This window comes from Vitis riparia, chromosome 14, assembly GCF_004353265.1.
Source record: "Vitis riparia cultivar Riparia Gloire de Montpellier isolate 1030 chromosome 14, EGFV_Vit.rip_1.0, whole genome shotgun sequence".
Taxonomy (NCBI): Eukaryota; Viridiplantae; Streptophyta; class Magnoliopsida; order Vitales; family Vitaceae; genus Vitis; species Vitis riparia.
The window spans coordinates 28,347,930-28,405,252 of NC_048444.1; the positions used below are offsets into that span (position 1 = coordinate 28,347,930).

The following is a 57,323-nucleotide window of genomic DNA, read 5'->3' on the forward strand; positions in this document are numbered from 1 at the left end:
GGGTAAGGTTTTAGCTAACCTAAACTCAGTTCAAATCAATAAACATTCAACTTAAGTCTATCTTTGATCCAAGGTACTCAACTTAAGCCCTACTTAATTTTGTTTTTCTAAGCTCATGTTGATCGGGTTGATTAGGTTATATGCATCAAAATCAAATTAAAGTTGGGTTAAGTAGGATTGTACTTGTCCATAATGTTTTTTAGAACTTTTCTATATGTTTATGTCAAAATTTAAATTGTAAATAAAACAATTTTATTGATAATAACAAGAAGTTAAAAATAAATTTTTCCTTTTAGAAAAATAAAATAGTATAGGATGTAATTACAATTTTGACATTTTTCTTTAAAAGTATAAAAAAAAATAGAATGAACTAAGAAAATAAAATTATAAATATTATGAAAATGGTAAATGGGATTCTGGTTTAGCTTGGGTTGCCCAAATATTGACTTGATCCCAACATGAATTATATTTGGGTTAAAAAAACTTAATCCAAACTTAACCTTAATATTAAAAATAATTACACAAGATACCCAAGGATTAGGTTATATTCAAGTAGGGTTGGGCTAAAGAGGTTTATAATACAAGAATTGAATAATACAAGTGAGATTTCACTCTCCTAATATTTGAAGTGGAGGACGTATATGAGATTCAAGAATTTTCCAAGGACATGAATCTAAATATTAGAAACCCTAAAAATATTTATTTGCCTAAACACAAGACCCTAAAATCTAGAGAAAATACTACTTTGATCTATAATACAAAGCATACTCTAAAGAGTAACTAACTCGATCCCCTTAAATATGAGATTCAAGATGATAAGCTCTCCCTAAATCCTATACCTAGATCATTAAAAATGGTTTAAAAGAAAAGTCCTAAATAAAAACACAAAATAAAATAACTCAAAGACTCCTAAAAAGACATAGCTCTAAGGCTAAGGATAAAACACTAAGACTAGGCCTTAGACTATGGAACAAAATATGTAACTAGGGGGGAAGAGACTAAAGATTTCCTAGGTGATGAACTCCTAAGAGGATATAAAGTAGAGGACTTAAAAATTACTAGGCCGATACCTTGAAGTGCAACTAGGTCTTCTTTCCTATCTAATTCAAATTAGATTGATTTCAAAGATGGTGATAAATGGACTCTCTCTCTTCTTAGACTTAGTATAATATTTACCACTTTTCTTAATATTCCAATTTTGATTTTTAAGATAATTTAACTCACTTACTAGCCTATTATCATGAAACTAGGAATGGCAATTTTCGCGGGTTTTCCAGGTCACCCGCATCGACCCGCTCCTATTGGAACAAGTATAGGAACATGGAAATCGGGAATGGGTCGGGTTCAAGTTTTTTTTTAAAACCCGAATCAGGTTTGGGGCCGAATTGGGTTTTGTTATAATTTGACCCGCCCCACCCCGCCCCGAATATGAAATTACAACTTTACCCCCCACCTATAAATGCTTCCTCTTCTCATTTCAGGTCTTCTTATCTCATTTTAGGGTTCTCGTTCCTGTCAACGCTAAGGTTGTTCCTCCCGCTCAATGCAAAAATCCATTAGATAATCCATTCGAAAATTTATTCAATAATTTCATTTCCTTCATCTCCTCTCGATTCATCCTTGTTTATCCCATATTCACAAGAATCACAACTATTAGTAGTCTCATGAGTTTACACTACTGCCATTTTCGCCATAGGAATCATATCTTCACGTATCTACAAACCGGTATGATTTTTTGGTTGAATGGTGCCTTGATTTGGCGTTGTAGTTCGTTTCTAATTTGGGAAAGAGATACGAGATTTAAAATTTTTCCATTTCCAGTTTCAGATTACTGAAGGATTTTTTTTTTTCTATTAGTTTTCGGGTTGCTATTTAGGGTTTTGAATTCGTTTCTTGCAAATCTTAATAGGGACAAAGCAGCTCTTATCGTCAAATGCTTCCACTCCATTCATATTGTTTCTAGGGTTTCTTTAATTGTTGCTTGCTAACCTTTGGCTTTGTAATGTGTAGCAATTATTTTATCTTTCTGCACTTGCATTGTGTTTTCAATTTAATAATTTGAGTCTTGATCCAACCATGCTTTTCATGTTATAGAAGCTATAGCTATCATAGTTCCCAATCGATTCTTGATGATTGCTACCAGTGGAGGCTTAAATCAACAGAGAACTGGGGTAATTCTTGTAGCATTCATATTATATATTAGTTAAAATTTATCTAAGTTCAGATCCTTACCTATCAAAAAAAAAAAAAAGACACATACCCGGGTCAGGCCGAGGATGGGGTTTTAATTTTAACTCCATAACGGGGATAGGAATGCCCCACCCTGCCCCGGCCCAGGTTTGGGACGGGATGGGAAATAACTAAATATTTTGGGACAGGAATAGGATAGGATAGGGTGACTCGTCTCAAACCCGCCCATTGCCATTCCTACATGAAACTAATATTTTTCAAAGAGTCTACTAAAGTACTTATTGGTCACCTGCCCAAATTTATTACAAGCGGTGCACTTAGGGGCTTGCTTTGAGGATGATTCCTCAAAAGAAGAGCTTTTTCTTGGTTTAACAAAGGTATTCTTCCTACTTTTAAGAGTTTTAGACATGCTTAAGTAACGTAAACCTCTCTTAACCCCATAGACTTTCCCTTTCCCAATAATTTTATTCAAAATTTTAGAATTAAAGTGAAATACTTCATTTTGTCTCACTAAATTCTTTTTAAGTTGATGGAGCTCTAAAGTAAGGGAATTATTTATAATCACCACATATGGTGTTCATATTCAAGAAACTTAATTTTTTTCAATTAGATTTTCTTTTTCAACTATAAGCAAGGAAACATGTTTAACAACAAGAAAATAGAAAACAATCTTTTCATTCTTAAAAATATAAAATATGATGTTTTTAGAGAATATCTTTTAGCTATTTTCATTTGTTTTTAGAAATCGATTTAAAAAATAATTATACAAATATGGAGAATGGTTAAAAATAAAGCACTATATATAGAAGTTATTTCTAAGAGATATTTAAACAAAGAAAAAGAATATAGGTTAAAAACATTTTAGGTTTTAAACAAACTTCAAAAAATAATTTTCAAAAACTATTCTCAAAAACCATTTTTAAAACCACTTCATAAATAAAGTCTAACTTTCTTTCCTCCAAACTCCATGTTATCAAGAACAAATGCAGGAATTAAAAATAAAAAAATTAAAAAAAATAATAATAATAAAACGATTTTTACTTACTCTGATACCACTTAAAAGAAACTTAATATCTAATCTTAATATAATAAAACCATCCAGAAGGAGGTGACTAGTTAGTCTTTGAATTGAACCTCAAATGAATATTTTTATTGCTTATTTTAGGTTTGACTTTTTATATTAATTTTCTAGTGAGAGTAAAAATTACATGCACAGACTTTCAACTGTTAAATAATCCACAAGTTGTGAGAAAATGGTAAACAGTTTTACCTAATTAGATGCATCTAATCCCCAAGGTCTCATACTATCAGCTCCTAACTTCTTTTTCATGTCCTTGATGCAACACTCCCTTGTGCTTCATAGTGGATCCCCTAAACCCTTATCAAAGTTTTGCGATAAAATTTCTAGCCTTTGCTGAAACCAAAAGTTACTCTCAAGAAAGATCTTAAAAGTTTGAGAGTTGGAGGATCCAACTTCGATTAATGACAATGCCCTCTTAGAGAAAGTCAACCTTTATTTTAAATAAAATATCTCTATTTATATTTATAAATCCTTTCTAGAATTATGGAGAGTTTTCTAATTTAGAGAAAAAATAATTTTAAAACATTTCAAAAATTCTTTTTAGAATCAAACACCAATTTAAAGATAAACCAATTTTAAAACTAACTACCAAAAATAATTTTTGGAATGAAAAAACATAGAAATCAAATTAGAAAATAAGTATTCTTTTCCTAATTTCTTGTGCTAGTCATTCCAAACCTTTTGCCAACCATAGATACATACTTACAACCCGAATCCAAATGCAATGAAGTTTGAGTTGTCTTGAGACGAATAAGACCCAAGGAAGTAAGTTGCATCTCATTAGAAAAAAAAAAAAAAAACAAATTTGTCAACTAAATAAAATACATTAATAGAATGATTAGTATGCAATCTAGATTTACACTAAACCATTATTGATAATATTATCTGACGCTTTTTCTATAACTTATGGTCATACACAATTATATTTAAATTTATTATAGATTTATTCCTTTCCAAATGTAAATGAAAAGATTGTTAGGTGAACCGATTTATCAAGGCATCCAAGAGTCTTGTATTACAAGACTAATTTTGTAATGTAGAAAACTTAAAAAAAATTTTGTCGTTTCCATGATTTGAAGAGACATCATTTTTCTTTCTTCCTCCATTTGTTAAATGTAAATAATTATAATCATATAATTGTACATAATGATATGGAGAGGTAGAAAGAAAACAAAGATATAATTGATAGGAATCTTTGATAAATAAATAAATATATATATATATATATATATATATATATATATATATATATATATATATATATAGATATAGATATATATAAATCTTTGATAAGATGTAATGATATGGAGAGGTAGAAAGGAAATAAAGACGGTAACCTACATAAATTTATGATAAGGTACAATGAATGATCAAAGCATAACTTCTATGAATCTTTGATAAGGTGAAATTAATTTCAAAGTAACCTACGGGGATTTAAAAGGGCCAGATGAGAAGACGTGTATATATATAATTTTAAAGGCAAAAAAAAATGTTCTAAGGTTGTACTACTTTGAAAATAACCGTGCACAACTTACTTTCCTATCAATTAAATAAGTAGCAACTTAAAGATTTTGACTTGATTAATAAAGTAATTCAAGTTCATAATCTGTATCATAGATCAAGGTAAAAAGAAATATTGCTTGATTAATTTTCGATTCTATTAATTTTCATTAGATTTTTATGCATCCAAAATTGCTATAATGTTTCTTATTATTTCGTATTATGTATTGTTAACAAACACACAGATCCACAATACGTGTGAGCTGTGCTACCCAAAAATCAAGCTATCCACCCGTCCATCTCACATGTGCTAGATCCACCACATCAACACTAATTAATCTCGCAGATTAAGATATGAAGCTATGTGCAAGATGCTTTGCAAGAAAGAACTCAAAATTGCACCATCGCTCCATGTACATGCTAGCTTCTCCAAACGCCTAAAGAGTTCTCAACAAATTATTAGTTTTATTCTATCACACCAAGGGTTTTGTACAATGATAAATTTATGACAATGGTAATGAAAAAATCTTACAGAGACCAAAACAAGCATTAAGATACGATTCGGTTGTAAATAATTATTATAAAGGACTCAAATATTACAATGGTCTCATTCTTAAAGATCCTCATTTTTCCAAACATAGAAAGCAAAGGGATTTTTAGAATTCTTCCATGAGACAAAGACTTTTATGTATGCCTCTTCAAGTTAACTAACATTAAAATATACTATATTCTCCCAGAGAAATGATATAATACCGAGTAGGTACCATACCAAAGTCCAAATTTAAGTTGTCAATATATATCATCAAATTTAAAACATTGAAGAGAAATACAAAGAAATGAGATTGAGGTAAAAAGAAAAAAAAATGAAATGCAAATATAAGTAAATAAAACTTGAGTACAAACCAAACGTAAGGCAATGTATAAGTAACTTGGACCATTTTTTTTTTTTTTCATGAAGTCATTTTTAGTGGCACCATTTTTCTCTATGATATCAAATTAATGTTACTTTTCACTAACTTTAGAGATGAGTTACCTGAGTCTAAGAAAGACTTACCTAGTCTCACACAAAGTTGTGCTTATAAGAAAGACTTAGCTGGCCTTACACAAAGTTTCGCTTATGGATGCGGATAGAGCGCAATTTCCCACAATTTGAGAATTTGTTACCCCAAATAATACCAACAAACAAGGATGGGATAGAACCATTATTCAAAGCTCAATATGAGCCCAACCAAAACTAAACAAACCCTAGCGCAGTCAAAACTTCTCTCCTGCTCAGCCCAACTCGAAATGTCCCTATAATAGGCATATATATAAGAACATTGAGAAGAAACCGTTCTTTTCTAATCTCCATAAAAAATTTTGGATGCATGTTCGCTATTAACGCTTCTTGGGTAAGCACTTTTTGGGCTTATTTATAAAGATATTTTGAACCAAACTTTCAACACCTTATGATTGCTTTTTGAAATTATTGTTTTGGCTTCCGCTTCAGCCTTAATCAAGAAGTTATAAGAGAACCAGACAAACTTCAGGCTTCAACAACCTTCCAATAGATAGAGAGAGATGGCTTCGGCCACAACCCTAAAATTGATTCCTCTAGCAGCAATCGCAATCCTGATCAGCCTAATCCTGATACAGTCAAGTACTCCAGCCATTTCCTCCATTGACATCCAAACAGCATATGAGGTTCTTGAGGACTACAACTTCCCAGTTGGCCTTCTTCCCAAAGGGATCACACGCTATGACCTCAACATCACCACAGGTAAATTCTCAGTCTATTTCAATGATACCTGCAGCTACTCTCTCAAAAGCTCCTACCATTTGAAATACTTGCCCACTATCAAAGGCTACATATCAAATGGCAAGCTATCTAGTTTGGAGGGTGTTTACACAAAGCTGTTCTTGGTGTGGAAGGAGATAGTAGAGATCGTCCGGGACGGAGATGATCTTGTTTTCTCTGTGGGAGTTTTGTCCTCCGTATTTCCCATCGACTACTTTGAGGAGAGCCCTCAATGTGGGTGTGGCTTCCAATGTGGTGGTGGGCAAGTAAGGAAGCTTAGATCAAACCCTTTTTATGAAGGGAGTTGAAGACAAAGATTTTGGAGTATTTAGAAGCTTAGCGCTGCTCTATGCCATGTACTGGAAATCTAAGCCACCCCACTCATATAGGAGTTCAGATGCTGGATGGCAACACAAGTTAGGTTAAGTTGGATTGAGCTCATCCACAATGTTTTCTTAGAACTTTTTTTATATATTTATGTCAAAATTTTAATAGTAAATAAAATAATATATTCAAGATAGAACAAGAAGTTAAAAATAAGTTTATCTATCCCTTTAGAAAAAAGAAATAGTATATGATGTGATTACAATTTTGACATTGTTCTTCAAAAAAAAAAAAAAAAGGAATGAGCGATATTATTCAAGAAAATAAAATGATAAATATTATGAAAATAGTGAATTGGATTCACGTTTAGCTTGGGTTGCCCAAATATTAGCATGATCCCAACATGAATTAAGTTGGGGTTGAAAAAACTCATTCCAAACTCAGCTTTAATATTACAAATAATTACACAAGCTACCCTAGGATTTGGTTAGATTCAGGTTGAGTTGGGTTGGGTCAATCATAATACAATAATTGAATAATGCAAGTGCAATTTCACTCTGTTATTATTTGAAGAACATAGTTTACAATTCTATCTATGCAATCTTAGAAGAAGGAAATAAGGGGAATATAAAAACCAATGCAAGTGTTATGAAATTGATTGTATTAAATATCAAATGTAACAACGGATTTTAAACTTCATTTACCCTTGAATATGGAATATAGGCATGCATTTTTCAAAGTTCGACCCCAACTATTGCAGTTCTCTTGTTATGAAATGATTAATTAGACATTGTCATGCTTGGATTATTGATATTTAGGCTATGCTGAAGTTGCTTACATTAAGCTTTAATACATTTGATTCACTTTGAGCTTTTGAATTATCATTTAGTGCTTGGCCAAGGTTACCTTCTGAGGCCATATCAAGTTTGTGAGTGGCAAAAGGTAAACTCACAACTTGAACATAAATTTTTCGAAGGACTCGGTCCCTTGATAATTGATTGGTAAAAACATCTAGTATTTTTAGTTAAGTAGGAGATTTGATGAGTGTTATCTTTTCCCTAATAAAATGACAATCCAATTTTATATGTTAGATTAATGTGCATGATATATTTGATTTTCAATCATGTGTAAGACACTTTGATTGTTAATTAGAAGTTGTCGTTGAAAAAGGAATTCCAATATCTCAAAGGAGATAAATTAGAGATGTTACTTCTATTGCAATAGATTTGAATACCAAAAGATGGATCTGATCCAAGAAAAACATAATGACATGTAGAACTTCTACAACTAAGACAACATACTATCTAATTAGCATCACAAAAGGTAGTGAGAATGAAATTACTTTTAAGATATAAATTGATCTTAAATGTGTTCCCATCGATGAATTATTATTGTTATATATAGTTGATCTTTCGATGTACAAACATGTATTCCCATTGATGATGGAAAAATTAAGAAAGGGAATGCCATGTATTACCTTATTCCTTGGTAAGGTGCAAAATGTAATATTTATATATCATATGTTTATTTTTCATCAATTCATTATCATTGTCCACATTTATGATATCGATTTCGAATGCGGGATTTCCAGCAACAGTAATTCTTATTACTCGTATATTGATACATGGAGATTTACGTATGGACATACTAGGGTTTGTGTGCAGGCCCAAGAGTATACTCAAGTATATATGGTTTTTGAGTGAAAAATCATACTCATATAACCTTGAAAATATTGGCTTATCTTGAGACTTTTCTTTCTGTATATCTTATATTAAAAGTGCGATTGATGCTTAACCTGCAGTCACCAACTAAATACATTTTTCCTTTTTCTGATTGCAAAATACTTGACTCGTAAGGTTAAGTGCTTGAAGATGCTTTGGGCCTGTGGCTCATTCCTATGCATTGTTTCTCTTCAATGCATCTCCTAGCTAGAAAGCAATTTGATGCTTTTTGTCATTTCTTGATATGTATAATCCGTAGTATAAATTCACAAGATGTGGTACATTTTCTTCCTTGTCATGCTATGTTGAATTCAAATTGGATTTTAAATTTCAAATATAATATCAATTGAATGCCTTCATTATGTCATAGTCCATATAGCTGTCATTGAATATTTGGCTCTCAAACTTTAAAAAAAATTAATGTGTATTCGGAATGCTTATGGGTTCGGGTGTTGATGAACACTTTATATTTCACTATATTCATGTGTTTTGATATATTTAAAGACGTGATTGAATAATTATTACACATTTTAATTTGGATTGTCTTTAAGTCTAGACAGATGAATATTTGAAATTATGATATAATAATAATAACAATGACTTGTTTATTCCAAATACGTGAGAGCTTTGAAATTGATGAATACTTAATATTGCATTATATTCATATGTTTTGATATTTTAAAACACACGCTAAAAGAAATTTAATATATAATCGTGATATAATGAAACTACCTAGAATAGATAAATAATTAATCTTTGAATTAAACCTCATATTAATAGGTAGTCTTTGTATTAAACCTTAGATTAATATTTTTATTACTTGTTTTAAGTTTATCCTTTTATATTAATTCTTTAATGAGCACAAAAATTTCATGCACAAATAAATAAATTGATTTCACATGATACACAAGATATAATATCAAAAAAACCATCTAGCAAACTACTAAGTGTATTGTAAAACAAAAAAAAAAAAAAAAAAAAAACCATGGGTGATATCTTAATTGTTAAATAATATACTAATTATTAGAAAATGGTCCTTAATTTACATAATCAAATACACCTACTTTTTAAAGTCTTATATCGTCAACACCTACATTTTTTTTTCATATCTTTGATACAATATTCCTCTTTACTCCTTAGAGAATCCCTCGAAGCCCTTATCAAAGTTTTGTAATAAGATATTTGACCTTTGTTTAAATCAAAAGTTATTTTTAAGAAAGATCTTAAAAGTTTGAAAGTTGGAAGATCAAACTTTGATGAATGGTAATATTTTCTTACAGTTGAAAAAAGTCCACCCTTACTAAATAAAATATCTCTATTTGTTTTTTTTTTATCCTTTTTACAATTATAGAGCTAGAGTTCAAAATTCTAAATTAACCCAAAAGCTTTTTAAAATGAAATATCAATTTAGAGATAAACACAATTTTAAAATTTATCAAAAAAACATTGTAAAAATTCTTGTTAGAGTCAAACACCAATTTAGAAATAAACATAATTTTAAAACTTATCAAAAAAAAATTAGAATTAAAAACATAGTAGAAACCAAATTAAAAAAAAAAAAAAAAAAATATATATATATATATATATATATATATAAAGTATTCACCTCCTATTTTTTTGTTTTAGATAAGCACTTATCTTAAATTTATGCCTTCAAATATGATAAGGTTTGAAGTTGTCTTAAAACAAATAAGACTCAAGAAAGTAAGTTGCATCTAATTAATAAAAAATGAATAAAATTGCCAACTAAAAATATACTAACAATTTTCACCTTTGGTAATTTTATGACAAAATATAATAAGGTCCTCCATAACTCTCATAAAACCTCACTAAATTAACCTACTCCTAATCTTAGTTTAAATCACTTCTTATGCAATGATGTCAAATTCCTATAATTTGCATATACTTATATAGTAAACTTGTAAAAAAACATAGTATGGCAACAATTAAATAAATAATGTAATCAATAAACTGATTGAACCTTTTACTCCCCTTTTGGTTACAAAAATGACAAATATAAGACATTTAAGAATGATAAAATAATCAAAGTGGCATGGAATAAAATACCAAATATCCAAGTTCACTCTAACAGAGGAAAAAACAAAGTTTCAAAAGATAATCCAAATAACAATAAGATTTTCTCTCTTTATACATTAAGAAAATTGTAAACATATAAAGCTCTAAATCTTATTGACTCAACTTCTTAAAATATATTCTAGCGTTACAAGGAAATTCTAATTGAACAAAAATCCTATGGTTAGAGGAATTTCAAATAAATTTCTAAATTCTTAAAGGTTAAGATTAAACACTTTTACCACTTCCTAGAATACTTCAACACTCTTAGAATTATAATTTTCAAAAACCTAGTCATAAATTAAATAATCTAGATATAATAGAGCATAGAAAATTATTCAACAATCTTTGAAAAGAACCAAAATAATGTAATTTATGGAATTAAAAAAAAATCAAGATTAAAAAGGATAAAACATGAGTGAATAAATCAAGTAAATCTTCAATTCCAAAGACTAAAATAATTAACAACATAAAATTCTCATTTCATCTCACATTGTTATTTCAACTAACTAATTTAAGATGTAAAAGTAGAACATATTCAATTTGAATTTCATCTAGTCAAATTCTTGTTTAACACAACTTAATTTTTTTCACATAGATGTTCATACATATCATGTGACTTCATAATTCCCCAAAAAAATTGATTTTTTTTTATTTGGTTTGGAAATTTTAGAATAAAATAAAACAGGATTTTCATCTATATAATTCCACATTCCACTTTGGGGATTTTTTCCATTTTTGCAAGTGATGACTTTCATTATTGGATTAGAGATATTGAATTTTGAATTTATCCAAGCTAACCTTCTTCACATCATGAATTTTCAAATACTTTTATTCTATACACATAGGGATGATTCAAATATATTGAACACTTTTGGGTTCCATAGATTACTAAAAAGAAATAAATTAATTTGATTTCCTTCAGAAAAAAAGGAAGAAACAAATCCACATAACTCTAAATTTTTCATAAACACTAAATCCACATCTTGAAGTATTAAAAAAAAAAAACAGTATTTATCAAAATCATTCTATAGATTAATTAAAATAATCCTAATCATAACAAGAAGAATAATAAATTCATGTCCATCTTCCTTAAATTTTATAAAACTTTGGAAAATTGTAAGAAAATGATAATTAAAAGAATATATTAATTTTCCAAGAACGTAAATATCTAAATATTAAAAACCTAAAAATATTTCTTCCCCTAAGCATAAGGCCCTAAAATCTATAGGAAAATACAACCTTGATACAGAAGACAAAGTGTCCATATAATAGGCTTCTGAGAAACACAGAAGAAACTGTTCTTTTCTAAGCTCCATCAAAGTTTTTGGATGCATGTTGCACTATTGCTTCTTAGATAAGCCTTTTTTAGCTTAGTTATGAAGTTATTTAATATTGTTGAACCAAACATTCAGCATCCCATGATTGCTCTTTGAAATTATTGTTTTGGCTTCCTCTTCAGCCTTTATCAAGAAGCTATAAGAGAACCAGCTGCCCAACTTCAGGCTTCAACAACCTTCCAATAGACACAGAAGAGATGCGTTCAGCGGCTTCAGCCACAACCCGCAGACTGACTCCTCTAGCAGCAATCCTGATCAGCCTAATCCTCATACACACAACTCCAGCCATTTCCTCCATTGACAGCCGAACAGCATATGAGGTTCTTGAGGACTACAACTTCCCAGTTGGCCTTCTTCCCCAGGGGATCACAGGCTATGACCTCAATATCTCCACAGGTCAATTCTCAGTCTATTTCAATGATACGTGCAGCTTCTCTCTTGAAAGCTCCTACCATTTGAAGTACAAGCCCACTATCAAAGGATACATATCAAATGGCAATCTATCTAGCTTGGAGGGCGTTTATGCGAGGTTGTTCTTTGTGTGGAAGAAGATAGTAGAGATCGTCCGGAGCGGAGATGATCTTGTTTTTTCTGTGGGAGTTTTGTCCTCCGTATTTCCCATAGACTATTTTGAGAAGAGCCCTCAATGTGGGTGTGGCTTCCAATGTGGTGGTGGGCAAGTAAGGAAGCTTAGAACAAACCCTTTCGTTTCTCCTTATGAATGGAGTTGAAGACAGATTTTGGAGTGTTTAGAAGCTTAGCGCTGCTCTATGCCATGTACTGGATGGCAGTACAAGTTTCTCATCCATCAAAACAGTGAAGACTATGTATGGGTTTAACATTAATATATGGAAGAAAAGTGGGGAGCAAGATGTAAACAAAATGATTTCTTTAATTCACATATATAAGTTACTTATAAGTTTGGTGATTTGCTTTTGTTTGTCTGTTGATACTTGTAGTCGAGGGTCAAGTTGATTAAGGTGGAATTTACTTGTTTTTTAGTTTGAGATAGGATGGAATGATAATTTAACTTAAATCTTAATAGAACCTAATACTTAAATTAAAACATATAATGAAAAATAATAATAATAATAATAATAATTATTATTATTATTATTATTAATACTTGAATATCATTAAACCTTATCTAGCAATCAAATATTAAAAGTACTAGAAGATAATTAGGTCTGTAACTCATGCCTGATAGGTCAAGTGTTGGTTGACCTTGACTTAAACTCAATCCAAATTAATAAATATTTAACTTAAATCTATCTTTGACCCAAGGTATTCAACTTAATTAAATCCTACTTAATCTTATTTTTCTAGCTCATGTTGGTCAAGTTAATTAGGTTATATGCATCAAAATCAAATTAGAGTTGGGTTAAGTTGGATCATCTATATATAGTCTTTTCTAGAACTTTTTTCATATATTTATGTCAAAATTTAAATAGTAAATAAAATAGCATTTCAAGATAATAACAAGAAATTAAAAATAAGTTCATCTTTCTTTTTAGAAAAATGAAATAGTATATGATGCAATTTCAATTTTGATATTTTTCTTAAAAAATTAAAAAAAAAAGTATAGAATGAATGTTATTATACAAGATAATAAAATTACCAATATTAAGATAGTAAATTGGATTCATGCTAAGCATGGGTTGCCCAAATATTGGCCTAGTCCCAACATGAATTAAGTTTGGATACTTTGAGAAAATTCAATCCAAACTCAACCTTAATATTAAAAATAATTACACAAGCTAACCAAGGATCAGGTAAAACTCAAGTTGGGTTGGGCCTAAAGAGGTTCATAATACAAGAATTGAATAATGCAAGTGAGATTTCACTCTCTTATGATTAGTTGAAGAATATAGTTTACAATTCTATATATACAATCTTAGAAGAAGAAAATAAGGGAAGTATTACAACCAATGTAAGAGTTATGCAATTGATTATATCAATTATCAAATGTAACAATAGATTTTAAACTTCATTTAGCCTTGAATATGGAATATGCCCATTCATTTTCTCCTATTATGAAATGATTATCCATTCTTAAGCTTGGATTATTGATATCTACGCTATGCTAAAGTTACTTACATTAAGCTTTAATAGATTTGATTCACTTTGAGATTTTTGAATTATTATTTAGTGCTCATTTAAGGTTACTTTATTAGGTCATCTCAAGTTGGTGAGTGGCAAAAGGTGAACTTCCAACTTGAACATAAATATCTCAAAGGACTCCCTTGATAATTGATTGGTAAAAACTCTACTATTTATATTTAAGTAGGAGAATTGATGATGAGTGCTCTTATTGTTATCTTTTCCCTAATAAAATGATGATCGGATTTTATATATTGGGAATGTACATGATAGATTTGTTTTTCAATCATGTGTAAGGCACTTTGATTGTTACTTAGAAGTTGTGATTGAAAGAGAAATTCCAATTTCTCGAAGGAGATAATTAAATAAGACATGTTGCTTCTACTTATAGTTGAGTAGGAGATTTCATGATGAGTGCTCTTGTGACTATCTTTTCCCTCATAAAATGATAATCCAATTTTATTTGTTAGAAATGTGCATGATAAGATTGATTTTCAATCATGTGTAAGGCATTTTGATTGTTAATTAGAAGTTTCTTATTGAAAAAGGAATTACAATTTCTTGAACAAGATAAATTAGAAATGTTACTTCTATTGTAGTAGACGTAAGGGTTCTATATACTTAGACACTTTCTCTAAAAATAGTTGGTTATTTCTTTGAAGACCAAAAGATGAATTGGATCCAAGAAAAACACAAAGATGTGTAGTACTTCTACTAGTAAGTTGACATACATACTACCCAATTTGCATCCCAAAAGGTAGTAAGAGTGGGATTACTTTAAGATATAAATTGATCTTAAATGTGTTCCCATTGATAAATTATAATGATGAATTATTTTTTTTTTACAGTTGATCTTTGGCATGTACAAATGTGTATTCCTATTGATGATGGAAAAATTAATAAAAGGAGAGTCATATATTACATCCTTCCATATGCACCATAAAAAATAAAGGTAAGGTGCAGAATGCAATTAAATATATATATATATATATCATCGATTCATTATCACTGTCATTTATGATATCGATTTCGAATGTGGGATTTACCTATCAACGTACTAGGGTTTGTATGTGCAGGCCCAAGAGCATACTCATTTCTATATGGTTTTTGAGTGAAATACCATTCTCATATAACCTTAAGACTATTTGTTTATCTTGCTATATATATGTATATAGGCCTTTCCTTCTGCATATCTTATACTAAAAGTGTGTTTGATGCTTAACCCGCAGTCACCAACTCTTTAAGGGTTATACATTTTCCCTTTTTTGATTGGAAAATGCTTAACTAATTATTAAGCTTAAGCTCTTGAAGATGCTTTGGGACTGTAGCTCATTTCTCTTCAATGCATCTCCTAGAAAGCAATTTGATGCTTCACAGTTGTGATTGAGACAATGCGTTGGACATAAAATATTAATCTTGTAACTCAAAATTTTATATAGGTACCAAAATATGATTGGATTTATCCTTGGAACGGCTCAGCTGGTGCTCTCTAGGCCATTTATGGCAGCACATGGAACTCATTCATGAAAACAGTACTCAAGAATTAAAGTTGATGAAAAAAAAAAAAAAACAAGTAAATAGGAAGACAAAGGAGAAGCAGATGTATACAAAGAGAACTTCTTGTTTTTTTCATCTATGCCTAATTTATTTATATATATTTGATTCTTGATATGTATGATCCATGGTATAAACTCAAAAGTTGTGGTACATTTTCTTCCTTGTCATGCTATGTTGAATTCGAATTGGATTTTAAATTTCAAATATAGTATCAATTGAATGTTTTAATTATGTCATTGCTAGTAAATACCAGTGGCATATCCCATATAGCTATCATTCAATACTTGGCTTTCAAACTTTAAAAAAAAAAACTAATAATAATAATAATAATATATGCATATTTCAAAAGCTTGTGGACCGGGGTGTTGATGAACACTTAATATTTCACTGTATTCATGTGTTTTGATATATTTAAAGACATCATTGAATAATTATTACATATTTTAAATGGGATTGTTTCTAAGTCTAAACCTATGAGTATTTGAAATTATGATATAATAATAATGATAATGACATGTGTATTCCAACTTAATATTGCATTATGTTCATATGTTTGGATTTTTTAAAACACGCAATTGAGTGATTAGTATGTATCTTAACCAAGATTATCACTAAACCACTATTGATAATATGTAGTATTTGAAGTTCTTTAATGTTCTTTAATATTTTTTTAATTATTTCATAGATATCTTCAGAGTTGGAGATTCCCAAAGTCAAAGTTCGTACTCATGAAAATGAAAAAAGAATTTGAGGTTCTAAAGAGGGAAACATGTTAGCATTTTCGATAACTTAAAAGGCACAATTATATTTAGATTTATTCCTTTGAAAATATAAATGAAAAGATTGGTAGATGAACGAATTCATCAACACACCTAAAAGTCTTGTATTAGAAGACTAATTTTGTAATGTTGAGAATTTAAAAATCCGTTTGTCATTTTAAGATTTGAAGAGACATCCTTTCTTTTTATTTCACCATTTATGAAATAAAAACCATTATAATCATATAATTATTATGGAGAGGTAGAAAGTTTTCATGATTTGAAGAGACATCTTTTCTTTTTCTTCCACCATTTATGAAATAAAAATAATTATAACCATATAATTATGCATAACAGGATGAAAAAACAGAAAGAAAATAAAAACGGTAACCTACATGAATATTTGATAACGTGTAATAAATGAAAGCATAACCCATGTGAATCTTTGATGACGTGGGATAAATAACTAGGTAACCCACATGAATCTAAAAGGGTTTGATGAGAAGGCATTACTAATATTTATAATTTTGGTTAATGTCTTGAGGCCAAAAAATTTTTAAGGTTGTGTTACTTTGAAAACAACTACCCACCACATATACTTTCGTATTAATTAAATAAGTAATGACTTAAAGATCTTGAATTGATTAACAAAGTAACTCAAGTTTGTATTCCGCATTATAGATCAAGGGAAATAGTATTATTGCTTAATTAATTTTTTAATCTATCAATTTCCATTAGATTTTTATGTGTCTGAAATTGAAATCTATAATGTTTCTTATTATTTCGTGTTATGCATTGTTAACAAACACACTAATCCACTATACGTGTGAGCTATGCTGCTCAAAAATCAAGTTATTCACTCCTCCATCTCACACGTGTCAATCCCATTCTCACATTTTCTATAAGAGAACCGGCTCAACTTCAGGCTCCGACAACCTTCCAATAGACAAAGAGATGGGTCCAGCCACAAACCAAAGATATATTCCTCTACCAGCAATCCTGATCATCCTAATTCTGATACATTCCGCTCCAGCCATCTCCTCCCTTAACAACCGAACAGCATATGAGGTTCTTGAGGACTACAACTTCCCAGTTGGCCTTCTTCCCAAAGGGGTCAAACACTATGACCTCAACATCATCACAGGTGAATTCTCAGTCCATTTCAATCATACCTGCAGCTTCTCTCTTAAAAGCTCCTATCATTTGAAGTATAAGCCCACTATCAAAGGTTACATATCAAATGGCAAGCTATTTAGATTGAAGGGCGTTTATGAGAGGTTGTTCTTGGTGTGGGTGGAGATAGAAGAGATCATCCGAAGCGGAGATGATCTTGTTTTTTCTGTGGGAGTTTTGTCCTCCGTATTTCCCATCGACTACTTTGAGGAGAGCCCTCAATGTGGGTGTGGCTTCCGATGTGGTGGTGGGCAAGTAAGGAAGCTTAGAACAAACCCTTTCGTTTCTCCATATGAAGGGAGTTGAAGACAAAGATTTTGGAGTATTTAGAAGCTTAGCGCTGCTCTATGCCATGTACTGGATGGCAGCACAAGTTTCTCATCCATCAAAACAGTATAGACTATGTATGGGTTTAACATTGATGGAAGAAAAGTGGGGAGCAAGATGTAAACAAAATGATTTCTTTCATTCACATATATAAGTTATTTATAAGTTTGGTGATTTGCTTTTGTTTGACTGTTGATACTTGTAGTCGAGGGTCAAGTTGATTAAGGTGGGATTTACTTGTTTTTTAGTTTGAGATAGGATGAGATGATAATTAAACTTAAATCTGAATAGAATCTAATACTTGAATTTAAACATACAGTCAATATTATTATTCATATTTGAATGTCAATAAACCTTATCTTCCTCTTCAAATATTAAAAGCATTAGAAAATAATTAGGTCCGCAACTCATGCTTGCTAGGTCGAGTTTTGGTTGACCTTAACCTAAACTCAATCCAAATTAATAAGCATTCAACTCAAGTCCATCTTTGATCCAAGGTATTCAACTTAAGTTGTACTTAATCTTATTTTTCTAAGCTCATATTGGTCAAGTTAATTATGTTATATACATCAAAATCCAATTAAAATAGGATTGAGTTGGATCATCCATAGTGTTTTTTAGAACTTGTTCTATACATTTATGTCAACATTTAACATTTCAAGATAATAAGAAAAAGTTAAAAATAAGTTTGTCTTTCTTTTTAGAAAAATGAAATAGCATATGTACGATGTAATAACAATTTTGACATTTTTCTTAAAAAATTTAAAAAAAAAATTAAAAACGTTATTATATAAGACAATAAAATTATAAATATTACAAAAATAGTAAATTGGATTCAGACTAAGCTTGGGTTGCCCAAAGATTGGTTTGGTCCCAACATGAATTAAGTTTGGGTACTTTGAGAAAACTCAATCCAAACTCAATCTTGATATTAAAAATAATTACACAAGTTACCCAAAGGATTAGGTTAAACTAAAGTTGGGTTGGGCGAAAGAGATTCATAATACAAGAATTGAATAATGCAAATGAGATTTCACTCTCTTATAATTATTTGAAATATATAGTTTACAATTCTGTATATGCAATATTAGAACTTAGAATAAGAAAATAAGGGGTATATTAAAACCAATGTAAGAGTTATGCGGTTGATTATGTTAATTATCAAATGTAACGACGGATTTTAAACTTCATTTTGCCTTGAATATGGAATATGGCCATACATTTTGCAAAGTTTGACTCCAAGTATTGCATTTCTCCTATTATGAAATGATTATCCATTCTTAAGCTTCGATTATTGATATCTAGGTTATGCTAAAGTTGCTTACATTAAGCCTTAATAGATTTGATTCACTTAGAGATTTTGAATTATCATTTAGGCCATCTCAAGTTGGCAAGAGGCAAAAGGTGAACTCCCAACTTGAAAGTAAATTTCTCAAAGGACTCCCTTGATAATTGATTGGTAAAAACATCTACTATTTATAGTTAAGTAATAGTTTTAATGACAAGTGCTCTTATGATTATCTTTTCCCTAATAAAATGATAATCCAACTTTATATATTAGGAATGTGCGTAATAGATTTAATTTTCAATCATGTGTAGGGCACTTTGATTATTACTTAGAAGTTGTGATTAAAAGAGGAATTTCAATTTTTCGAAGGAGATAAATTATACATGATACTTCTACTTATAGTTGAGTAGGAGATTTGATGATGAGTACTCCTGGAACCATCTTTTCCCTTATAAAATGATAATCCAATTTTATTTGTTAGGAATGTGCATGATAAAATTGATTTTCAATCATATATAAGGCACTTTGATTATTAATTAGAAGTTATGATTGAAAGAGGAATCTCAATTTCTCGATGGAGATAAATTAGAGATGTTACTTCTATTGCAATAGACGTAAGGGTTTTATATTCTACTTCGACACTTTAAAAATAGTTCATTGTTTCCTTGAAAATCAAAAAGATGAATTGGATCCAAGAAAAACACAAAGGCATGTAGTACTTCTATTAGCAAGATGACATAAGTACCACCCAATTTGCATCACAAAAGGTAGCTAGTGATAGTGAGATTACTTCAAGATATAAATTGATCTTAAATGCGTTCCCATTGATAAATTGTTATGATGATTAATTCTTGTTGTTTACAATTGATCTTTGGGATGTACAAATGTGTACTCCTATTGATGATGGAAAAATTAAGAAAAGGAAAGTCATATATCACATCATTCCTTCCATATGCACCATTAAAATAAGGATAAGTGTGTATATATATATATATATATATATATGTATGTATGTATAGAACATACTAGGGTTTATTTGTGCAGGCCCAAGACCATACCAATTTATATATGGTTTTTGAGTGAAAAATCATTCTAATATAACCTTGAGACTATTTGCTTATATTATATTTAAAGTATGTTTGATGCTTAACCTGCAGTCACCAACTCTTTAAGGATTATACATTTTCCCTTTTTCTAATTGGAAAATACTTTACTAATTATTAAGGTTATGTTCTTAAAGATGCTTTGGGGGCCTGTGGCTCATTTCCTATATATTACTTCTCTTCAATGCATCTCCTCGAAAGGAATTAGATGTTTCATAGTTGTGATTGAGACAATGCATTGGACATAAAATATTAATCTTATAACTCAAAAATTTTATATGGGTACGAAAATATGATTGGATTTATTTTTTAAACGGCTCAGTCTATGCCATTTATGGCAAAACAAGTAAAAATCTGTTTGATAATAATTCTAGAAAGTACTTGTATGTTTTTAGTATTTGATAATTCTTTTCTTTTAAGTACTAAAAAAGCTAAAAATGCTTCCTGAACTTATTGTCAAACACGCCATAACTCATTCATGAAAATAGTACTGAAGAATTAATGTTGATGAAAATAAAAAATAAAATAAAAAAGTAAATAGGTAGACAAGGGAGACACACATGCATACAAAGCGAATAATTCCTCCTTTTATTTCTTTTCTTTTCATTTATGCCTAATTTATTTATATATATTTTATTCTTGATATGTAAAATTCATGGTACATTTTCTTCCTTGTCATGCTATGTTGCATTCGAACTGGCCGCGATTTTAAATTTCAAACATAATATCAATTGAATGTTTTAATTATGTCATTGCTAGAAAGCGTAGCCCATATAGCTGTCATTGAATATTTGCCTATATTTGGCTTTCAAACCTTAAAAAACTAGTAATAAAAATAATGATAGTATAATGATGATGATGATCATAAGAATAATAATAATATATGCATATTCAAAAGCTTGTGGGCTGGTGTGTTGATGAACACTTAATATTTCACTATATTCATGTGTTTTGATATATTTAAAGACATTATTGAATAATTATTACATATTTTAATTTTGATTGTCTTTAAGTCTACACCAATGAGTATTTGAAATTATGATATAATAATAACGATAATGACGTGTGTATTCTAACTTAATATTGCATTATATGCATATGTTTAGATTTTTTTTTAAAACACGCAATTGAATTATTATATTATTCAAAATTCTTTAATTTTTTATTATTTTGTAGATATTTTCAGCATCGAGATTACTAAAGTCAAAGTTCAAACTCATGAAGATGAAAAAAGAATTTGAGGTTCTAAAGGGAGAAACATGTTAGCATTTTCTATAACTTAAAGACATACACAATTATATTTAAATTTGTTATAGATTTATTCCTTTCAAAATATGAATGAAAAGATCAGTAGATGAACCAATTTATCAAGGCATCCAAAAGTCTTGTATTAGAAGACTAATTTTGTAACGTAGAAAACTTAAATATTTCTTTTGCCATTTTTATGATCTGAAGAGACATCCTTTCTTTTCCTTCCACCATTTATGAAATAAAAACAATTATAATCATATAATATTATGAAGAGGTAGAAAGAAATAAGACCAGTAACCAATATGAACCTTTGATAAGGTGAAATAAATAACAAGATAATCCATATGAATCAGAAAGGGTTTTATGAGAAGGCATAACTAACATCTATAATTTTGGTTGAGGTCCTAAGACCAAAAAATTTCTAAGGCTATGAAATTCAAAAACAAATATCCACCACATACTTTCCTATCAATTAAATAAGTAATGACTTAAAGATCTTGAATTGATTAATAAAGTAACTCAAGTTCATATTTCGCATTATAGATCAAGGCAAAAAGTATTATTGCTTAACTAATTTTTTAATCTATCTTCCATTAGATTTTTATGCATCTGAAATTGAAATCTATAATGTTTCTTATTATTTCGTGTTATGTATTGTTAACAAACACACTAATCCACTATACGTGTGAGCTATGCTGCCCAAAAATCAACTTATTCACCCAACCATGTATATTATGCATCAAATTCAAAACATTGAATAGAAATTAATGAAACTTGAGTATAAACTAGACCTAAGCCAATGCATAAGTAAATGAGACCGTATTTTTTCATGTAGTTGTTTTTAATTGACCACCATCTTTCTATATGATATCAAAAAGTTACTTTTCGATAACTATAGAGACAAGCTACCTGAGTCGCAGAAATACTTAGCTAGTCTTACACAAAGTTGTGCTTATAAGAAAAACTTAGCTAGCCTACATAAAGTTGTGCTTATGGATGCCCATCGAGCACAATTTTCCCATAATGTGAGAATTTGTTACCCCAAATATTACCAACGGGCAAGGATAGGATAGAACCATTATTCGACGCTCAATATGAACCCAACCCAAACTAAACGAACACTAGCCCTGCCAAGCCTTTTCTCTCAAGCTCAGCCCAACTCAAAATGTCCTTTGTTATGGGCTTACTAGCTAGAAGTAAATGTTATTTTCTAAGCTAAACAAAAGTTATTAACGGATGCATGTTGCACTATTGCTTCTTGGATAAACACTTTTGAGCTTATTTATAAAGATATTTACTGCTGAACCAAACTTTCAACACCCCATGATTGCTCTTTGAAATTAACGTTTTGGCTTCCACTTCAGCCTTAATCAAGAAGCTATATAAGACAACCAGCCAAACGTCAGGCTTCAACAACCTTCCAATAGACAGAGAAGAGATGGGTTCAGCCACAACCGAAAGATTGATTCCTCTAGCAGCAACCCTTATCAGCTTAATCCTGATACACTCAACTCCAGCCATCTCCTCCCTCGCCTCCCCAACTGCATATGAGGTTCTTGATGACAACAACTTCCCAGCTGGCCTTCTTCCCGATGGTATCTCAAGCTATGACCTCAACATCACCACGGGTCAATTCTCAGTCTATTTCAATCGTACCTGCCGCTTCTCCCTTCAAAACTCCTACCATTTGAAGTACAAGCCCACTTTCAATGGTTACATATCAAATGGCAAGCTATCTAGCTTGAAGGGTGTTTATGTGAGGGTGTTCTTGGTGTGGAGGGAGATAGAAGAGATCGTCCGGAGAGAAGATGATCTTGTTTTCTCCATGAGGATTTCGTCCTATGTATTTCCCATCGACTACTTTGAGGAGAGACCTCAATGTCTGTGTGTCCTCAAATGTGGTGGAGGCCAGGCAAGTAAGGAAACTTAGAACAAACCCTTTCGTCTCTCCTTATGAAGACTATGTATACGTTTGACATCGATGGAAGAAAAGTGGGGAGCAAGATGTAAACAAAATGATTTTTTTTATTCGCTTAAATTAATAAGTTATTTATAAGTTTGGTGATTCGGTTTTGTTTGATTGTTAATACTTTTAGTCCACGGTAAAGTTGATTAGGGTGAAATTTATTCATTTTTTTAGTTTGAGATAGGATGAGATGATAATTTAAATTAAATCTTAATAGAACCTAATAATTAAATTTAAACCATGTGATTATTGTTATTAATACTTGAATGTCATCAAGTCTTATCTTGCATTTCAAATATTAAAAGCATTAGAAAATAATTAGGCCTCCAACTCATGACTTATTGGGTAAGGTTGTGACCAACCTAAACTCAATTCAAATCAATAAACATTCAACTTAAGTCTATCTTGGATCCAAGGTACTTAACTTAAGCCATACTTAATTTCATTTTTCTAAACTCATGTTCATCCGGTTATTTGGGTTATATGCATCAAAATCATATTAAGGTTGGGTTAAGTTGAATTGAACTCGCCCATAATGTTTTTTAGAATCTTTTTTATATATTTATATCAAATTTTAAATAGTAAATAAAACAATATTTCAAGATAATAATAAGAAGTTAAAAATAAGTTTATTTATTTTTTTAGAAAGTTGAAATGATTAATTTTATTCATCTTCCTTAAGATTTTGGTTAAATACTGATTTGAAATTTTATCAAATATATTTCTTAATCCTTTCATTTATTATTTTAGCTCATCTCCCTACTCACTCAAAATAAGGGAGGTATTTGAAATTTCAAATCATTGAGAGTCAAATCCCGAGAGGGAAGATGGGTGAAATTAACGTAAAATAAAATAGTATATGATGTAAATACAATTTTGACATTTTTCTTTAAAAATTAAATAGGTGTTATCATACATGAAAATAAACTTATAAATATTATGAAAATAGTAAATCAAATTCTAGTTAAGCTTAGGTTACCCAAATATTGGATCGAGCCCAACTTGAATATAGTTTGGGTTGAAAAAAACTCAATCCAAACTCAACCTTTATATTAAAAATGATTACACATGTCTATCCAAGGATCAAGTTAAATTTAGGTTGGGTTGGGCCTAAAGAAGTTCATAATACAAGAAGTGAATAGTGCAAGTAAGATTTTATTCGAAGAATATAATCTATAATTCTAAATATATACAATCTTAAAAGAAGGCAATAAGTAGAACATAAAAACGAATGTAAGAGTTATGTAGTTGATCATATTAATTATCAAACATAACAATGGATTTTAAACTTCATTTAGCCTTGAATATGGAATTCAAGATATAAATCAAATTCCATATTTGATTGTGGCCTTTAAGTAGTGAAGAATGTGTTACACTTCCCTTGAGTTGGCCTGCATTAGATTTTGAAAATGTTGGCACACTTTACTTATGGCATATTGTATACCTGGATGAGTGAAAGTGGAGATATTACAAGGCTTCTATACTCAGTTGCATCAACAAGTTGTTCACCACCATATAGGGTTCTTGTTTTAACAGCAATGGTGGTAAAGAAAATTTTGAGGATTCCAATATCTTAGCTCAAGAAAGATCTTTAGTACACTGAGCTTGAATCAGAAAAGACCCCCATCAAAATGCCCAACTTCTATGCCCAAAAATGGCTATATTTTAAAGTCAATTCCTGACTTAAACTGTTAATTAGGAATTGAATGATGGCATACTAAAAGTAATGTCTATTGTTTGTAAGGTTTTGAAATAAAGAGTGATGAAGATGCCTCTTGTTGCACATAAATCACAAAGTTAGCAAACATTGTGATATCTAGATTAAGGTGCATTTCAAGCTAGATATGGAGGGCATATGATCAAGATGAGGTATTAAATAACCAAAATTTGGGCGAAATAAGCCATTGGGAAGCCAATTAACCGTTACCATGGACTATTGAATCACATTCAAACTCAAATCTAGCCTTTGGATCAAAGAAAGAGCATTCAAATGATTTTTTGACAAAATTATGAATATTTTGCACAAAATCACTAAAATGTCCATAAGAAATTGTCTAGATTGTCCAATTATTCCCAATACTGATTTTTTAATGATTTTTCATAAAAATAAATAAATAAATAAATAAAAATAAAAATCGGCCACTCCTAGCTTTTTACTTGGTTTACTATTAAGGTCCTATGATGTTTAAAATTTCATATCAAAATTCCACAAATTTCTTTCATCCGTGATTTATAAAACTAGTAGGATCTGTTTATTTAAAAAAAAATAGGAAAATAAATATGTTATAAGATTCGAAGACATGATTTCTTCGGGCTTACATGTGAGATCAATAAATTAAGGAAATAAATATGTTATGAAGTTCAAACACAAGATTTATTTAGGGCCTTTAGGCTTACATATGGGCACAAGAAATTGGGTAAATAAACATGTTGTAAGGTTCCAACTCAAGACTCGTATTAAACGAGACTTTGATATCATATTAAACAATCAATTTTGATTTGGGTCAACAATATATATCATATTTTTTAACAATAACTTTGGCATAAGATACAATTGGAACCCCTCTCAATTTTGAATATATAGAGCACATGATTCCCTATGTCATATCAAATTAGCATAAAAATAAAAAGGAAAATGTTTATATTAGAAAACAAACAAGACCTAGTTCACAAGGAACATGGATACAAACGGTACAAGCCATTTGTTACTGGTCAGATACATAGGATCTATTGGGTAAATTGGAGATATTTGGTGAATTGATATCATTATCCATAATTGTTAGTTGAAGAAATAAGCAAAAGGCTTTGAGTTAATCATAACCTTAATCATAGATGGATTGAAGCTCTCCAACTCTATTGTTTCCATTAGATATGTAAGCAAAAGATCAATTCAACTCCTCAAAAAGTGAAAGGTTGCAATAAAAATGCCAAATTAAATCATAGCTTGATTTGCATTATAGGATTATTGTCTAATCTATCGTGGTTGAGAGAAGCCCAAGAAACACATAAAATTTAGATTACTTAAAAGAAAAAAAAATACACATATAGGAGATGAAGGAAAAACATGGAAGAAAATATATGCGAGAGAGGGGAAAAAATAGCTATAATGATTAAAATTTTACTAAAGGTCTAAAAGTTAATTTGAAAGATATTAAAAGAATATATCATCCTTAAAAGATGATAAAAAATATTTACTTTAATAATTTTTATTGATGATTGAGCTTAGTCACTGAGTAATGATACCTTTATTTATGATTCTCATCATTACTAAACAAATTATCATTTCAAGTATATTAAAATTCAACCATTATTATTAAAAGTAGCATTAAAATTGAGAAATTATTTCGCTACTAATGAAAAACAAACAACTCATTAGTATTAGAGAGACCTTTGTTTAAAACGTGTTCTATATGTTTAAGTTTATTATAGCCTTAGTCTAAAACCCATCATTTAAAAATTCTATCCAAAGGTAAATTTACAATAATAGAAACATCAAAAGAAACGAGGAAAAAAATATATGGGCAAGCATAAAGGTGTGCTTCAAACATAAATAGGTGATCATCATAAGAGATTCCCCAAGTATCATGTAATTCATAATAATAAAAGTCTACACTTTTCAAAACCTAGAAAAACATGGAATCATATATAGGATACATCCACCATACCTCTTTTATTGATTAAATCGTTTTGTATATCAAAGGCTATAACGTAGGCATGTTGGAAGCGTAGGTAATTAATAACCATATACCTATAAAATAAGTGATTGAAGTCTTACATGAGACAAACCTTAACCCATTTCATACCTCGATCATGTTCTAATGGAGGCAACAAAGGGGGGTTTTCAAGTACTCATTAACCTCATACCAAATAAGTCAAATTTGGGGATGAAGATCAACGTGTTAAAGATGAGTGCATTTTTTAAAAAATATATACTTTTAAAAAATTAAATTAATAAAAATTATATTATTTGTAAAATTTATTTATTTTTATTATATTTAAAAATGAAAAGAAAAATATTAAATGAAACGGGACAAAATAGGTATGAAATTTTCATACTTACTCCGTCTCATCTTCAAAGGGACGGATTGGGATCGGGGCAACTCATCCCGAATCGGCCGTTGGTTGTCATCCCTATGTTTGTTTGAGTAGCTAGTTTAAAAAAGAAAGATAAAACAAAATTAAAGAAGCCAAACATGAAAGACAAAATAACGTTGCTTCCTGTCAAAACCCCATTTTATCTTCATGCAAAAAGTTTTTCCGTATATTCAACTAAACTTTTAGCACTTTTAGATTGCTTTTTGAAATCATTCTTTTGGCTTCTGCTTCAGCCTGAATCAAGAAGTTATAAGAGAACCCAAAAATCACACACAGAAGGAGAAGAGAAAGCAGAGACAGAAGAAGAAGAAGAAGAAGAAGAGAGATGGATTCAGCCACAACCCAAAGATCATTGATTTCTCTAGTAGCAACTCTCTGCCTAATCCTCATACATTCAACTCCAGCCAACTCATACAACAACTCCCCAAATGCGTACGAGGTTCTTCGGGAGTACAACTTCCCAATGGGCCTTCTTCCCAAAGGGATGAAAGGCTATGATCTTAACTCCAGCACAGGTGAATTCTCAGCCTACTTCAATGAAACCTGCAGCTTCTCTGTCCAAGGCTCATACGAATTGAAGTTCTCGTCCACCGTCACTGGTTACATATCAAAGGACACCCTATCTGGCTTGGATGGCATCAGTGTAAAGTTTTTCTTGCTTACATTAAACATAGTAGGGATCATCCGGAACGGCGACAACCTTGTGATCTCTGCGGGGTTTGAATCAGCCCCATTTCCTATTGACAACTTTGAGGAGTCTCCTCAATGTGGGTGTGGCTTCCAGTGCAGTTTGAGCGAGTAATTAAGGAAGCTTAGAACAAACCCTTTTGGTATACTTGAATTTCTTTGTGTTTGTTGTTGGATCAATCGATGTGGGTTGTGGTTGTTTTGATGAATTACTGTTGCTTATAGTTGATTTTTAGTGATGCCCAGAAGGATATTCCCATTTATGATGTGAATAAAGAGGGAACGTTGGATCACTGCAATTTGTATGAATCCCAAACTGGATGTTTTGTCTTTTACAGAACTGGGGATATGAATGTAATGGGATTAGTGTATTTAATATGATTTTGTTCTTGGAAAAAATATCACCAGCTTCTGATTTTACTGTTGGTGAGATCTGATTAGGTTTTCTGAGAATTAGGAGATAGTTGGTTAAAATTAGACTCCATTTGTTTAAAACCCGAAATAAATCTCATGGAAAATTTATGAGGAATTGATGATGATTTAACCATATGGATCCAAAAGTACTTGGAGTCTATTTAACAATGTTTTTAAAAAGCATTTTTAGTCTAAAAAAATGTTTTTAAAACAAAAAATAAGACATTCATTAAAATTTAGAAAATATTTTTAAAAAGTTAAAAAATCACTTGTAGTGCTTTTAAAAAAACACTTCGAAGGTGATTTTCCCGTAAACATTTCTAAAGAAAATGCATTCATCAAAAATATTTAAAAAAAAAACACAATCAAACATTTTCTTAGTTCATTGACATAAGGATATGTTTGGCTCTTCTCAAATGTGTGTTTGTATCCATTGCAATTCCTAGAAAATATTTTCGTGATATATCTATACACATAATTCCATGGAGATTTGGGAGTAAAAATATTATTAGAAGTTGTTGATATCTCAACCAGACAAGGTAGTCAAATAAAATGGACTGATCATCACCATGTGTTGTAAATCTTCATAGTTTGATGGTCACTAAAATGATGATACATATATATATATATATCGTATCTCCATAGCTTCTCCTTCTCCTTCTCCTTACCCCAACTGATTATTCCGTAGTCTAGATGCTCTAAAGGTCACTTCTCTTCCATAATTCTTCAAAAAAATTTCATCTAGATATGGCACCCTAACTTAATAGTACACATGCCAGAGCTACACAAGTTTGGTGCATCTTGACATCGGTGGGTTCATTGTTCTGGTTCTGGTACTATTTGCATTTAACATAGCAAGTTCCATCCAAGCTTTATGGGATCTTTGACAATATTGTACCACAAATGACATCAGATAAAACATTTTCAACATGGGGTTGTTTAGAAAATATGTCCAAAAATACGGTAGGTACATAGTTTTGGCCACATGGAAATTCGTATTTTGAATAGACAATTTCTTAGGTAAATGTCTTTTCTATTGTATACTATTTTTTTTTTCTCTATTTTCCCTTTTAAACAATGTAACATAAGAAATCATCTTTATAAGAGACAATTTCAATTATGGGGTTTTTTTTTTTTTTCTCCTTAAGAAAGGTTTAGGTGATGTTTGTTATTTTGGTTGTTTTTATTTAACTAAAATAACTTTTTAATATCAATTAATATAATTAAAATGAACTTATTATCATAAAAAATAATAATAACTTTGATTCTAGTTCTAGTGAGATCTAGTTAGAAGTTATCAAAATTAGAGGTTAGTTAAGGTTATGTTTGGTTCTTGAAAAATGTTAGGGAAAAAAAAATTGAAAGATAAAATGGAAGGAAATAAAAAGATAAGGAAATGAATATACAATTTTTCTCTTGTTTGGTTATTCATGAAAAATTTAAAGGAAAAAAATAAAGAATTCATTTTTCTTTGTTTGGTTAATCATGGAAAAGTCAAGGAAAAATGAAAAGAAAACAAAATCAATAAAAAAAAATCAAAATTATAATTCGCATCCTTCGAACACCTTGTTTGGTCCCAAAAAAAAAGAAAAAAAAAAAGAAAAAAGAAAAAGAAAGACCTGCAAAGAACTCCTTAATCACATACAAAGTTGTGACAGAGGCAAAATGCAACTCCCATGAGACTATATCATCTGATAGTGCAGGCAATTGTGTAAGCCCAAGAATTGAAATGCTATTTCATGGTCATACCATCACTAAGAGAAGGCATCTTAACATGATACGAATTGCCAAACAACTAATACCTAGACGCTGCCTCAACTACCTCATTCCCACAAACCACATTCATAGAAAAACTCATATCATCATGCCCCTTCGTTTGTAAATTAAACTTCCTAAGAACCCTTCCTTTGATTCAAACAAGACTCGAAGCTTCTCTTGCTCCTTCTCCTCCTTTTTTCTTTCACCTGTAGCAGCACTTCCAAGACCTCTGTTTTCGCTATCTGGGTTTTGGTTTCAGCAGCAAACTCACCACAATTACAACACCTTTGGAGTTGGTCTAGAACCTCAGTATTCTCAGTTTGATTCTTCTTATTCTCAACAATAAGGCTTAGGGGTTTGGTTGGCTCTACTTTGGAACTATGATTGACAGAGAATTGAGTGGCTTTCTCGTTAGTATCAAAAACCACAGCTTGACTTCTCGAAGAAAGAACATTGGAGAAAGACCAGAGAGAGTCCAACTTCTCTGTGAACTTTGAATTCTTCATGAAAAATAAAGCCAAATAGAGGCCACAAATTTGAAGAAACCAAAGTTTTGACAATTCATACCTGATCTAAAAACATGGATGCAAACACATTCACTATATTTGAATAATGCATTTCATCCATGGGAACTGTGTGCTCGAAGAGGGTAGGTTGTCGGAGGTACTGTAAAGTGATCAAAATGATGGTGGTGGTCGTTGAAAGAACCAATAATAGTGAGAAGCCATAGTGATCGATAAAGAGGTTATGCAAACAAGAGACTCAATAAAGATGATATAGTGAGCCCGATAAAATTTCCCCCAACTTTTCCCTTCCATTTCTCTCCTATTTACCTCATTATTTTTTAAGAAAAGTAGTAAGAAAAATATTATAATATTTTCATTAGCATGTTCCTTTATGTTTTTTTTCCATGGTATTTTCCCCGTCATCCAAAATCAGGAAAATGATTTTTCATAACATTTTTTTTCCTTTCCCTAGCATTTTCCAGGAACCAAACATAGCCTAAGAGAGTGAAATCTTAGAAAATAAGGGCATTGATGATTTGGTGTAGCTAAGTAATTTGGCACTTGGCCCATCCTCATGAAAGACTAGTTCATCGAATTGTAAGAATTTGGTTTGCTATGTTTTTAAAAAGTGATTTTTTAAATAGTTCTCAATTATTTTAAAAGATAAAATTTTGTTTAAATTTATTCTCAAAAACATGTTTCGGTAATAAATTCTCAAAAAACTATTTTATCAAAAGTTTATCATGTGGTTTTTAAGTTAGAAAATTGTTTTATGTTGTAGACACAAAACCAATTTCAAAGGACAACTTTAAAATCTAATTATAAACATTGAATTAGCTTTCATCATCCTCTCCATGTATATACTGAAAAATAACGGTTAAACGTGCGCTATTAAAACAATGTGTTGGAGTCAAGTAAAATGGACTAATCATCAAGCACGATGTGTCGTAAATTTCATTCCTGAGTAAAATATTTGACTAATCATCAAATACGATGTGTTGTAAATTTTCATGGTCTTTTGGATTACTAAAGTAATGATACATAAATGTTACATCTTGATATAGCTTCTTCTTCTCATGCACCAAGAGAAGATCATTCAATAGTCTAGTTTTTCTCATTGGTGATCATCCACAACACTCTAAGTCTAAACCCTAATATACATGCTTGATAGAAGGAGAAGAAGAAGAAATAGAGAGAGAGAGAGAGAGAGAGAGATGGGTTCAGCCACAACCCAAAGCTTGATTTCTCTAGCAGCAACTCTCTGCCTAATCCTTATACATTCAACTCCATCCCACTCCTCCACTGATAGCCGAACAGCATATGAGGTTCTTGAGGACTACTACTTCCCAGTTGGCCTTCTTCCCAAAGGGGTCAAAGGCTATGACCTCAACATCACTAGAGATAAATTCTCAGTCTATTTCAATGATACCTGCAGCTTCTCTCTTGAAAAGCTCATACCAGTTGAAGTACAAGCCCATTGTCAAAGGTTACATATCAAATGGCAAGCTATCTAGCTTGGAGGGAGTTTACACGAGGCTGTTCTTGGTGTGGATGGAGATAGAAGAGATCGTCCGGAGCGAAGATGATCTTGTTCTCTCTGTGGGGGTTATGTCCTCCGCATTTCCCATCGACTACTTTGAGGAGAGCCCTCAATGTGGGTGTGGCTTCCAATGTGGTGGTGGGCAAGTAAGCAAGCTTAGAACAAACCCTTTCCTTTATCCTTATGAAGGGAATTGAATTGAATTGAGATGAGAAGTGTAGTTGAATTTCCTTGAGTTGTTTGTTGGACTAATCCATGTGGGTACTGCTTATTTTGATTAATTATTGTTGTTCTTAGTTGATCTTATGAATGCTCAAAGGAAAGTAATGTCATGTTTGTTTTTACTTTTGTTTGACTCAATTTCTTCCTTTTATTTATGTATACATGCAACAGCTCAAATTGAAATTATAACATTAAATTTGATTGAAACAATGTGTGGATACAAGTAAATGGACCATTCATCAAGCACCAAATATCGTAAATTAGGTTTTATATATGGGCTTGGTGCATCTTGCTGGTGGATGAAACCAATTTGCTTTGGGTACTCGTCAGCCCAGGTAACTCCAAGCCCATAGGGGTTGATCTGGAACTACTCAGAGCCCAATATTAGCCCAACCCAATCTAGGCAAACCCCAGCCTAGCCCACCCCAATATGCAGGGCTACAAGTGGCCAAACCTGTTAGATTCCACCTCCAACTACCTTTCAATTGACGGTTAGGTGAAACAATAGAGAAGAAGAGAAAGTAAAGCGAAGAAGAAAACCTAAAGAGAAGAAGAAGAAGAAGAAGAAGACGAGAGAGAGAGATAGACAGAGATGGTTTCAACCAAAACCCAAAGATTGATGATTTCTCTAGCCGCAACTCTCTGCCTAATCCTCATACATTCAACTCCAGCCAGCTCCTCCAATGACTCCCCAACAGTTTATGAGGTTCTTCAGGACTACAACTTCCCAGTCGGCCTTCTTCCAAAAGGGGTCATAGGCTACGATCTGAACACCTCCACGGGTAAATTCTCAGCCTCTTTCAATGGTAGCTGCAGCTTTTCTCTTGAAGGCTCGTACCAATTGAAGTACAAGTCCACCATCAAAGGTAACATATCAAAAGGCAAGCTATCAAGCTTGGAGGGTGTCAGCGTGAAGCTGTTCTTTATATGGGTGGACATAATAGAGGTCCGCCGGAGCGGCGATGATATTGATTTCTCTGTGGGGATCGCATCAGCTGGGTTCTCAATTGACAACTTTGAGGAGTGCCCTCAATGTGGGTGTGGCTTGAATTGCGGTAATAGGCAAGTAAACAAGCTTAGATCAAACCCTTTTGTTTCTTCACATTAGGGGAATCGAATTCAGATAGTTGGTGTACTTGAATTTTTTTTTAATTGTCTGTTGGATTAATCGATGTGGGTTGTGCTTATCTTGATGACTTTTTGTTGTTTTTAGTTGATTTGTGGGATGCCCAAATGCATATTCTCATTGATGATGGGAAAAAAAAAAAGTCATAGGGCTGAAATTTGTTTGAATCTGAAACCCCAATGTTAATTTGTTCTTAATTTCATCTCTATTGATCTATCTATGGAATTGAGGATATGAATGTAGTGGGGTTAGTACAAATATTGATACGGTTTTGTTCTTTGAATTGGCTGCTTCTGATTGTAGTGATGGTGAGATCCGATTAAGGTTTGTGAGAAATAAGGGTAGATTATTGGTTACAATTGGGCTCCATTTGTTTTAACAGATAGTGAAATATATTGGAAAATGCCAAGTTTGATGCTTAATTTGGATTGTAGTTATGATTTTGACACCAAATACTAAGCTTGTTATGATATGAATTATACCTGCACAACCTCTCTATTTCTTGAAAAGCAGCTTGCCAACAAAGGAGGGATAGTGTTTGTTTCTTCATTCTTTAGGGTTATAAAATTGGTAAGCAACAAACCCATTTTTCCTGCCTTGGAATGCTTGTTTGTGAGTTTTCTAGGGCTATTTTGTGGACCTAGTTTCCCTTCTTATACAAATTATGCATTAGTACTTATTACTATATAGAATAAGTTAACTCTGTTGCTAGATATAAAATTGTGGACATTGGCATGGTAACATAGCCAACTTAGATGGCACCTAAAGTTTGAATAGATCCAAATCTGTCTTAAATCAAGAAAAACATCGATTTAAGAGTATCATTTGTAGGGGGCTCCCCTCGACAAACTTGACTCTAGTTGGCTCAGAATTAACATCATTGACTTCATATTTTAGATAAAAGTTATAAATTTTAACTTAACTTTTTGCTTTCACACAAGATATCTGAAAATAAAACTTCATTTAAGAAAACAAATGGTGCTAAAACATTGAAAGAAACCAAACAAAGCCTTAACACTACTTCATCAAAAAATGCTATAAGGTATGCAACCTAAGCAAACACGTAGTGTAAGTGTTTCAGCCCTAGAATTCAAGAAAAATGGAAGCGAAAATAATTCAAAATCAAAATAGTCTATTGGGAAATAGTTCTTGAAATTAAAATTAAAATAAAAAGACAATTTTTAACTTTTAAAAAAAATGTTTGGCAATTTTTTAGCCGAAAATAGTTTGAGAATTTAGTTTACAAATATGGTAAGTTTGAAATTTTGATCATTCGGTATCTCTTTCAATAATCCAAAAAAGTCTAAATTACATTAGAAGGGACAATAGCAAATTCAACTGACGACTAAACAATAACCAAAACTTGGTTGGATTTTTCTATTTCCTCCTTATACATATTGTTGATGTGTTAGTTTAGTTTGATAATTTTGCTTCAAAAATCACTAGTCCAAAACTACTTCACTACCATCGAGTCTTATACAAACATGTTTGAGTTGAAGGAGAACACATTTGGTGCATGCTTCTTTGTGGGGAATTGTTTGTTGGCTTGGATGAGCAAAAATCATTACTCTTTCTCTTTCCAAGGGTGAGGTTGAATACATGGCTAATAGGAGCTATTGCACTCAATTTCTATAATTAAAGCAAAAAAAAAAAAAATAAGACTATGGATTGAAGGTCTGATACCAAGTCCATTTGGTATGATAATTTGAATCTATAAGCATCTCAAAAAATTGTCATCCTCTAGGACTGAACACTTTGACACTCATCATCATTTCATTAGTGGAAAGTAGAATTGTTTCATTAGAATATATCTTTACAAAGAATCAATTGGTTGATTAATTACAAAAATTGAGAACACCCTAACTTCAGGGCCATTGGAAGCTTATCCGATCATTAACTTCAGGGTCCCGTGAGATTAGTTGAGATGTGCGTAAGTTGACCCAAACATCCACTATTATAAAATAAAATAAATAAATAAAAAAATTTGAGAACGCCCTAAATGTTTTAAAAGCTAAAAATAATGAAAATGTTTTTCATGAAAATTAATAATAGCCACCACAAATTAAAAGTAAAGAAAATACCCTTAAACAATAAAGATTATAATCGTATGATTTATATGGATATGTACAAGAAAGTTGAAAAGTTATATTAAATATAAATTTGGCTAAATGGAAATCAAATTAATTGTAAGTTATTATGGGGTGACTTTGACAATTACTATAAAGTTTATCTTGTTAGGATCGAGCCTTTGAAAGTATAACATGATGTAATAGAATCATATTTCATTAATATATTTATATTTTATAATTTTATGATCTTCTTTTTATCCTTAATTGTATTATTTAATATATAAGTATCCACATCTACATTGTTTGCATTGTACATGACTTTGGTATGTTAGAAACTGCACAAAAAACCCAAATCGTGGAGTCCTTACAAGATGATAAACTAATCACAATCAATTCATGGAATCAAGCAATCCATTTGAAATTATAATATACTACCTCTTGATTAGAGTGATGACTTATCTTAGTTAATAAGATGAGTTTTTCAGGATGAGTGCATTATTGTGTATGTTTACATATTGGATGAGACTTACGATAAATTGTAACATTGACTATCGGATAATCATAATTCACATGAGATGAGAAAATATATCCCGACATATTTGTTCTCCTACCCATGTGAGATCGAATGTTACTCAAGCCCTATTCATTCCCAATGTTCTTGCTATGTCTAACATCTAGCCACCTAACTTATTCATGTCATTTAGATGAGGCACGAGATAGACATCAACCATCTAATTTTTAGTGTCACGAGGGACTACACGTATGATATACTTATGCAGGAGATTTTGTCATTCTAACTATTATCTCTGCACCGCTCATCACTGTCGAGGTAGACAGGTTGTTCTAGTTCTTGTAGCCCTTCTAACTCCAGTTCTTGCAGCTTCAACTCTTGTTTTAGCTACTTCAAGTACCCAAGACCGCTTGAGCATCACCCTAGCCCTAGCCCCTAAGTGCCCACACTTTATGCTTCAAAATTTTTTTAAAAATTATTGAAATTTTCTTAATTTTCTTAGATTGATATAATTAAAAACCTAAGGTTTTAGTATAAAAAGGTTTGAAAAAAACTCATTTTTATTGTAAATAAAAAAAAATAAAAAGCTTTGGGAACTCTTAAAATTAAGATTTCATTTAGAGATTCTTGGAACCCCTTTCAATGAGAAAAGGGGAAGTTCAAGGATCTATTTATACTTCTTTCATGTTTAAGAGATTTCTACATGGATAAACTCATGGCTTTTATAACTATAACTATTGAATAATCTCTATAGATGATTTTTTATTATTTGGTGCTATTATATATAATGATTATTATTGATTTATCTTGATTGATTAGAAAATTTATAAGGCAAATCAAAAAGTGAAAATTAATTATTAAATTAATCAATCATAGTTAAGCTTTAAAGAAATTGAATTTTGGATATCATTTTTTAATATATATTATATTATAATTATTGGAAATGACAACTGGGTAAGTTCATATCAGATCACCTGTCCTCCTATCTCATTTATTTATATTCATTCTTATCCTTACTAAAAAAGAATAATTAAACATGGTAGGATGGTGAGGGTATAAAAAATTCTCATACTTACCCTATTTAGCTTTTTTTAAACTTTTTTACTTTAAAATTTGAAATTGCATTAAAAATAAATACAATTTATAAACTAATAAATATTATAAATAATCATAATTTTTTTAAGAAAAATAATATTTTATATATATTTAAAAAGTTAAAAAATAAAAAAATATATATTTTTATTTAATATTATATATAATCACAAGAAAATTGAATAAAGTCAAACAAAATTCTCAAACTCATTCCAAACTTACTTATATTTATATCAAACTTGTTACGGAACATGTCAATACCTAAAAAAACTCGGCCTATAATCCCTAACAACCAATAATATACATTATTTTATTAAATTCTCAATAACCAAGAATTCTACCGGAAAGACCCGATGGAAAACAAAACTATATGATAGAGGTACCGAATACTTCCTCATTTTTCAAGTATTTCTTGACTTCTAAGAGACCAAGAAAGAGCAGGCAAACATCACATTGGCGGAAGTAAGAAGGTGCTGAGAAATTCCCTCAAAATTCTTCCTAGAAGCCAACAAAGACCCATATATAATCCAAGTCCCCCACGACTCTGGTTAGCCTTTTGTTCTTAGAGGACCCTTCTACCAATGGTTATATATGCTACAAATTTTCGGGCTCAGAATATGCTTAACAAATTTTAAGTTGAAAATGATTTTTTTTTTTTTTTATTCATTATGATAAACAAAATGATCTTTTAGAACAAATTTGATGTATTTGTCACAATGGTTTTTTGTGGAAGATTTTAAAAAACGAGTTTTAAAAACATAAAATAAAATAAGTTAAAAACATTGTACTGCACATAAAAGCATAGAATTTTCATATGTTTTTTATAATTGAGTTCTAGATAGAATTGCATTTTCAAAAATAATAAAGAAAAATGATTTTTGTCAAACCTAGAGTAGATACCTTTTATGAGTAGTAGAAGAAGAAAGTCAAAAATAAAATAAATATGAACAATAAATCTTTTAAATTGACTTAGGAGTCGCTCATGGGGCATCCGAGTAGGTACCCTTCTATGAGTAGAAGAAGAAAGTTAAAAATAAAATAGGTATGAACAATAAATCCTCTAAATTGACTTAGGGATCGCTCATGAGGCATATGAGTAAGTACCCTTCTATGAATAGAAGAAGAAAGCCAAAAATAAAAGAGGTATAAACAATAAATCATTTAAACTGACTTAGGCATCGCTCATGAGGCATCCGAGTAAGTACCCTTCTATGAGTAGAAGAAGAAAACCAAAAATAAAAGAGGTATGAACAATAAATCCTCTAAATTGACTTAGGTATTGCTCATGGGGTATCTAAGTAGGTACCTTTCTATGAGTAGAAAAAGAAAGTCAAAAATAAAAAATGTATGAACAATAAATCCTTTAAATTGACTTAAGCATTGCTCATGGGGCATCCCAGTAGGTACCCTTCTATGAGTAAAAGAAGAAAACTAAAATAAAAGAGGTATGGACAATAAATCCTCTAAATTGACTTAAACATCAAAGAGGTCTATACAAAGCACACCCTCATCGAACTTACCTTCTGATAAAAATATTAAGAATAAAACGCATTAAAATGACTACCTAAAGGATTGATTATTGTTGAGAATCAACACTAATAATTCTTTTTCGACATTTTAAGACACCTTTATTTTATTGTGGAAGACAAAAATACATGGTCCTCGATAGGTTTGGCAAAGAATTTACTTGCCATATAAAATTTTCAACTAACTCACCCCATCATTAAAGGCAAGAGTAAATGGAGTAATAGCCCTACCAACATTGGCTTGACTTCATTACCCCATTGTTCACCCCATGATAGCTTCTTGTGGAAAATTATGAAAAATCGTGTCCTACCAAAAACAATCAATAATTTAATACTAGTATATATAACCTTATATCATATTTGTTTTTTAAAATTTTTTGCTAAAGTAATTTGATAGTTTATTTTTTCATTTTTTATTAACTTATTGCTTATTTCTTAAAATTTTTACTAAATAAAAAATCAAAATATTTAACTTAAAATTATCTATTAATTTTTCTTTATTTCTCAATAGAAATAAAATATTAAAAAAATAACTTAATACTTAATAATATTAAGTACTATTTAATTTTAAATATAAAATTTTAATTAAAATTAAGTAAAAAAACAAACACTACCTTAATCATACCTTTGATTAGATTTTAATATATCAGCTTATTTGGATAATTGATAATAGAAAAAGAAAACATTTCATTATTTTTTATAACTTGCTTTATATTTTGGTCAAGTTCTTAATTGATTGGTACTAGATAAATATCAAAAAATAAATAAATGATGATTTTAAATGAGTAGTCATGATAGGAAATAATGTTAAGAATAATTTGAAAAAATTCATGGATGGGAGTCATGGGACAATAGTTATTTTAATTGAGAGGTGTACAAATAGTTAAAATAAAAAAATAAAAAACTAATTAAAAGTGAAAATTAAGACATCATTTGAATAGACTTGTTATATTCTATTTAAAACAATAATAATAATAATAAATTTTATATAGAGATATACCTTAAAAATATAATATTTTGTAAAATATTATTTTAAAAAAAATTAAGGTACTAAAAAATTTAATTATCCAAAATTTTTAAAATAATTTTTAAGAATATAAGATAAATTCATTTTTTTTATAAAAATTACTATTTTTATAAATTTATTAATTTATTTTTAGAAATTAAATAAATAAATAAATAAAAAGTGAGTTTGGTGAGTTGGATGTGAAGTAAATGGGAAGGCATATCTACCAAAATGGATAATTATGGTGGTGTATGGAGTGGGGGTATCGCTCTTAAAGGGGTAACGCGGTTTGAAGACTAATCTCACCCCCAGTGTCTTTCCTTATTACCGTGACCACCACTCCATCTGTCCACCTGTCACGCCCTGATTTTAGGGTCTTCCAACCAAGTCCACCATTTCCTCTTTTAAAGTTTTCAATTGTTGTGTTCAATTCTATCACAAATAGGGAGGATGAAAAAGGAAATAATTAAATTTATACTTTTTAATATTCCAATAATTATGTATACATATATTTCTTTGGAATAATAAATAAAATATATATATAATATCAAATTTTAAATATAAATTATTTAAAGTAAATTATGGTCACCATATTAGTATATAAATAAATAAAATCAAGGTATATTAAAAACCATACTAAGATATAAAAATATAAGATCACACATGAGATATAAATTGAATCTATTTGATAATTATTTTTTAAAATAATTTTAAAAATTAGTTTTTGAAAATTGTTTCTGATTTTGGTTTTAACTTAATTTTAATATTTTAAAATAATTTTTTTCTCTAATGTTTGTACAATTATGTTTTATTTTTAAAAAATAATTTTTAATCATTCTACATGTTTATTCAATTATTTTTTAAAACACACCTAAGAAAACAAATTAAAATAACATAAAAAAAAACTAAAAGATATTTTTTTGAGAACACCTTATTTTTTATTTTAAGAATAAAAAAGGAAAAAAAAAGTTTTTTATTATTAAACTTGTTTCTTGTGTTTTTTTGTTACGGAGAACAAAACATGTTTAATAATCAAAAACAAAAAACAAAAAAAGATGTGTTTTTAGAAAACATTTTTTAATTGTTTTCACTTTTTTGAGGTCTATTTTAAAAAATAATTGTATAAATATATAGAATAATAAAAAATAAAATATTAGACATAAAGATTATTTTTTAAAATATTTAAAATTGATTAAAAATATTTTAAGTTTACAAATAAATTTTAATTTTACAAAATATCAAAGAATAATTTTTAAAAGCTATTTTTTATAATTATTTTCAAAAACAGTTATCAAATATATCCTAATTTTATAAAGCATAAATGATGATTAATTTATCTTAATAATTTTTTTATACTTTTTAAAACTTGTCTCCATGTAAAAATAAAATTTTGAAAATGTATAAAGTAATATTTGATATTTTTCTGATTTTATATTATATTTTTTTTTGTTATATTAAAAACTAAATTTTAATATTGAATTATATTTTAATGTTTATAAAAATAAATTTTAGAAAAGAAAAAAGAAATATAATTACTTTTTTAAGGAAAAAAAACAATCATGAGAAAATGACAGGATTTTTTCTACTCATTTCCAACGGAGAAAACTTTCTCTCTCTTCCCTCTCTCTCTAAAAAAAATTCAACAGGTGGCCTTTCTCTCTCTTCTTTCTCTCTCTAAAAGTGTGGGCATTCGATCCGTCTCTCAATTCAACAGATGCCCTTCTCTCTCTCCCCACCATCCTTAGTTCAAAGATAGCCAAATTTTCATCTATTTCTCTCTATTCCCTATTCATTTTTCCTTTCTTTTCATCCATTTCTCTCACTTTTCCGTTCAAATTTGATTGTTTTGACCCATTTCTCTTACTTTTCTGCCCATTTCTTTGGATTCCGTGACAGGAATTCAAAGCCTTTCTCCCCGTAGAAACTTGGGAATTGGTTGTTTTTAAGAGAAGTTGAAGAAGCAGATGATGATGATGACAATGGAGGGAATGATGGATAAGGGCGTGTTGGAAGATATCATAAGGCGGCTTTTGGATGGAAAAGGAGGCAAACAGGTACAGCTTTCGGAGGCTGAGATCCGCCACCTCTGCGTCAACGCTCGCCACGTTTTTCTTTCTCAGCCCAATCTCCTCCAGCTTCATGCCCCTATTCGGATCGCTGGTCAGCTCTCTCCTGATAATCATTTTGAATTCTGCAATTACGATATGCAATACCCATGTTTTGTTTTGTGCCGCTTTGGTGTCCCTTGTTTCTGGGTGTTTGTTTGGTTGCCGGGAAAATTGGGGAAAAGAGTGCAATTGCAATAGGCAATACCATGTTTGTATTTTGGGATTTTTTTTCTCTCCTTTTTTTTTTGGTTTCCGGGTGTTTGGCTGCTGAGAAAATTGGGGGGAAAGAGTACAATTACAATGGACGATACCCATGTTTTTGTTTTGCCTTGTCTTCATGTTTGTTCGTGGGAGGTTGTTTGGTCGAGAAAATTGGCGAAATAAGAAGGAAATTTTTATTTTGCCTTTTTTTGGTCCCTTTTTTTTTCTGGATTTGGGAGGAAATGAGAGAGTGGACTTAACTTTGCTAAAATACTGTATCTTTTTCTTGCCGGATTTTTATTTGCTTTCCGAGAAAATTGCTACAAAGATTACAAGAAGGGTTTGAAATTTGCATTTTTGTCGATTTTTTGGGTTGGGGAGGAGGTAAATGGATGTGCCTAACTGGGCTAAGCTACTGTATTTATTTGTTTCTGGTTATTTGTTTGGTTGCCAAGAAACTTGGGGAAGACGGAAAGGAAAAAGGAAATTGGAGCCTTACATTTCATGTAGTTTAGCTTACCCTGGAAAATAATTCGGGATTTGATTTAGTATAAACTAGGAAAAAAATTTGATGTGAAGTTCCGATTTTCCTTGGTTACTTGGCAACCAAATGGGGTGATTCAAAATTTTCAAATGAAAACACCCATTATCTCCTGAAATGTTAGGAACAATTCTTTTTCTGATATATCTAAGAGAAAATTGTTGGGAAATAGAGAAATGTGCATCTATTAGCATCAAATCTGTATATTTTTTCATGCAAGAGAAGAATGGAGGACATCGAATCCTTGGAGAAAATTTTGCAGTTTCTTCTCTCTATAATCCTGATTCTCGATCATGAAATGATGTTTGTGGAAAAATTAATAGAAGATTTACAGTACGGTACTAGGTGCCAAAAGTTTAGAAACTGGAGAAATAATTCAAATGCCATAAATGAGCTGAAAAACAGATGTTCTCCTGTTGATGATGAACCAAAATCACTTCAAAGAAAAGTCATTTCTCCCTTTGGCCAGGAATATCCTATTTGGGGGAGAGTGAGCTTCCTGAACTCGGCTTCCATCGATTCAACTGAAATGGATGATTCAACCACAACTTCGACAACATCTATTGATGAAGCTGATTTAGAATCTTGATCTCGCACATCAAAAGGGAGCTGCTGCTATAGGGCCTTCCCCATGTGTCCAGGCTTGATTGGCAATCAATAGCACAGGCATTGTAGTGGCTACTCTTTTGTGCTAGGACTCATGTGGGGAATAGAGCCAAATTTCCTTCTAGGAGACTGCCTGTTGGATCGGATTAAGATTCGATTCATTGCATTTACAATGTAGCATAAAGATGAGCTGATTTGGGTTTATTTCATCCCTGATTCAGCTCTTAAAGATACCCACTTATCCTTTAATGGTACACCTTGATTTATCTTGATTCATAAATTCTCAGCTCATTTACCAACCATTGGGTGCAAATTGAGGCTTTTTGAATCACTTCCCCAAACTCACTTGATTTGCCACTGGAGTGTGCAGTTAATATCGATTGTTATCCTATCCTATTATTCTTTGGTAGAATTTTTTTCTAATATTGCAGGCCTTTTTCAGGTGATATACATGGACAGTACCAAGACTTATTGAGGCTATTTGAATATGGTGGATTCCCTCCTGCTGCAAACTACCTCTTTCTTGGAGATTATGTAGATCGTGGAAAGCAAAGTCTGGAAACAATATGTTTGCTTCTGGCTTACAAAATAAGATATCCTGACAACTTTTACCTCTTGAGGGGAAACCATGAAGATGCAAAGATCAATCGGATTTATGGCTTTTATGATGAATGTAAAAGGAGGTTTAATGTTAGGCTTTGGAAGATATTCACCGACTGCTTCAACTGTTTGCCCGTGGCTGCACTCATTGATGAAAAGATACTTTGTATGCATGGGGGCCTCTCTCCCGAGTTGCAAAATTTGAATCAAATTAAGGAAATTCAGAGACCTACTGATATTCCAGATAGCGGTCTCCTTTGTGATCTGCTTTGGTCTGATCCTGATGCTAGAGTTGATGGTTGGGCAGATAGTGATCGAGGTGTTTCTTGTACCTTTGGAGCTGATAAGGTTGCTGAATTTTTGGACAAGAATGATCTTGATCTCATTTGCCGAGGTCATCAGGTAAGCAAAGTTCTCATTCACAATGCTTAATAACATTCATGTACTTTTCCTACTTTGTTCTATATAGTTGTTTTAAGAGCATCCCAATTCATTAAAGCCAAATAAAGTCATCTATGTGAAATAAATCCAACCATGGTATTAGAAATGGGCACTGAGAGATTAATTATTGGAAGCATCCCTGGACCGTTACATCATCTATAAATATTCTGAAGAAAGAAAAGCTATTACCAATGTTTGTAACCACTTACCATTATAGTACCTATCATTCGACAATTTTTCCAATTTGAAGCCTTCTATAATGGTAATACATTCCATTTTTTGCACACTTAAGATATTATAAGACGGGAAAATGTAGCAAGCATCAATCAACTTTATTGACTGCCATATCTTCCCATTGCCTAGTAGGTACCAACCAGCTTCAGCCGTATCCACTGACAAGAGCCCTATAACTACTCTATGCTACTTGTAACAGTAATCTATTGCATCTAAAGAATGGGTACCACACCCTCATATGCGTATCATACCAGCCAGCTTGAGTCATATCTAGGGACTGGTGTCTGATAACATCATACTAAAAACAAGTGGTCCAGACTAAAATCGTTCTAAGCTGAATTGCAGGTGGTGGAGGATGGATATGAATTCTTTGCTAAACGACGATTAGTCACAATTTTTTCAGCACCAAACTATGGTGGAGAGTTTGATAATGCCGGTGCTCTTTTGAGTGTTGATAAAGATCTAGTATGCTCCTTTGAGATAATGAAACCAGTTGATAATAAAGCATCATCGAGCGGTTCTACTGTACCTAAGTTGAATCTTAAGAAGGTATACACAATACAATACAAACTTATATCATATTGCGTCTTTAAATATTTGACTAGATTAGGGTTCATGGCATCCAATGTTGGTGCCATGAAAGTTCCTTTTCTTTTGTTGACCAGGTCCTCTTTTCTTGTCTTTGTTTTTGAACAGCCCATAAAACCTGGAAAGATCTGATACATGAAAAAGAAGGGTATTTGAAGATGTCTTCAGTTGAAAAGGGAATGATCAACTTGTGCTAGAGTTTGAATCATCTGGTAATGGATGGGTTTCAGAACTGAGAAGCTTTCCAGTTCCGATCATGACCTAAATCCTTCATGATATTGAAGCTTGCCAATGATTTAGTTGCAGATGGGAGTTGTTGTAGAATCTGTAAATGAACAAAACACAATGTCTTCTGTGCAGGAATGGAGATTTTTGCTTTAGACAATCTTTGATTACGTACTGTATCTGCTAATTAGCATTCAATTTGCCAGTACTGATTGAGGATATGGACCTGCCTTATGACCTTTGACTGAGTGAGTGTATTGTAAATCAGGTGCTCTCTGTTGTTTGTTATCAAATACCCATTGTATTGTAGTCAATTAGTTGGTATTTCTTACTTAACTCTCAATATCAGGTTCCATTTTTATTCACTCTCAAAGGCTAATGAACCCTACAGAATCATTCTTGAAATAACATTATGGATTCTCTCTCTGCATGGAAGAAAGCAGTGACTGAGACTAGCAAGGTGGTCTATTTGGAAGCATTTTTAAAAATGGTTCTCAAATGTTTTGAGAAACAAAATTTTTGTTAAGAATTCAACCACAAAAAACATGGTCTCCATAAAGACACCACCCAATTTACATACAATGTAAAAATTTATAAAACATTTTTTATATATATTTCATGATTTCTTAAAACACTTCACAAACTTTTGAAAACATCTTAAACCTTTGCCAAATATATTTTTTCAGGTTAGAAAGCCATTTCTTGTTCTAAAATATAAACTGTTTTCAAAAACAATCCCAAAGTTCTAAAACTTTGAGGCTGCATTCTGCATCTGGGGCCATGGAAATATGATGGACAGCCTATTCTACATAAAAATTCTTCTATAAGAAAGCATAAAACCATCCGTATCACACTGATGATTTCATTTCGAGGAGCTCCTTCTTTGGATGTCTACTAGAAAGCATGTGTGAATAATAATTAAGGGTTCATCAAAAGAAAAGCACACAAGTACATTAACAAACAGTCTTTAACACTACATTCACCACATTAATGTGATCTTAACAGAAACACAAGTAGAATTGCTATATAACCACCAAAAAATGCTTCCCAAAAATAGATACGAGATTCGGATGAGAAGGGCTGAAGAACTGTTACAAGAGAGTAGAAATCAAAGCCATCTGAGGAAGGAATGTAAAGGGGTTTCCAACCTCTTTACCTGCTTAACCATAGACTTTTACCTGGTTAGAACTACAGGGGATCATCCGCAATATAGTGGGAACGCTTCAAAATTATAATTGAGGGCTCCAAAATTGAAGAAACAATCCTTAAGTAAATATATCATTTTTTTGTTCATAATAAATTCACTGAGTAACCTATAAGTTAACACCACAAAATTATGTGCACCTACAAGAAGACATTCATCTTCCACCTCCTCTCCTATTTCCTTGACTAACTGGATGCTTCTGGTTTATCTTAGCTTCCAGTTTCTTGGCAGTGCGCTGAATGGCTGCTAGCTTCTGGCGCTGGTTATGGCTCTTTCTTTTGCTGCATGGCACAGAAAATATATACAAAATGAAAAATAGCTGACAAATAAAAACAATAATTCAGGACTGAAGGTAAGACCTAATGACAATTTGTCAAAACACAATCATGAAAGGACTGACTTCTTTGCAGCAAATCTCAAAGGTATTATACTTAGATTTTGTTTCATGTATTGAGCAGATACACTTGGAGAAGCGAAAGTTTCTATTTGTAGACAAGGTGGCAATTGGTTTGACAGATTTGTAATAGTGATTTTTTTATTTTTTTTATTTTTTGGCCATTCATGATAAGGCAATCCTCTGCATACTTACTAGATCCTAAGAGTTCACCCCCATTTGGTCCTTCAGTGTACATTCTCATTGCCAAGAAAAAAAAGGCAGGATATAAATATTATCAAGGAAAATAACATAAGAACAAAATAGGTATTAGAAATCCTACCCTGATTGCAGTGAAAGCTGATCTGTGTATGATAAGGACTGTTCCAAATAGTCATAACTGAGTTGAGCACAGATAAATTGCATGACATTAAGTCCTCCATCACATGGCCATGGATGAATTACATTAAACATCAAGCCCTTGACAGTGGGCACACTAGGCAAACAAGTCAAACTAACAAAATTCTTTAGGAATAAGAGAAGTTCAATCTAACATTGGGTTTAACCAAACAATGATGAATAGATCTGTTCTGACCAAAACATGAACTTGTCCATATTGCCAAATTTATCACCAATTTGGGACGAGAGTGGGAAACCCACTTTCTGGTTCTTAAATTTGACACATGGTAGGATTTCCACACAATCAATCAACTCAGCTGAATCTCACATGTTCTTGTGCCAAACAAGAATGCCATTTCTACCAGACAGGTTGGTAACAATCCTTGGTATCTGACCCAGAATTTTTTAATTTCAGATATTTTGGTTCAAATTTCACTAAAAGTTACTAAATATTCATCTGAATAGTTCAACCAATCAGTAATATACATATCACAAACTTCTAGAAATTCTTCCCACTAGATTGTATGCATTTCAACTAAATTTCCAAAATTACAGCTGATAATTTCTTTACTTCAATTTTTCAGAAATTTAATTTAAGCCCTATCCAAGTCCAAATTCAGCCCATTAGCCACCAGATTTGAAATTACATCTTAAAAAAAAATCCATATTTCCAACCAACAAATAATACTGCAAAGGATGGTTGGTGTGGCTTGTCTCTTGCATAAAATGGCAGGTGCCAGAAAAGGTTTTGTCCCCCCCACAGGATGAGGCAGGGAGAACATGCAGAATTATTACAGTTGTGCCTATCACTATGTGAGGTACATTCAATGTGTTTCCATCATTATAGTTTCACTTCAAGGCATGAGTCCATGAAATTGGGGCCCTCAAAGCAGTTTAGGCATCCACTTGTTGCCTTGCCTCAACGGCCAAACCTATGCACCCTCATAGATGCAGATACATAGTCTACATGGATACTATCCAGATGAAAATTCATGTCCCATCCAAGCATTAACCACTAAATATTCATGACCTTAAGATAAGAAGAGGAAACAAAAAAAGAAGAGGACACATCAAGAATTGCCTAGCAATAGGAAATTAGGAGATTGAAACATGGACCAGAGTTTAACATGAACATACTAGAAGCAAGTTAAGCTTGAGGAAGAAACCAGCAAGTCTGAAAACATCAGCATCTAAACTAGAACATTAATTGGAAAAAAAAAAAATGAGACTATAAATGCCAATAAAGAGAGTGATCTGACCTTAAAAACAAGAGTCCTGCTGTAAGAACCATTCCTCCCACTGCCCAAGAAACTCTTTCGCTAAATGCCATTTCCCTCACCCACTGCTGAAAATCATCTAAAACACCTACGTTCTCAATTTTCGATGGTGTCTCAGATTGAGAAGCCTTCCAAGAATCAGCAATGGAATCTAGACTGGCTTTCCCACCATAACAAGATGTTTCTTCCATGCCAGCATCAGAAGGTTTGACAGAAAAACCCACAGCGTGGCAGAGGTCTGTGCCATTAGAAATCCATTCAGAAGCCCTGCCACAAACAAAGTCGCCTACTCCACAAGGTGCTAGAACCTGGCATAGAACATCTAATCAGAAATGAATTTTGCCAAGCATTATATAAAAGAACATTATTATCTGTTTTTTAAAAACGATACTACTGGTCCAAAAGTAATGATAATAGGGAACCTGGAAAACATTTAAAGGGGGATGGTGAGGAACAATTTTATGCAGTCCAACTCGGGAGCTTTCAGACCTTATTGAAGTTTAGAAGCACCCATTTAATCATTTATGGAGCCATACATTATTAAGTTTCAGTCTAACCATAAAGATTTGTGTACCATAACCTAATCATATCAGTCTAGGGAGTAGAATCTCCAAGGAAGCATCATCTCATATGCAGAGATCTTCAAAATTTTCGGATGGATTCTGTTATCTAGTAGTCCTGAGATTATCCACTAACCTGCCTTTTTGCATCCATAGAGAAGTATGCATTAGAGCAAGCCTGAAAGACTTTATCACAAAGAGAAGTACATATAACCGGAGGTCCAGGCTGAACACCAACATGTGGATCACAGATGGAACATTCCAATAATTCCCATAATTGCAAGCATTCTTGGCTGGCTTCCCCTGTTGAAGCCAGCCTCCTGATAGACAGCAAAGCAGGATGTGTCTGGGATACATCACAGCATGTCTTTCTGCGGAACACCCTGCAAAGGGTCAAATCTTTGGGTCCTTTGCTGACCTTCTTAGGCGGTTTCCCTTCAGAGGAGAATGGAGGAAAGCGTCCACCCGGAGAGATACATACTCCATCAGGTTTGCCTACATTGAGATAAATTCAAAGCATCTTAAAAGCTAGAAGCTATTTACAAAGTAATTACAATTAATAAAGGTATCATTATTTCAGAGTGATAACACGTCATAGAGCTCTTTTCCTCTTTTGTTTTTTTTCCCTTTTGTAGAAACAGTTAGTACAGTTTATCACAAGCTCAGTTGAATATCATTTTAGGTCACTTACCAGAAGTGTTTAGGGAGCTAAAACCTTCAAACCTCAAGAATAAATATGAATTAACTTATAAAGACAATATTGAAAAGTAAGTTTCAAATTCCAATTTTTGCCACACAGCATCAAGATTCCATAGTTAGTTACAATCTACAATGTCTCAAGAAGGCTTTAGAAGCAGAGCAAAACATCCACATTCAAAAATAGGAAAACCTTCTGTTCTAGCAAACATAGGAAGAGATGTCTACAAACCCATGGGAGTCCCAACACAAGGAGACTGGTGTGAGTGGAGCGACTTACATAGATACAATGGAACAAGGCAATGCTTACCACCAGTGTGTATTGTCTTTTCCACAACATATCATTTGGAAGCTTGCTAACACCCAAACAAGCAGAATAGGGATAGTCTCTAATTGGTTCTGATTGTTGTTAGTCTCCTTCAAGCCTGCGTTGAAAGCAATGTTCATACTATCTACAATTGCCACAAACACCTCTTGCTATACCCTTAGAAAACATAATTCTATGAATGCTTAACAGATGTACATAACACTGATGTACAGCAACATCAAGGGACATCCAATCCAATGGAAAAACTACCTGTAAACAGATAACATTCAAAATCTTGAGAAAATTAAAAAGGCTTTTGTGATATCCAAGATTCTAAGGCAGTTGTTAAAAGCTGAAGACTTTGATTTCTGCAGAGGGGCTCGCTAAGAGTTAAACTCTCTTTTGATATATGCAAGGTCAATCTCAATCAATTCATTATTTGCTCTTCAATTGGATCAAGGTGTGCATGGATCCATTGAATAGGATAATTGTTCTTAGATTAATCACAACCCACCTTGGATTGATGAGAGAGCAAAACACATTTTTTTAATATAAATCTGCTTTTTCTGGACTTCCAACATTTCCAAAACTTTTTCAAGACTTATTTTGAAGGTTTTCAAGAGATGGAAAACATATCTCTCTCTGCTAGAACTCTTCAAAATCTAAAAAAGCCTTGAGACAGAATTTCTCCCAGAAATCATTAATTTTTATGAAAACACTATAGAGAAATTTTTTAGAAAGAAAATGGATCCCCAAAAACCTTTGTCACCTATGATCAAATGCTGATAGCAGTAGAGCATGATCTGGTGATTTCCAGATCGTTGAAGCAATCTTGCTAGCAGCATTCAAGGAATCATGGACAGTTGGTGACATGGAAAAGAATATTTAGGAAGATTCAAGTTGCAGATCTATGGATTAGGATTGGATGTAGTGATGATAATATTAGAATATCTTTGTAAGCCTTTTTAATATGGTGGATTGCTTTCCAGACGAGGTCCAATGGTTTTATCTCTTAGGGTCTTTCCACCTCAAAAAGTACCATGTCCTAATTCTTTTTATTTTCCTCGTGTTATTTTCTTTTCATATTAATTGATTTAATTGCGATATAGTCACAAATTCAAATAGGAATTCAATCTTCTTTTTCTTCTTTTTCTTTTTTCTTTTTTTATAGGCAAAGATCAATTATATTAACAACACCTAACAAAAGAGCACACAAAAGCATACAAGGGAGCTAAAAGGTTAAAACAAGGCAATGGGATATAATAAAAAAAAAACAAAAAATTCCATGCCTTAACTTAGAACTTAACCATTCAATCTTAGGCTATTTTCACTCTAATTTTTAGAGTTCATATACGAATAAACATTAGAAAACCTATTCAACTCTTCAACACCCCTAGTCTAGCACATGTCACAATCCATGATACCAAGAGCATCCCAATATTGAAAGACTGTTGCTTTTGGACTCTGCATGTTATCCTTGGTCACTTCAGTTCCAACAACTACCTTACATCCTGTCACTTTCATCCTAGGCATAATCAACATATAGTAACTGAATAAAGAGCCCCCTTACAAAGAACAACTTCATCATCCGCTACCTGTAAAATTTCCTCAAGTACATTTATCAAGCCTTGCCCCATTTGGCATGCCATACAATGCAATGCTATCCTAGGGTTCAAATAAGGCAAGCCCACCTCTCCTGGACATACCGAGAGGATAGAGATTCCACTATCTCTTCCAATCAAACTGCCTGCTCTCTTTCAATGGTTCCGCAACACTAACGGCAATCATGCACCAATACTAACTGTATTATAACCTAATTAATGTGCCAAAAGTCCCCAAATCCAATCCTTTAACAATTTAGAATCAGATTCTACCCACATCAATGAAACATACAATCAAAGAGAACATGCATATATCATAAAACTCTTAAAATTATCTTCTGGTTCTCAACATTAGGTGATTCTAAGACTTAACAAAATTCAAAAATTAAGTATAGATTCAGACTCCACCCCACATCCTGAGTCCCCTCAGTGAAACATACCTAGAAGAAAACCCGAGATAAAACATACATGTATGATAAAATTTCAATGTTCATGGCCTGATTCTCAACAATGGATGATTTCAAGACTGACCCAAATCCAAAATATAATTTCTAGACATTCCCAAGTCCAAATTATAACTATAGAATCAAAGTCTACCCCAGAACCCAAGCCCCCATCAGGGAAACATACCATTGAGAAAAACTCAACAAAGAAGCATGCGCATATGATAAAACTCTTCAAAACTGCAGCTACATTCTCTACAATAGCTTATTTCAAGACTCGCCCACATCCAATATATGTATCTAAAACTTACCCAAATCCAAAAAGTAAGTACAGAAAAAGCAGAAACCTTCTTGGGATTCGCTATTGTAGTATATGAAGTCCTGACCAAAAACACAAAAAAAAAAAAAAAAAAAGCTAGTTTTACCATGATTTAGAAACACACCTAGAAGGAAACACAAGATAAAGCATACACCCGTATGCTAGAATCATCCATGTTTATGGCCTGATTCTTAAAAATAGACGCTTTCAAGACTTACCCAAATCCAAAACACAAGTATAGAATCAAAGTCTACCCCACAACTCCAGCTCCCAACAGGGAAACACGCCATAGAAGAAAACACAACAGAAAACATTTACATATGACAAAACTCTCAAAAATTATGGCCTGATTCTCAATAATAGACGATTTCAACACTCACCCACATCCAAAACAAGAATCTAAAACTTACCCAAAAATAAATAAATAAATAATCATAGAACAAAGCACAAACATTCTGAGATTTGCTATTGTAGTACATGAAACCCTAACCCACCCAACAAAAAAAAATACAGAGCTTTGCCATAATAGAAAGTAAAAGGGTTGAACGTAGAGATGGATGAGAAGAGAAAGAAGCTTACCAGAGGAAAAGAGGATTTGGAGATTAAACAATAATAGCAGAAACAACACAGCTTTCCAACCCATTCTCTTCTTCAAGAACGGATTCTACGTACAAAGTCACTTGACTCGCTCGGGGGTTTTTCTTTCTCACAATCCAAACAGAACACGAAGACCTGTATGACCCGTTTACCGGGAAACCCATTGCATGAGTGGGCTCGGGTCGGGTTGGAAATGGAATCCACTGAAATTTGGATTGGGCCAGGGTTTATAAAACCCAAGCGAAAATTTGAAAATTCTTTTTGAAGTGCTCTTATTCTATATTGATAAAAGAAATAATTATTTAAATTAAAATACATTTAAAATATTTTGTTACATATTAAATATAATAAATATTTAAAATCAAGAAAATAAATTATGGCATCACTTAAAATGTAAATTTCTTAGTACTTGAAATATTACTTCTAATGATGAAACAATGAATACAAATATTTCATTTTTCATTGATTTAATTTTTCTTTCTTACTTTTTTTCTTTTTTAGTCTATGAACAAATTTATCCAATTGAAAATAGAGATAGTTTTCATATATATTGTTATTAAAAGAATATTTTTATTTCTTTAAAAAAAATTACTTTTTAGAAACTTAAGAATATTGTTTGGATAAAATTATTTTTAATTATCTTTTTTATAATATAAAAGAGAAATAATAATGTTTGAAGAGAGAACCTTACTAATTTTGCTAATAAAAATTGATCAATATTTATTAAATACAAAAATTCTTAACATTCAACATTAATATGAAAGGTACTGATATAATTAATGTTTTTATGTTCACAAAGTCAAAATTAAAAATTATTTTATCTACTTTAATAAAATATTCTTTATTCACAAATATCAACTCAGTCTCAATCACGTAAATATTGTCTTTTATGAACCTAACCAAACTTTACATTAGGGTCAAGGATCAACTCTGATATCATTTCTCACAACCTACTCCTAATCATGCAAACATTGTTTACTTTGGGCCTAAAAGGTCATCATAACTTTAAAATGTGTTTATATAGTTAAAAGGAGTTCATATTAATATAACATAAAAAAATTTCTCCAGTAGAATATCACAATAAAATCCTTAGAGTTATATATGTATAAGATCATCTTAACTTTGTAAATGCATCTTAAAATTACAATGGTTCATTGAGTTCAAAATGAACAATATCTACATGATTGAAAGTAAATTATTACAAATGGTATCAAAGTCAATCTGTGACCTCGATGTGAGTCTTTGTTTATTAGACCCTTGACCTCATAATCTTATGAAACATAACAAGAACATCGTATTTGTATAAAGGTGATTATGATATCTCACATTAAACAAGGAAGGAAAATTTTAGAACTATATATATTCGAGTTTATCTTAGTCTTATAGACACATTTTGGAGTTGTAAGAACTCATTGGGATCAAAACAAACAATATTTATATAATCGAGAGTTGATATTTATATATAATATTTTTACAATATTTTCTTCCATGATCTTTTCATTTCTAGAAAAAATTTATCCTAGTTAATGTCATCAGTATTTGACTTTTAAAGATGCGATGGAAAACTCCTCCAATAATTCAATAAGAAAAACTATTCAAAACAAAATAATTCATTTAAGATAATTCAATAACAATGATCAATAATTTTAAGACATGGTTGAAAGTTCAAAAAATCTATTTTCATTTCTCATTTATTAATATATTTAAAATGATATTCATGCCATTTTCATCAATTTCTCTTAAGGTTAAATATATTTTAGGGAGAATTATGTTTTAGGGGTAGATGGACCCCCAAATTAACAAAAGGTCCGTGTAACTTTTCAAATTGAGTTGAAGGATATGAAATAGTAACGGACAAATATACCATTTAAGAACACATATAAAATATTTTATAAAATTAAGTTAAATAATTTTTTTTCAATAAATTTTTTTTCAAAAATACTAAATTAAATAAAAGTGGTTTTCAAAAATATTAAATTAAATAATTTTTTCTCAAAAATATTAAATTAAATAATTTTTTAAATAGTTAAATAATTTTTTTTCAATAAATTTTTTTTCAAAAATACTAAATTAAATAAAATTGGTTTTCAAAAATATTAAATTAAATATTTTTTTCAAAAATATTAAATTAAATAAAACTATTTAAAAAAATATTAAATTAAATAATTTTTTTAAATAGTTAAATAATTTTTTTTCAATAATTTTTTTCAAAAATACTAAATTAAATAAAAGTGGTTTTCAAAAATATTAAATTAATTTTTTTTTTCAAAAATATTAAATTAAATTTTTTTTTTCAAAAATATTAAATTAAATAATTTTTTAAAATATTAAATTAAATAAAAGTATTTTTTAAAAATATTAAATAAAATAAAAGTATTTTAAAAAATATTAAATTACATAAAAGTATTTTTTTTAATATTAAATTAAATAAAAAATATTTTAAAAAAATATTAAATTAAATAAAAGTATTTTTCAAAAATATTAATTTTTTTCTCAAAATCAACAAAGGGCATTTTTGGAAATACTGAAGGATAATATCCTTCAACTCAATTTCCATATTTTCATTGAGTCTTGGGCTCAATTTGAAGAGTTACACGGACCTTTTGTTAATTTAGGTGTCCATCTACCCCTAAAACATAATTCTCCCTATATTTTAACTCCTTAATTTTTGACATGTTTAATACTTTTCCCTCCAAATTTAGTTAATGCAAAATGCTCTCCAAAATTTAATATATATATATAAACAATTTTTTAAGTGAAGAAATAAGGCTAAAATAAAATAAAAAATTAAAAACATAAGTTCGAAGTTGTCACACTTCCTAGTTATATGCAAAAATCATACATTGTCATACAAACATCTTTCTAAAATCAAAATTCAAAATTAATAATTACTATATTTTGAAAATGTTTGTAAAATTTTGCTTTAATGCTACAAATTTAAAGTTGATGTTACTCAATTTCAAACTAATGCTCAAATCAAAGTATGAAAAAGGAAGATATCTTTTATAATTTAAAGATGTTATCCAAAAATAAGATTTTGAGAACACAGAGAACATAAAAAAAGAATAATACTTGCTTACTAAACATACTTTTTAATGTTTTTATGCTTTAGAGAACAGAAAACAATTCTGGCAAATACTTCCCAAACAAGCCCTTAGTCTTTAATAAATTTGGAGGAGAAAATATTGAATTTTGAATGTTATAACACAAAATGTAAAATATGTCAAAGATTAAAAAAAGAAAAGTATATTTAAACATTTCATCAATATTAATGATATTCATTTTATTTCAAATTCCTTTTATCCCTTTTTAACCAAATAGTTTGAAACTCGTATTTATAAAATTATAAAATTTTCATACCATTACACTTGAATGAAATCCCTATCACCCCTTTCCCTTTTCTCCATTTACTTTTTACATTTACATCTACAAATTATTATAATCAATATTCTAAAAGATTATCAATCACCTCTAAGTCTAACTCTTAAGTCATGTTTGATACAAGAGAAGAGAAGAGGAGGAATAGAGATGGATATTCCATTCCTTTTCTCGTCCATTTTCAAGTTTGTATAATTTAAATAATAATAATAAAAATAAAATAAAAAATAATTCTATAAAATAAAATCTTATTCATAAGTGAGATATTTCAATTCTGAAATATATATATATATATACTATTTTATCCATTCATTTTCAAATGACATGTATTACTTTCTATAATTAATATATTCTCCAAGTAAATATTATTTTTTTGCAAAAAAATACTCTTTACTATATATATTCTTTTAAAATGAAAATAAAAAAATTATTTTAAACCATACAAAAGGTTATTATTCTCGGTTTATTTCATTTTTCGTTTTTAATCACATTATTATCAAGTGACATTTTTCAAATTTTTTCTATATATTTACTATTATTTTTT

General features: G+C 30.9%; 7 protein-coding genes across 8 annotated transcripts; 6 read left to right on the forward strand and 1 right to left on the reverse strand.

The window, feature by feature from the left end:
- Nucleotides 1–6,304: 6,304 nt before the first annotated feature.
- Nucleotides 6,305–12,936, forward strand: LOC117929752. Its single transcript, XM_034850149.1, has 2 exons — nucleotides 6,305–6,530; nucleotides 12,129–12,936. The coding sequence occupies exons 1-2, from the start codon at nucleotides 6,450–6,452 to the stop codon at nucleotides 12,735–12,737; spliced, it is 690 nt and encodes a 229-aa protein (XP_034706040.1). The 5' UTR covers nucleotides 6,305–6,449; the 3' UTR covers nucleotides 12,738–12,936.
- Nucleotides 12,937–17,375: 4,439 nt separating this feature from the next.
- LOC117929753 lies at nucleotides 17,376–18,103 on the forward strand. Its single transcript, XM_034850150.1, has one exon. The coding sequence runs from the start codon at nucleotides 17,376–17,378 to the stop codon at nucleotides 17,898–17,900; it is 525 nt and encodes a 174-aa protein (XP_034706041.1). The 3' UTR covers nucleotides 17,901–18,103.
- Nucleotides 18,104–23,001: 4,898 nt separating this feature from the next.
- On the forward strand, nucleotides 23,002–23,493 carry LOC117930629. The gene has a single exon (XM_034851262.1). It carries the CDS (start codon nucleotides 23,002–23,004, stop codon nucleotides 23,491–23,493), a length of 492 nt encoding a protein of 163 aa, XP_034707153.1.
- Nucleotides 23,494–27,949: 4,456 nt separating this feature from the next.
- Nucleotides 27,950–28,426, forward strand: LOC117930630 (uncharacterized protein At5g01610-like). The gene has a single exon (XM_034851263.1). It carries the CDS (start codon nucleotides 27,950–27,952, stop codon nucleotides 28,424–28,426), a length of 477 nt encoding a protein of 158 aa, XP_034707154.1.
- Nucleotides 28,427–33,285: 4,859 nt separating this feature from the next.
- LOC117929715 lies at nucleotides 33,286–34,119 on the forward strand. Its single transcript, XM_034850097.1, has one exon. It carries the CDS (start codon nucleotides 33,344–33,346, stop codon nucleotides 33,857–33,859), a length of 516 nt encoding a protein of 171 aa, XP_034705988.1. The 5' UTR covers nucleotides 33,286–33,343; the 3' UTR covers nucleotides 33,860–34,119.
- A 7,592-nt stretch (nucleotides 34,120–41,711) lies between these two features.
- Nucleotides 41,712–45,990, forward strand: LOC117931169 (serine/threonine-protein phosphatase PP1). Its single transcript, XM_034852080.1, has 4 exons — nucleotides 41,712–42,241; nucleotides 43,980–44,539; nucleotides 45,158–45,361; nucleotides 45,509–45,990. Exons 1-4 carry the CDS (start codon nucleotides 42,046–42,048, stop codon nucleotides 45,530–45,532), a joined length of 984 nt encoding a protein of 327 aa, XP_034707971.1. The 5' UTR covers nucleotides 41,712–42,045; the 3' UTR covers nucleotides 45,533–45,990.
- A 588-nt stretch (nucleotides 45,991–46,578) lies between these two features.
- Nucleotides 46,579–53,523, reverse strand: LOC117931324. Of its 2 annotated transcripts, XM_034852276.1 has the most exons (5): nucleotides 53,384–53,523; nucleotides 49,575–49,933; nucleotides 48,861–49,186; nucleotides 47,546–47,602; nucleotides 46,579–47,110 (listed from the first exon to the last, which is right to left on the reverse strand). In XM_034852276.1, the coding sequence occupies exons 1-5, from the start codon at nucleotides 53,445–53,447 to the stop codon at nucleotides 46,984–46,986; spliced, it is 933 nt and encodes a 310-aa protein (XP_034708167.1). In that variant the 5' UTR covers nucleotides 53,448–53,523; the 3' UTR covers nucleotides 46,579–46,983. The 2 variants fall into 2 exon arrangements, with proteins under 2 accessions (XP_034708167.1, XP_034708168.1); XM_034852277.1 differs by lacking the exon at nucleotides 47,546–47,602 and having other exon boundaries at nucleotides 53,384–53,519.
- Between the last annotated feature and the right edge of the window lie 3,800 nt (nucleotides 53,524–57,323).

What these genes read in the sequence shown, in the direction of transcription:
- LOC117931169 (XM_034852080.1), top strand. Translation starts at nt 42,046, where the DNA reads ATGATGATGATGACAATGGAGGGAATGATGGATAAGGGCGTGTTGGAA. An exon ending in TGCCCCTATTCGGATCGCTG is followed by an intron (nt 42,242 to 43,979) that starts GTCAGCTCTCTC and finishes GGCCTTTTTCAG; the next exon opens with GTGATATACATGGACAGTAC. An exon ending in CTAAGTTGAATCTTAAGAAG is followed by an intron (nt 45,362 to 45,508) that starts GTATACACAATA and finishes GTTTTTGAACAG; the next exon opens with CCCATAAAACCTGGAAAGAT.
- LOC117929752 (XM_034850149.1), top strand. Translation starts at nt 6,450, where the DNA reads ATGAGGTTCTTGAGGACTACAACTTCCCAGTTGGCCTTCTTCCCAAAG. An exon ending in TGACCTCAACATCACCACAG is followed by an intron (nt 6,531 to 12,128) that starts GTAAATTCTCAG and finishes CTTCCTCTTCAG; the next exon opens with CCTTTATCAAGAAGCTATAA.
- LOC117929715 (XM_034850097.1), top strand. Translation starts at nt 33,344, where the DNA reads ATGGTTTCAACCAAAACCCAAAGATTGATGATTTCTCTAGCCGCAACT.
- LOC117931324 (XM_034852276.1), bottom strand. Translation starts at nt 53,447, where the DNA reads ATGGGTTGGAAAGCTGTGTTGTTTCTGCTATTATTGTTTAATCTCCAA. An exon ending in CCAAATCCTCTTTTCCTCTG is followed by an intron (nt 49,934 to 53,383) that starts GTAAGCTTCTTT and finishes ATCTCAATGTAG; the next exon opens with GCAAACCTGATGGAGTATGT. An exon ending in CTATGGATGCAAAAAGGCAG is followed by an intron (nt 49,187 to 49,574) that starts GTTAGTGGATAA and finishes GTTCTATGCCAG; the next exon opens with GTTCTAGCACCTTGTGGAGT.
- LOC117930630 (XM_034851263.1), top strand. Translation starts at nt 27,950, where the DNA reads ATGGATTCAGCCACAACCCAAAGATCATTGATTTCTCTAGTAGCAACT.
- LOC117930629 (XM_034851262.1), top strand. Translation starts at nt 23,002, where the DNA reads ATGGGTTCAGCCACAACCGAAAGATTGATTCCTCTAGCAGCAACCCTT.
- LOC117929753 (XM_034850150.1), top strand. Translation starts at nt 17,376, where the DNA reads ATGGGTCCAGCCACAAACCAAAGATATATTCCTCTACCAGCAATCCTG.